The 72,089-nt window shown below is 36.0% G+C and overlaps 3 protein-coding genes, 1 long non-coding RNA gene and 1 pseudogene across 13 annotated transcripts; 1 reads left to right on the top strand and 4 right to left on the bottom strand.

Annotated features, from left to right (window-relative positions):
- LOC113326880 overlaps window positions 1-4,472 on the bottom strand; it is a 4,958-nt pseudogene extending 486 nt beyond the window's left edge.
- A 28,096-nt stretch (window positions 4,473-32,568) lies between these two features.
- LOC113326117 (mannosyl-oligosaccharide glucosidase GCS1-like) lies at window positions 32,569-37,165 on the bottom strand. Its single transcript, XM_026573910.1, has 10 exons — window positions 36,514-37,165; window positions 36,048-36,123; window positions 34,475-34,563; window positions 34,123-34,382; window positions 33,753-33,849; window positions 33,564-33,650; window positions 33,364-33,429; window positions 33,146-33,242; window positions 32,815-32,897; window positions 32,569-32,712 (listed from the first exon to the last, which is right to left on the bottom strand). Exons 4-10 carry the CDS (start codon window positions 34,176-34,178, stop codon window positions 32,677-32,679), a joined length of 522 nt encoding a protein of 173 aa, XP_026429695.1. The 5' UTR covers window positions 34,179-34,382; window positions 34,475-34,563; window positions 36,048-36,123; window positions 36,514-37,165; the 3' UTR covers window positions 32,569-32,676.
- On the bottom strand, window positions 34,642-39,491 carry LOC113326116 (F-box/kelch-repeat protein At3g23880-like). The gene is made up of 2 exons (XM_026573909.1): window positions 39,465-39,491; window positions 34,642-36,100 (listed from the first exon to the last, which is right to left on the bottom strand). Exons 1-2 carry the CDS (start codon window positions 39,489-39,491, stop codon window positions 34,853-34,855), a joined length of 1,275 nt encoding a protein of 424 aa, XP_026429694.1. The 3' UTR covers window positions 34,642-34,852.
- A 3,811-nt stretch (window positions 39,492-43,302) lies between these two features.
- On the top strand, window positions 43,303-62,871 carry LOC113326799. 9 transcript variants are annotated; one of them, XR_003348557.1, is made up of 10 exons: window positions 43,303-43,432; window positions 47,368-47,496; window positions 47,622-47,707; window positions 59,025-59,092; window positions 59,193-59,298; window positions 59,851-59,909; window positions 60,108-60,590; window positions 60,665-60,768; window positions 60,862-61,058; window positions 62,584-62,871. XR_003348557.1 is itself a non-coding variant. In XM_026574459.1 (5 exons), exons 1-5 carry the CDS (start codon window positions 58,222-58,224, stop codon window positions 62,591-62,593), a joined length of 363 nt encoding a protein of 120 aa, XP_026430244.1. In that variant the 5' UTR covers window positions 57,972-58,221; the 3' UTR covers window positions 62,594-62,871. The 9 variants fall into 9 exon arrangements, 1 of the variants encoding a protein (XP_026430244.1); XR_003348556.1 differs by having other exon boundaries at window positions 47,589-47,707; XR_003348553.1 differs by having other exon boundaries at window positions 47,368-47,707.
- LOC113326800 lies at window positions 45,926-49,244 on the bottom strand. Of its 2 annotated transcripts, none has more exons than XR_003348560.1 (6): window positions 49,060-49,244; window positions 48,822-48,895; window positions 48,153-48,216; window positions 47,396-48,070; window positions 46,439-47,069; window positions 45,926-46,181 (listed from the first exon to the last, which is right to left on the bottom strand). It is a non-coding gene; the product is annotated as an uncharacterized LOC113326800 (long non-coding RNA). The 2 variants fall into 2 exon arrangements; XR_003348561.1 differs by having other exon boundaries at window positions 48,822-48,889.
- Window positions 62,872-72,089: the final 9,218 nt, after the last annotated feature.

Here is a 72,089-nt window from a genome sequence, read left to right as displayed (position 1 = left end):
ATTGACATTGGACAAAGAGATCTCGATACTCTAAGACTTCTCACCCACTTCAGCAACGGGGATTCGCGATGATCTAAAGGAGTGAGCGAATTATCAACGATCAGAGACTTCTCACCGACTTCGGCAAAAACTGGCGATTCGATGAACTAAAGAGGTGAGCTACGAATCTACTAAGGCTAGGAGCGGACGATCCTCAATCTTGGATCTTCATGGCAGAGTTCTCTATCAAGGGAGTTGGATTCATGGAATTACAACAGGAACGGGCTCTACCTTTTCCGAGACATTTGTCTCAAATTCAACGTCGACGTCAAACACCATGCTAAGATCTCAAACCGTGGACATAGGCTACAGCCGGACAAGGTTAAATCTGTCGTGTCGTTTACTTAACTTGCACTTGCATTTATATTTACCGCATAGTTATGATTGCAATGTTTGTATAGACGAAAATGACTGATAAAGTTCCTATTATAGTTTGATCTAATACTAGGATTTCATTTATGCGTACTGCGAACCAGGCTATATCCGCTGGTTGGGTTTTCAGCGGTTACAGCTTTCTTGCTTTTAGCCTCGTTCTCTCCGAAGCAACTCAGACTGGGAGTGCACATCCACAAACTTATCACCCTCAGCGGATATCTTCGCAACTAAAGCATTGCCTTTAGTCAAATCCGCACGTAGAGCATTGTAATCTAGCACACGTACATGGACCTACCATATGCTTCTCTAATGTCGCAATGGCAGCTTTCTGATCAGCAATAATGCCATCTTTCCGCGAAATGCGATTGAGCTCTTTCGCCGTAAATAAATCCACTTATTGCGAAACTCAACCTTTTCTTGTCTTAAAAAGAGGAATTGAGAGAAGACAACTTGCTGAATGAGCAATGTTCCGATTCAGCTGAAGGGTCAATTCCTCATTTTCCTTGGGACAATTGCACAAATCCTCTGCAAATTGATATTTTCAGCCCGTAGACGTAACAACTCATCAGACTCACTCACTGCTCATCAGGATGCTTACTTTAGGGCGCAACATAATTACTAACCAACAAGTGCAACAACTAAGGAACAATGTAACAAACCTATAACTTTAGCAGATTCTCTTGTGCAGGAAGTATCCGCAACTGTCCGCGCTTGCTCAGCTAGCTCACGTGCTTTTACAGCTTCATCACGGGCCAGTTCAGCAGAAGCAATAGAGTTCTGACTATGAGTCAACTGACGATGCAGCACCTCCATCTCTTCTGCAGAAGCCCTGCCACCAGTTGCAACTTGCTTCTTAAGATCCTCCATTTGAGCACTCACGAAGTCATGAACAATATGGGCTTGGTCCAGTAGACGCGAAAGCTTTGCAGCTTTAAGGCGGTAAAATTTGTACAATCTGTAGCCATACTCTTGTTTAGCCAACTGCAGGACAATAAAAGGGTCATATCCTGGTTTTTTGTGAAACTAAAGAGGGAAATTGCGATTCAAATTTCGCGCACTCACAGTATAAAGGGTGAACTGAGGAAGGGTGTCCGAATAACCATCAACAAATGATTCCATAGTCTTCACATCCGTGGAAGGGACGTGCCCAAAGCTTTTGCTAGCAGAAAATTGACTCGTGTTAAAAAACAAGTCAAAAGTCTTTTTAAAGTTATTAGTTCCGCTGTCTGGCGCGCAGCAGCTTCGGCAGCATCCTCTTGTCTGTGAGGAACCGCAGACTTTAACACAGGGATGGTAGACTCCTTCATGGCCCTTAGAAGATCCAATGATAGGTTTTTTCTCTAGCAAAGCTTCCACACAGGCTAGGACAGACTTCGATAAAGATTCCAAACTGTAGCCTCCCTCCAAGGCCATCATAATTTTTCCACGAGCAAATGGCATCAACTGGACAGAGTGGAAAATAACTTCTATTTTGTAAAGTTAACTCAGCAACCAGTGTTCAAACATGAAGATGGATTACAACTAAACCTTAAATAAAAAGAACGCATAACATCCATTAGAAAGATTAACATAGTTTTGTTTGAATTCCAACCTTTTTTATCATCAAAGAATAGCCGTCTGGTGTAACAGAACAACCCCCCATGGTATCACCAGCAGCTGTTCCGTGCCTAGTTAGTAAGTTCGCGAATGATTCGCGAATCATTCGCGAATTTTTCCGTATCACGAATTTTACCGTCTTATTCGCGTACGTTTGCAACTCCGAACCCAAGTCGCGTATTATGTGGCATTTCCGAATTATTCGCGAACCGTTCACGAATTTTACGTATCCCGAATGATACGTCCGCTTAATTCGCCATAAATTCTTTAGCTTTTACTTTTCAAAGACTCCATTTTTTGGGATTTACTGCCTCCCGAGCATACACGACCGAATAGTAGACGTGTTGTGATTTTTATGAAACAAAAACGACTGAAGAGATTTGAAGGTGAAGGTGAGAGAGATCTCAAACTCACTAACCAAGCATCTAAACCACCATATGACGTCCTCTTGGATAACTAATGTTGTATATATTATTAATATCATCATATTAAGTTTATTTTTTCTTTAAATAACTCACACATATGCATAAAAATTGGTCTATGACCTTATAAATACAAATTATTTGTTATATATAGATACCGAATTTTCAGAGCCGAACTCACATTTATAAATCGAATCATACACGTACGTATGCCGTTCCGAATTACTGACGAATCACGTCTCGTTGACCGAATTTTGGACCGAATCTGAATTTTACAAAACCGTATAATACTCGTACGTTTGCCGTTCCGTACGTTTACCGAATCCCGAATTACTAACTAGGGTTCCGTGTAGTGGATCACAAATCAATAGGTGGTATAAAAAACAAAACAATTATAACTAGTACGTAATTAGCAAGCCATTCGTTACATATAAATGATTGGCACAGATAAGAAAATGTCATTCCATATATATGTATGTCCTTAAAGCACATGTATTATATAATAAAACAAGCTTTCAGGGTGAAATAGCCTAAATGAGATGTGAAAGGTGAAGGTCAGCTTTTTCTGTGATAGAAATTTAAGATACTAACAATGAGCTTTTGAAAAACATGCAGTTCCTTAATCTATCTACAGAAAACACTGGAAGTTCAGAACATGCTAAAAACTTAAGAGACATAGCCCCACGGAGTACCTGCATCAAATCCACCAGAGATTAGGATCATATCTGGATTAAAAGCCTTAGTAATTGGAATTAAGACATGATCCCAAACAGCAAAGTAATCAGCATCACCACACTCTCCTTGCTCCCATGGTACATTAACATTATACCCTGTACCTAGTCCTTCACCAATCATAGAATGAGAACCATCATTCCCCAGTGGAAAAAAATTTCCAGAGTCGTGCCTGCACAAGCCAGCGGAAGATAATAAGGTTTAAAATAGGTGTATAAGAATGCGAATGAAAACTGCCCGTATATTGTCAGTACCTATGAACACTGAATACCAACACCCGAGGATCTTGCCAGAACATTTCCTGAGTACCATTACCATGATGGACATCCCAATCAACAATTAATATTTTGGAAATACCCAATTCTGGCTGCCAATAAACAAAATAATCAAACGACTAAATAAGCAAAAAAGAATGGTAGATTCATCTGATAAAGGAAGAATATAAGCTGAAAGGTACAAGTGTAACTGATTCATGAAGCCTACTCCATCCTTTATCATTTACGAGAACACTCGCTGCAATAGCCACATTGTTGAAAATACGAAACCCCATGGCTTTATCTACTTCTGCATGATGCCCAGGAGGTCTAACAATAGCAACAGCTGAATCCAACTCTCCTTTAGCAATTTTCTCAGAAACCTTCTCAAAATTACATATCAAGTTAGCTATTTATAAAAGATCTCTTGAGTTATGCATGAATCCTATATGAAAGTCAATCAATCACTCCTGAATGAACTCAAACTTAATAACAAAAATTGACAAAATCGTAATGCAAATAGAATTTTTTTTACCTCAATAACGGCTCCAGCAGCGAGATAAGCCGATTGTGACGACCCTTTGTTGAGATATACATCGTTAAACTTTGCAGCGATCTTTTTCCTTTGAGAAACAGTCTTGGAAGTTAAATTCTTAATCAAATCAACATATTTCTGTTTATGAACTAATGTAATTTTTCCATCCTGTGCTTCCTTAGCATTCATAACAAGACATGCATCTGTAAAAATTGAGAAATAGAAAGACAAATGATAAACTCAGTCAGCATTACTATTTAACAAATGTCAAAGAAAATTAAGTATTTAGTTAGGGTTTCATCCAGTACCTCTTAGTAATTCCATGAGATTCTAGCTTCGCCCAAATAGCTTTAATCCTATCTGGTTTCTCGGGATTCTCATCTTTTTGTCAAAATGTTGACACATTCGATCATCGTAAACCAGCCCAACTCGTGGATGATGAACTAGTTTTCCTTTTTTCTTGATCGACCGCTGATGATGAACTACTTTTGCTACCTCCTCCTCCTTGTCTATCCCCATTATAATACAAAGGGTTTTTTTCTTCTGCTTTTCTTTCTGGGGTTTGAACTTTGAAGAGAGAGAGAGAGGAGACGAAAAGACTGGGTAGTGTACTGTTTTCTCTTTCTTCCCGCTCAGCAATTTTTTTTCTAGGAATTACTGGGTAGTCCAGGAAACCCAGCACCGGTTACTCTCTAATCCACCCCTAGAATAAAATTATCCGCTGGTCCAAAAACATATTTTTGGACCAGAATATTTATTCCCTAGTCCAAAACGTGCGGGTCACACAAGACAAGTTTTTCAAAAGTACCAAAAATACCCTTTCTGCAACTCCACGAACAAATCAAATTCAGTTTCTTTCTCTTTTTTTTTCATCTCAGATTGTTTCTCTTTGGTTTTCTCTGCTCCTGCGTTTTGGATCATCACAGTATCTGGTAGCGTCTTTCAATTAGGCTCATCACAGCTATTATCTCGTAAATCATCTGTGCTTCGAAATCAGATTCGAACAAGGTATTTATCTCGTAAATCATCTTCCTCTGCTGTTGTTCTTGGAATGTTGATGAATAATTAGGTTTATTCTGATCCGATTTCTATCAGAATAGTTGTCTATGATGTACATTGTTATCTTTCTTTTATGATTTCAGTTTTGTGATGATTTATATTGTTCAATTCAGTTTCCGTTCGATTTACATTGTGATTTTTGTGTGTTTCAATTAGGTATCTTAAAATCGAATTAGGTTAATCTCAGATTCGAACAATGTATGTTACTATAATCACCTTTTCTCTGCTGTTGTTCTGTTTTAGTTTCTTTGTAATCTGATATAGGTTTGTTTTACTGTATTTTTTGATATAGGTTTGTTTTGTTAGATAGATCGTGTAGTAATTTTGTATTATCTTTTTGATATAGCTGCAGTTCTTCTATTTATAGAAGATGAAACTCAAAACATATTGATATGTTGTAAAATATATTCTACATGTTACATACAAATACATATCAATATGTATAACGTATAGGAATTCAGAGACTTAGTTATTCTACATGTTACATACCAATACGTACTACATATAGCCTGCGCTCTTAGTATGTATCGTGCAATACAGTAGATGTCAATACATATCAATATGTATAACTTATATCCATTCAGAGACTTAGTTAATTTTTGGATCATTTACAGGGTTAACATGTCTGACGTTGGTCCCAAAAATATCATTTTGCATATGAGGTTACATCGTTTTCAACTTTAGAGGATTTGAAATTTTGCATCTGTAATATGTGGAGCTGGTTGACTCCATCGACTATTCTGGTTAACTATTTCCAGAATCAAGCGATAGTTCCTATTCTTGCCAATGTAACACTCCAGGGCATCTCTGCATTACATTCTTCAAAGCAATCAGCTTTCTTTGATTTGCACGTGGATGTAATTTCAAATGGCGCGTCTAGGCGTATGGAAGTTGACAGTAATGCAGACTTAGTTGTCAGTGCAAAGAATAGTTATTTGAAAGAAGGTAAAGAAGCGTCAAGAATGTTTTTTTCAGATGGTTGGGATAAGATTTTTGATGATACAGATCAATTATTCTATGGTGGTGTTGATACCGTACGTATAGCATGCCAAAAATACTGCATGAGAACTGGATATGAGGTAATTAAGAAGAAGAATGACCTTGAGAGATTCACCGCCGTATGTAGTGTGAAAGGTTGTTCATGGAAGCTTCACGCAACTGCCATTGGTAGTTCTATTGATGTTTTTAAGATAAAGGAATATGTGGGAAGGCACACCTGTGGCGGTGGTTATATGTTGAAGAATCCAAGAGTTACAAAAAAACTCATGAACAGTCTAATTCATGAGATGGTCAGGCACAACCCTCGCGTAACACCAGCAGAGATCATAGATTATCTTAAAGTTAGTGGTGGCATTGAAATCCAGTATCACCACGCATATCATGCAATTGAGTTGTCGCATAAACAAATTTTTGGTAATGATGTGAAGTCGTACACTGATCTTGCTTGGTGGGTGAATGTTGTTAGGTAAACAAACCCTGGGTCATTTATTGATTTCGATTTCAATGATGCTACAAAAAGATTCAATAGACTTTTTGTTTGCTTTGGAGCTTGTATAGAGGGATATAAACTATATCGTCCCATGATTTTCTGTGACTGTACATTTCTCACTGGAACTTTTAAAGGAGGTCTCATGGAAGCAACATGTCTTAATGGTAATCAAGGTAACTGGTTCTTTTTTTTTTTTTGATATGTAGTGTCTGGTAGTTAGATCACTCATATTGACCTTACTTCACTATCTGACAATGAGTATTGACCATACTACATACTACATATTGACCTTACTGAGTATGAGATAAACCATACTGCATGTGAAAATGTAGTGTCAATCAGTTCCTTAACATGTTATTATGTAGTGTCAGGTTTTCACATATCAACAAAGAGGTAAACCAACTGCATGTCAATATGTAGTGTCAATATTAGTTGCTTAACATAACTAGTAATTCCTTTTTGCAGGATTTTATCCGCTTGTGTTTGCTTTAGTACCTGGTGAAGACAATATCAGCTGGGAATGGTTTTTCAAGAAACTGAAGGAGGCTTTGAATGATGATCGCCCAATCAGTTTTATGACTGACCGAGGTGAAGGGTTGGTTAAATATATTCTCAAAGAGTTCCCTGATTCTCATCAAAGATATTGTTACTTCCATTTGGAAAAAAACTTACCTATCGCAAAGTCTGACGAAAAGTATAAGGAAGTGACTGATGCTTTCCGAAAGGCGACATATGCTCTTTCTCCTGCAACATACGAGGAAGGTCTTCAAGAAATGGTTAATTTGGGAAGGCCTTGGGTTGCTGACTACTGCCGCAACATTCCAAAAGAAAAGTGGTCCAATGCTTTCTTCAAGGGTTGTAGTTATGGTTACACTTCATCTAGCGTTGCTGAATCGTTCAATAGCTGTATTAACAAAGAGAAGAAATTACCTGCGTGTGCGTTCGTTGACTCGATCAGGTTTGTATCAGTTTCCTTAGTCACAGTACAAGCTTATATTAGTTTTCTTTTTGTAACAGTATTAGCATATATGTTCTGTTAATCTATGTATATTTTTAGTATAACAGACTTTGCTATCCCCTTGTCGTGTAGGATACGTATGATGGAAATGATGTCAGAACGTCGTGAAGAGAGTCTCTTGATGGACCCAGAACTGCTAACCCCTACGTATCAAGCCTTGATTGAACTACACATCCAAATTGGCCGTCCCTGGAAAGTTAGCCAGTCAGATGCTAATCGTTATGAAGTGCATTCTCCAAGGTTAGCGTTTACCCCTAATCTCTATCATCTGAATGTTATTTACTTTCTCTTTCTTTTTTTTAAGTACCATGTTTCTGTGAGAACATATAAATATGTACTGTGTATATTAGGTGTACTGAAAAATAACACATGAATATGTACTGTGCAGATCTCATATGGTAGATCTAGAGAGAAAAACTTGTACTTGCCAACGATGGCGCGTTTATGGTTTTCCATGCTCGCACGCTACTGCAGCTATTACTAGATCTGGAGGAAGGATTCTTGATTACGTTGAAGATTATTTCAAAGTTACCACTTTTCGTAAGCTATATTCAATAGCTATTAGACCCGTTCCTAACCACGACAGGTATGTGTCTTTACATACATTTTGCATAACAATATGTAATGGTAGATACCACTTACACATGTAATAGCAATTGAAACTGTCAACATAAACCTACTTACATATGGATGTTACATACTGATATGTAATGTTAGATACCACTACATTTTTTATATTTGTTTTTCAGGAACAATATACCGTGTACATATTCATATGTAGTTGTGGTTCATTCCATTTATGATACTGTTTTTTTCTCACAGGCCCGATGAGTATCACGTAGATGATATCGTTCTCCCAGCAGAAGTAATTAGGTCTCCACAGGAAAAAGGGGAAACGTTTTAAGTCTGCATTTGAGACTAGTAGAAAATCTGTCAAGTGTTCAAACTGTAATTTGAAGACTCATCACAACAAGGCAACATGCAATCTTATCCGACAGTATGAACTTTCTGAAGAATGATTTTGTGTCAGGTATGTATTTCAGTCAGATACATATTAATGTCTTAATTAAGTAAGTTTGATACAATACAATGTACTTTTAAGCAAGTAGTGTTCTGATTTCTCTTTTTCTTTTATCACAGGCTTGAACGTGCAGCAGAATGTTATATCGATGATGTTGCCAGATTCCTTTTCCACAATTCTTTCCTCTAGCCCTTGTTCTATTCTACCGTTTTTCTTTTTGATTTTGTCAGTACCAACTGAATTTGGTTAATAAGTATTTCATTTACAGTACATACATTACAAGTGTACTGAAAATACTGTTTTTGTTGTTTCTTAGAACATCTTTTGGTTTTTGAAACATTATAAGTCTATCAAAATGTAGTTATTGTAGTTATTTTCGAATAATGAAATATGTTTTTAAGTCTATCAAAATGTCATTATCTATCAGCAGTAGTGAAGTATTTACATACTGAAATTACATGTCAGTATTGTAGTGTTAGTATCTACCACTACATACTGATATGTAGTGGTTGTAGTGTAACCATACTAGATGTTTGTAACAAGAAAACAATTAAATATGTACTGGTTTGTGGTTTAACCATCTTCCACTAAGATTATTTAGAACATCTTTTGGTTTTCCAGCTGATTCACCATCTTCACGGGGGTCGAGGGGCAGCGCCCCCGTATCAACAACACAAAATCATGTTTAAGTAACACAATTGAAATATCACTACATTAAAGTTAAACCCAAATTCAAATTAAAAATCACTACATATTAGATATATTTTTTGAACATTCTTGAACTCATGAAATGAAATGAAACCAAGAATAAAAGAAAAGAAAATAGTTAAATAGTGATATGTACTGTCAGATTACTTTTAGCAAGTAAGACTATTTTTATGTCATCTGCCAACTGATTTCCGGTGGAGATGCTTTCAGCAATTTGCATGCTAACGGGACCCTTTTGTTACGAATCTTCGCTTGCACTTCTTCATCATCTCCCAAAGGCACTCCCACATATTTTCTTTTTGACATCATCTTCATAAAATGCATCACAAACAGTAGACAGTCTGGCGATCCCCCTTGTTGAGGTGCTTCACATTCATTCACTATTACATTCTTCATTGTTACTTTGTCTTCTCCATCAAGTACACGTTGATAGGTACGTACATGTAATCTGCCATTTTGCAGGCGTGTGGATAACAAATACCTCCCCATTCAGCCTTAGAAGAATTGTAGTGGTTGAACACCATTTTTTCGCAGTCATACTCAAGTAGCGTCCAATGAAGATTGTGGTGGCACATTGGTACAAGAATCTTCTTGATACTTTCATCCATCGCCAATATTGGTTTGTAAACAGAATCATGTGCTGCTCCTTTGAGGTTATCCGGGAACTCGACATTGTACTGAAAACATGGATGTACTTGAAATAGTTTATATCTAATTTTGTTTTATGCAATATTGATATGTAGTGTACCTACCCCTACATACTTTTTTAATTTTTGAATATGTGTTGTAGAAATATGCAGTGTAAGATAACAACTTACCCAAGCGGATGGATCCAGATGCAACACAGGCAAGTATTTCCTGTATACTTCGTGCATCGGTTGCTCATTCTGAAATTTGGTGTTAAGCTTGTATTGTGCGTAGTTGAGAAGATCTTGTTCTAATAAATCGTTCTGCACCAAGTCATCAACTGTAGTTCCACTTACACAAAGACCACCTTCTCCCACTCTCCAAGCAATTGATCTAGAAAATAAACGACGTAAAGGTTAGTATTCTTTGTGTAACAGTACATACTGATATGTCTTTCTCAGTATTTTTTATACAAATATGTATGTATATCAAAAGTACATACACAAACTAATAGTACATATCAATATAAAAGTGTCAATTGAGAACTCACCTAAGATTTTTTGCATTATTGATGTATGTGGAAAGAGTACTCTTTTGTTCATCGTTCATGTCATTATAGAATGGTGATTTAGTCAGTTTCCGGAAATACTTGCGCAATTTAAGCTTTCTCTTTTTGTTTAGTGGTAGTGCTTCTGCAGCTGCAGCTTTCGGTCCTTTATATGATGGTGAGAACTTACTTCCACTCTCATATATATCATCTACCTTCTTTGCAGGATGGGAACGAGTAACAGGTCTGGTGGGTGTTGTTACTTGCTGCTTTTCGGGCTTTGTAGCACGCTTTTTGTTCACTTTTACCATTTTTTGTTTCTGGCTTGTGTTAAACTGTTCCTGCATTTTTAATCAACATAAAAAAATATGTAAATATCTATATTGCATAAAACATAGTTACATCACCTAATCATTTTTGAAAGCATGTAGTGGTATATGATTGTATGGTATAGTGATTTCTAGTGTTACCATACTGATATACATATCAGTATGTAGTGATTTGTAGTGTAATATTAACTACACAAAATGAGATTTTTAGTACATATCATTCACCTGTGATGGAACATCCAGAACATCTTGCGAGGGGACATCCAGAACATCTTGTGATGAAACATCCAAAGGATCTTGTGATGCAACCTCCAAATGACTTTTTGAACTGGTTGTAGGTATGTATTCTTGTTGCTTACCTGTAACTTCACCTGCATCTTTCGGTTCAATGGGTTCTTGTTGCTCAGTTGTTTCTTGTGGAATTTGTAAAGGCCGCAAATCTCTTCCAAACAGATTATCAAATTGTTCTCGTAAGTTAATACCAAAAAGACCATCGTTGTTATCTGGAAGGAGGTCTGCAAACTCTTCGACATAAACACCAATTCCAGAGTTTGCCATTTCTATAAAGTATGGCATAGACAGCTTTTCAATGTGTTCCAAACTCGATATCATAGTAAACAAAGGTACATCCATCAAATGAAACTCTTCCGCCGCCAATCCGGCGTTATACTCTGGAAATTTCTGCGAATTAACTACAACTGAAGACTTCGTTTCTAGCATAGTTGTAAGCAACTCCTTTGCTTCTTCCTGCCTAACTTCAAGTTGATCAACCTGCAAAAATCAATTGAAACTGTCAACAAAAACCTACTTAGCTTGAGTTTTTGCTATGTATACCACCACAAGAATGTACTGTTACATATAAATATGTTCCACTACAAGAATGTACTGTTACATATCAATATGTAATGGTAGATACCACTACATATTGATAAGTAACAGATAGATATTGATATGTAACAGATAGATAGTGGTATACAAGAATGTACTGTTACATATCAATATGTAATGGTAGATACCAAGCTAACATAATCTTCCTGGCTGGCTTCTCTCTGCAAAGGGAAAGCTTTCCGGTAAATATCATGCAACATGAACTCAAGCTTTGAAGCGTCAACCGGTTCGCCCTCTTGCTGCATTGTGTTGAATTCACTCCATTTGGAAGATATTGTATTCCTCAAATCATCGTATTTAATCTTCCAATCTTCTCCCCCCAATACTGAGTCCTCTTCTTCTTTCTCTTCTTCCTTCTCTTCTTCCTCTTCTTCTTTCTCTTCTTCCGATTCGGAATTCTCATCTAAACAAAAAGCATCATCATTTGCTTCTTGTTGAATCCTTCTTGAAATATGATTAAGGATTTGTTTTTCTTCGTGTGTTATCTCATCTTTGAAATCAACATGGAACTGGTACAAATCAAATAATGTAAAGAAGCAACTACATATTAGATATTACCAAAAAAAAAACATGTCGTAGTTCTTTCTCTATTAGATACACATGGAGAACTACATATTGATATGATAATAACTACATATAAATATGTATCACCACAAATTGATATGCTAATAACTAATACATATTGATATGCTAATATGTAGTAGCATATTGATATGCTAATAATTACTACATATTGATATGCTAATTATTACATATCAATATGTCGAACTACGTGTACTTATCAATATATATTTTTATTATAACAAAATATGTACGGCAAGTTTACCTGATACTCAGAAAGATCAATATCCTTTAGGAACTCAGCACATATCTTTGTATGATTCCACCTAGCCACTCTTGGCACATACATTCCTGCAGGTTCTCTCACTATATCCTCGGGCGCCACCAAATGGGTATGCTCCGCATACCATGGCTGCAAAATATTGATATGCAGTATTAGATATACTATCAATATGTAGAAAACACATAAAACAAAAACATTTTGAAGTAGAATAAACAAATAAATAGATTCTTACCAACAAATAAATAGCACAACCATTTGTGCGTTCTACGGATTCCACGTTTTCATTCAGCTCTTTCTCTAAATGAGAATGGATGAGGTCAGGCCATGAAATATTCTTAGCCTTCTCAAGATCAAGAACGAAACCAATATATTTTTCATTCAAAGCGTTTGCATCACTTGTAGCGAAAAATAATGAAGTGCACATATACAAGCAGATAAGCCTAACAAGATCTTCGGCATCTTCCTCGTCTTCCTCGTCTTCTTCAGAATCTTCATTTGATTGATCACCCACGCTTTGCAGAGACTCTTCATCATACTTCTTCTTCTTTCAGATTAATTGGTGTTCGTTTAAGGATATTCAAGATTTCCTTCACAATCAGGCCTAGTTCACTTTATCACTAGCTTCATATCAGTAGAAAAGTCCTTCTTTTGAAAAATTCTGTTTCATTCAGCCATCCACTTTTTTTATTGACTTGTGTAAGCCTATAATCAAGATATTCCCTATTTGGAATTCTCGGCATCCCATAATAAGTGTTATTTCATCTGGTGTGGATACTAGCTCATTCGGTTGGCCATGCCTTTTAAAGACAAATCTAAGCTTGTTTGGATCTTGACCCTAACGTACAGCGTAACATTTTCGTCATTGCATCTTCAATCTTCAACCAATGTTCCAACTCAAATCTTGTGTACCAGAACATTAGGAACAGGTTACCGAATGATGCTTCAGAAATCATCTTCAGCTGCAACTCACTCAACTCAGTTTTCAGTGGACTTCGCAATAGCTTCTTAGTGGTCCTAATAGTCTTTGCAAGCCCCACAAGCCCCTGAAACCTCCACGGTATAAACTTCGTGGTTTTCCAGCTCCTTTCTTACGCTTATTCCACCTACACAATAACAAGAACCAAAAACTAATACAGTACATATCAATATGGTATATCAAATATGTAGTTACATCATCAATATGTAGTTTGTAATATCTACCAAGTCTTCAGAAAACACTTAATACCAAAAACAACACAACAATGCATCTTACATACTCATAAACATATGTTATTATGATACATATTATTCATACGCTTTGTTCATACCTTCTACATTTGCTTTCCCCCCTTTTGTTTTTGGTGAAGTAGCAGCTCTCAAGCAACTGCTTTCTTCCCCTTCTCTTCCCCTACACCATATCAAATATGTAGTTAATAATATCTACCATGAACATGAACATACATATCAAATACCACAACATACTGGTAATTTTATAACTATACTGATAACTACATATGAACCACAATTTACGGGGTCGAGGGGCATCGCCCCCGTTATTAAGATTATATCTTCAGTTTTAACATTACAACCTTCTTTCAGGAGCGCTTTTGATTTCCCCATTTTTCTTTTCTTTTTTTCCTTTTGGGAGAAGGAGTAGCAGCTCTCAGGACAAGTGCTTTGTCCCCCTTTTCTGTTGGTGAAGGAGTAGAGCCGTTGTCGCTGTTTTTCTTTTGCTTGTAGTTGTGCTGCTGTTTTCTTTTGCTTTTTTCCTCAGGAGCAGCAGCTGCTTTCTTTACTTTGGTTTTTGCTGTTTTTGTAAACCAAAAGTTTTGTACACATTACATATTACAGGCAGATAATAATACGTAGCACACATATCAATTTGAGATGCTATCATTACATATCAATAACTACAAATTGAAGACAACATATTGATATGTAGTACAGATATAAAACATATGAATCACACACTGCATGTCAATATGTTGTGTCAAATTACATACACAACAGATGAAAAACATGTAAAACATATGACTCACAGAGATGTTGTGTTTCTATTGAACAAAAAACATATGAAACACACATTGCATGTCAATATGTTGTCTCAAGTTAGATATACAACATATGAAAACATGTATACCAGACACTACATACAAATATTTAGTGATTCCATTGAAAACATGTAAAACAAACACTACATACAGAGTATGATTCTATTGAGCATATGTAGTATATTAGTTGAACATCACTACATATCTACAGTTTTTCATCAGCATTACATATTGATATGTATTGCATGTCAATATGAAATTCAACAACAGTTTTCTAAGTATTGCATGTCAATATGAAGTACAAAATTAGGCTTTACTTTCTTCTGATTTTTGCTTACCTTCTACCTGAGGAACATTTGTTCGTGACGGAGTACCAACTTTACTCATACTCCTTGTTGTCGGAGATTTAGCCGCAGGGGAGGATTGTGTTGGTGAATCATCAACATTTTTTCTTCTTCTTTTTACCTGGGTTTCTTCTACAATTTCTTCTGTAATTGTCCGCTTGATAGTTCTAACCATTTTTTCTCTTTAATTAAATGAATAAAAATTAGATTAGGAACTGATGGTTTATGTAATTGATTAGGTCAGGAACTGATGATTTATGTAATTGATTAGCTCAGGAACTGATGATTTTTCTGTAATTAATGATTTCCGAAATCGTTTTTCAGATGAAGGAGTTGCAGTCGGTTTTTTCTTCAAGGAAGAAGAAGAAGAAGTGGGAGGAGACAGTTTTAACCCACGCATGAATATTGAGGGTAGGCTAGTAATTTTCTAGGATTTTAAACCTTTTTGGACTAGCGGATAATTGTTCTATCCCGCTGGACTAGACACTAATCCCGGGTCGGATCTTTGGACTAAACAGGTGGTTTTTTTTGTTACGCTAAAGCCGGACCCAGACCCATATCCAAATCCAACCAGCTGAACTAGCCCCACTGCTAGATCCAACCTCGCCAAACCCCTCTATATAACTAATTAAATACAAACCTCTACGATGGGATTGAATCTCTGACTTCCTCCTTACTAAAGTTGATGGGATACCACTGAGCTATGCTCTTGGACCCCTCCCGCTCAGCAATGTAGCATTGATTTATTTCCGAGAATTTGTGGAGACAATTTTTCATCACTGCCGTTAATCTTCTTGGGGATACTATATTACTACCTCTTCAGATTTCTTATGAAAAGAAAAAAGACATTGGTGATTTGGTGTTGGACTCCTCCAAAAGGTGTGCTCAGGGCCCAATACCATTGAAAGTGGACTCCTTATTTTTCTTGGGAAACGATTCTACTGCTAGAGAAATTCGCGGATACGGATTAGGGTCATCCGCGCCCAATCCGTCAAAGTTGTGGATTTGAAAAATTTCAACCGTGCCCGGCCTTATCATTCGCAGATTTGATATCCGCGGATTTAGTAAGATAACCGCGGATCAGCGAATGATACGGGTTGGATGCAGATTAATCGCGGATTTAGTAAGATATTAAGTTGTTATATTAGTCCTGCTTTTATGTTTAGTTTGGTTAATCTTTAGGTGCGCCTCTCCTTTTATGCATTAGGGCATGATGAATCTGATGGTGGACTCTGCAACAAATATGTTAAAAGTATGGGAGAGTGAAGTTCAAAATGAAGGGGGAGTTGCACACATGAGAGTCGATTTGGATTTGAGAAATTTTCCTGCTGACATAATTTCAAGTGCTTGTTTTGGTAGTTCTTACGTTAGAGGCAAGGAAATATTTACTAAACTTGGGGCCCTATAACAGATCAGTGCTATCCAACGTTCACACAAGGGGATCCCTGGTTTGAGGTGCGTTTCATATTTCTTACACTTTACTGTAACATGCATGCGTGTTTCGTTTTGCTTTTTGTTGTCCAACAACTAACTGATCAAGCACACGCATTATTATTCTTAATATTTCTATTAATTTCCTTTAGTATATGTAGTGAGGGTGAAACCGCGGATTTCAAAGTCCAACCACAACCAAACCGTTAAAAGTGCGGATTTGAGAATCTCATCCGTGTCCGACCCATAAATCTTGCGGATTGGATTTTACCCATAATTTTGTGGACGGATACGGGTGAAATCCGCGGTTCAGAATTTTTTGAACACCCTACTACTGCACAATGCACATTAATTGGACGGTTTAAGGAAAGTTCAAAACCATGGTCAACGTCGTAGGGTTGCACATCGGCCGGTTGACTCGGTATTCAGCCAAAACCTGCCACCCAACCAATCATAGGTTGGCTTTCGAATATAGAATTGCTACAGAGTTGATTTGATTTTCGTTCAGTTTTTTAAATTAACAGAAACGATTTTTCATTTACAAATCTTCGACCCATAAAAGTGTAAGTGGAAAAAAAAAGGTAATGGTTCTACATGTGGTCGTTCTTTTCTCGATGGGGAAAGGAAAAAAAAAGGTAATGGTTCTACTATTAAGGTGATATAGAGTGTTCGTGAATACAAAAATTCTGTATAGGCAGCCCACAAAAACTACCCCTAAACCATTCTGAAACATCAGGCGGACCCAACTCACCTTTAAATGGGTCCCCCTGCTAATTCTCATAGGGCATGTTTCATGCGCATCTCTCATACGACTGTTTTTAAGTAGGTTTTGGAGCGGGCCGTACAGAATCACTCTTATGAATAATAAGAAGAAAGTGAGAGGGAGGTTGTGGTTAGAGTTTATCTAAATATTTTAGGTATATATGTTACAGTGGACGGCCTAAAATTCATCCATGGTTTCTGTTAGAACACTGCTCGGTCGAACTTGCAAGCGTTGCTATCTCAAGCTTATTTCTTTTTCCGCATTATATTATTTATCTTTATAATTAAAATATCACATGTTGTACATTAATCAATCAAGATATACCCATCCTTGTTTGTTGGATATTGATCTTGGATATTGATCTTTGGAATCGTGCAAGTACTCTCACGGAATAATCAGGTTCACAAACTTGTCTCTATTTACATTTTGATTGTGAGATAAAGAGATATCAGATTTTCATATAATTCCTAATTGAGATTCATTAAGTTGTACTCTCGGAATTTTATTCGAGTTTAATCCATACAGGTTGCCTAAGAAAAAATTGGTGGTGTATTTTGGTACCTACGCGTTTTCACAAACTTATCTCTGTTAGATTGAAGAAATGGGTTTAGTAAGTTTTTGTTACGGGATCAAAATGGGTATGAATTTTTTTTTTAAATGTAAGAGATTTGATCGAATCCGGTCATACATCAAAGGCATAGCACCAAGAAATCAAAATTTCTGGAACCAAAGGATATCTTTTAAATAAAAAAAAAACTGTAACTTGATATATATCACTGTTTTATAAAATGATGCGGATTTTCAAAGAGTTACCGATGATCTTGAACCTTTTAACCTTTCAACGACATTGAAACGATGTCGTTCGTATGAGGAATTACGTTTATTACGTTGCAGTCTATAACAAGACCATCGGAAAGTTTGTGCAATGTTGAGGTTTACAGGTCATAATAATAGAGACCCGTCCAACAACGCAATAGAAAAAGATTCATTGTTCCTTGTAAATGCTTAATCACGGCTCTAAGAGCGACAAGATATTTCCAGAATGGTTCTACCCTATGCTGAATTCTTTGATCCAGTGCCACGGATTCTTGTCGTTGTAGTTTTCTTTCTCGCTACTCTCTTTCAAATCACAAGCATTAGTGATGTTGAAAACACCAAATATAAATTATTCCCTCCGACTCCCAGCAAATTTTGGCCATGATACGACAAATCAATAAACTTGAACTTCTCGTCTTTCAAATTGAAGGCCTTGAATATATAACCTTTGGGCTTCTCGTTGATATTAGTGCGGAACAACCAACGAAGAGCTCCATTTGTGTAAACACCTAATGGATACAACGGAAAAATATTGTTCATTAACTTCAGAAACTCCATTGTTGTTGTTCCAAAGTCGTGGGTCATGGGGTGAATTTCTTTTGACATATTTGCGAATTTCATTGGTTTCGGTTCAAACTCAGATTCTTTGGGTTTTGATGTTGTTTTGAAAGTGGTAGTAAAGTTCGTTCAACTCGGATTGTGTAAAGGTTTGATTTAAGAACTAAGAATAAAAATACTAAAAATATATTCACAAGGTTGTCACGAATATCGAGAGGTACTGAGACTTAGGATTTCACCACTAATCACATTCAATTGGTTCATATGATGACTCATAACAATTCTAGCTCTTTTGTTGACTCTTTTCTTTGCCAAAAGTAGATTTTATAAAGCATTAGATGTAAATCACAAGCATGACGCATCAAAAGTTCCTAAAACCCAGCATGCGACATCAAACAAAACCACAACTAATCAAGAAAAATCATAAATCGATTAAAACAAGTGCAAAAGTCATAAAGAATCAATTATAGTTACCAAGTGGTTGTGAAATAGGGCTTCCTCCATCATTCCAGTGTTGGGGTTTAGCTCCTCATGTCAAAAACACGCTCAAAATATTGAATCATGGCTCAAATAGGTGTTTTTATTGAAGAAGTGAATCTGTAACAGATATAATTGTTACAGAATCCACTGTTACGGAAGCTGCCCTTACAAATAAATTCTAACAGGAATAGTTGTTGCAAAGCTATTACAAAGGTATTGGATTTGAAAGATTAGGTAACGGTTTCTTGCTAAGTTGCGAAGTTTTCTACGACGTTGTTCTTCAGCAGCAGAAACGTCTTCTCTGCAACTCTTGATTTTCACCTTTGCAGCTTCACCAAGCCCTCAGCTCGGTCCCCCAAAGTCTCGACTTTCTCCCTTGAACTCCCAACAACTTATATATAGCCAACAGAGCGATTTAATCTCCCCCAAAACTCATCGAAATCTCTTCTTTCCTTCCTTGGCAGTTACGGCAATAATCTTTTCTCTAAATTGTTCCACGCGTTTCTGAGCTTTCCCGATTGTCTCAAACTCTTCCTTACATAGATATGTATCTTTGGAAAGAGTTTTAGGTCTTTAGTCTCTCTAGAACTTCTAAAAATAATCTCAATAGGGTCCGTGTAAAAACACTTTCCCTGTTTAGCTCCAACTCGGTTTCTAGCCCAATTCGATCCAAACAAACGACTATACCAGGCTTGTTTAGTTGAATCACGTCCAGCCCAATCAATTCTGGCGATTGAATCTCACTAAAACACCTTTGAAATCAATCCCCAACTTTGCCAGTTGCATGCACAAAATTTCCCGCCAATTTCAGTTTTTAAAACGATGAAGATGACCTCCCCCTATCCTGTGCTGGTCTCCCTTTAGCAGCTGCCTGGAAATGGATGCTCCTTAGTAATTAGTCACCCCTTATCCATTTGAGGGGTCCGAATAACAAGTGTCCTCCGGGGTGCCCCACGCAACTTTTCGAGCCGATTTTTCCAAAAATGTTTATTGGCCAAAAATACGTACACACATAAAACAACATAATAAGTACAAAAATGAGCACTATCAATATATAGAATCGAGACAAATCAGACACAAAAATGTGTCTATCAAATACCCCCAAACTTATTATTTGCTCGTCCTCGAGTAAATTAAATAAAATAAAAATCCTAACTCACTGACGCAGGCATCGTCGATTGCATTTAGCGTATGCAATAAGCCTTAAACCCCTAGATGGCCCTAGTGGCCGAGTTATAGTCTCGGGAGGGCTTACAAGAGGTATACCCACAAAACCTTTACTCCAGACCTTAGCTATCTATGCAGAACCTTGGAAGGCACTAAAGAATCTCCTTGGTTGGCATACTTATTGACTACAGGAAGAAGTACCTGATGCGAAATTCCAATTGCTGTACACGAGTTTGCACTCAAGCATACTAAAATTCATATAAAGTGACAAAGCTCTACTCAGATAGTCGCACTATGGACATCAATATCCGGAGTCAAAACTAATCACATGGATAGATCAAGAAGATGAAAATAGAAAAACATAGATGGTTTTGATGTTTACTAAGTGAACGGCGTTTCCCATATCTGTCTGAAGGCCTCCGCCAAAATGAACCTATCCTAATGGATTGAGGTACTAGTTTGACTAATATCAACACACTGGAATATACAACGGAACCAGTGATCGATAATCTTAATTCTAGTTCGACACATCTGGCATATACAAGGGAACCAGTGGTCGACTTTATTCACTGAATTTTTTTTTTTTTGATATGTTTGGTCTAATTGGCCTGGTCTTTTTTTTTTCTTTTACTTTGTAACTCAATCACTCTAATTCACCCTAGCATTGGTAACAACTTGAATCGTGGTCCCCACCTATCACTTAGAGAAACATGGTTTAAAAAGAAAATAAAATAAAAATAGAAGTGAAAAGGACTCAACGAGATATGGTGAAACTATCATGTTATTTCTAACACCTGAGCTCTGTGCTTTTATGAATAGACTCTTCTAGATGTTTCCATCTAATCAGATTGGTTTCTCAACTCCTACGATCAAAATGCTTCCATCCACTTAGATTAGTTAGTGCAATCCTCAATAGGCATAAATTTCTAAGCTCTGGAGTTTATTTATTCATACTGCAACTAAAAAGTTTCTCCCATACCCCCAAACTTAAATCTAACATTGTCCTCAATGTTCTAAAGATGAAATTAAAAGCATGAACAAGGAGAAACTGTTACCATTTGAAGCAAAAGAGATAAGTAAAGATATTAGCGTGTCGCATGAATGTTAGGTTACCTCCCAAGAAGTGCTAAGTTTAAAGTCTTCAGCCAGACTAAGAAAGGATTAGTCACCTCATAGAATCATAAAGTAATAGCCGAAATTTCTGTGGGTCATCAAAACCAAATAGAGGTATCACAAATAAAAGGAATATGCAACCTGTCAAGAAAATAAGCAAATAAAGCACATCCTTGTCTAGTTTCCTGTTTAAGACAACTACATCTAGCCGTGGTTCAGGTTCTATAACCGGGTCCAAATAAAATATTTTCATTGGTTGGAATTCCTCAAAGCTAAGATCCGGTTCAGGTATTAGAGTCTGGAAAAACTCAAGTAAAAACTTAGAAGCACATAATAATACCTGAATAATTGAGGGTCCTTAAAATCAATCAATTTTGACTCACACAATCGACCACGATGAAACTGGTGGTCAATCTTAAGAAAATGTATCAACCCTAATCTCTTAAAGTAATTAGGTTTAGTCTCAAAACTAAATAATTGACACATCTGAAATTTATACGTTCCCACAATTGGTTGAAAAATATTTGGTGGGAAAACAAAGTCGATCTTGGTATCATAGCCTGGTCTAACCTCATCAACCAGAGGATGGGTTTCTAACAACTGAACTTCCTTATGGACATCACTAGGTTCAGGAAAACGTGTATGAAGGTAATCTTGCAAAATGGTTGAGGAACATATGTCAAGTCCGAAGTGAGGGACCTTTCTAAGAGTTAAGGCACATGGAGAATGATAAGCACCCCCAAACTTAGAGTTTTGGGTATCTCTAGATAGACTAACTACGATTTCCTTAATTTCTAGATCGGTGGAATCCTGAAAATAGTCAATTGCTTCTTCTAGGTTATACTCAAGTGACACATCCTCATTCATATTTAATAGCTGTACGAGTTCATTTTCTTCCTCTAAGACCATTGTTTCTAAATCGCTAGACTCTAAAACGGTATTCTCAGAATAAACTCGTTCCTCTAAACCATTATCGACTTCGTAATCAAAAGGAAATACTACATCATCTAAAGAAGTGGTATCTCTAATCAACTCCTCGTCCTTTTGAATAGGTGAATAATCATTAAAATTATCGGGATCTGAACCAGAAATAACACTATCATCATAAAGTTCATTTGGAGTAACAAATTCCTAATCACTATTCCTACATATTTCAAATTCTTCATCAACACTATCTATATCATAATCATCATAATAACATGAAAATGGTTGAACCTCATCTAAATAAGTAGTGTTACCAATTTTATCCTCGTCATCTTGATTATGCAAATAACTATCCTCATTTTCAAGGGTACTATTGGAATCACTGTATTGGAAATTAAGATTATTTCGAGCAATTCTCTCGTTCGTCTCATCTATCAACTTGAAGGATTCCTCTATAGAAAGTTCTCTTTCGTCATAAACTAAGTTATTCATCTCAGCTAACTTACGTGTCGACTCCTCTAATTTCCTGAGGGACTCTTCTAAAGGAAAAATATAAGAATTTTGCTCGTATGACCGGTGCGTGTGTGATAGTAATTGGACTCATCAAGGTATGAGCCATAACCTTGAAAAGGCTGATGTTCCCAACCACTATTCACATTATGGTCAAAGTAGTAACGTCCATTTTGAAACTCAGCCGGATATTCGTTGTATTGGCTCTTGTAATACCAGTTCGACATTCTATTGCAGGGGTGTGAGTTGTCACACAAAATAAAACCCACTGACATGGGATTCGTGGGTGGATAGAGTCTTACCTCCCGTACCAGACGGGCGATGAATCGTTGAAGTCGACTCAGGCCACCGACTCCGATGTCAGTGTACGAACCCGAGGGGCCGAGACAGTATCGTAACTGTCGTCCTTCCCTGCAAACAGTTTATATTTAATCTTAACCCTTCCGTAGGGTTTTAAAAAATAATGTCCAGTCCAAAAATAAAGTCCAAAAAGTGTCCAAAAATAAAAAGAAAAATTACAAAAACTAAAACCCTATTTACAGTTTCTAAAAATAAAACAAAATAACTATATACAAAATATTCTTCTTCACTCCTTTCGGATTCCTCTTTTTTTTCCTACTTTGGCGATGCTTTCTTTTTATAGCACTTTTTCTTTCCTTGTAGCTTCGCTCGAAATCTGAAAAGAATCAAAAAAAAAACCAAAGGCCTAAAAGAGAACAAAAATTCTAAAAGAAATAAAATAAATCTAAAACCTAATACAAATCCGCGTCGGCGGCGCCAAAAATTGATGTTGTTTTGAAAGTGGTAGTAAAGTTCGTTCAACTCGGATTGTGTAAAGGTTTGATTTAAGAACTAAGAATAAAAAAACTAAAAATATATTCACAAGGTTGTCACGAATATCGAGAGGTACTGAGACTTAGGATTTCACCACTAATCACATTCAATTGGTTCATATGATGACTCATAACAATTCTAGCTCTTTTGTTGACTCTTTTCTTTGCCAAAAGTAGATTTTATAAAGCATTAGATGTAAATCACAAGCATGACGCATCAAAAGTTCCCAAAACCCAGCATGCGACATCAAACAAAATCACAACTAATCAAGAAAAATCATAAATCGATTAAAACAAGTGCAAAAGTCATAAAGAATCAATTATAGTTACCAAGTGATTGTGAAATAGGGCATCCTCCATCATCCCAGTGTTGGGGTTTAGCTCCTCATGTCAAAAACACACTCAAAATATTTAATCATGGCTCAAATAAGTGTTTTTATTGAAGAAGTGAATCTGTAACAGATATAATTGTTACAGAATCCACTGTTACGGAAGCTGCCCCTACAAATAAATTCTAACAGGAATAGTTGTTGCAAAGCTGTTACAAATGTATTGGATTTGAAAGATTAGGTAACGGTTTCTTGCTAAGTTGCGAAGTGTTCTACGACGTTGTTCCTCAGCAGCAGAAACGTCTTCTCTGCAACTCTTGATTTTCACCTTTGCAGCTTCACCAAGCCCTCAGCTCAGTCCCCCAAAGTCTCGACTTTCTACCTTGAACTCCCAGCAACTTATATATAGCCAACAGAGCGATTTAATCTCCCCAAAACTCATCGAAATCTCTTCTTTCCTTCCTTGGAAGTTACGGCAATAATCTTTTCTCTAAATTGTTCCACGCGTTTCTGAGCTTTCCCGATTGTCTCAAACTCTTCCTTACATAGATATGTATCTTTGGAAAGAGTTTTAGGTCTTTAGTCTCTCTAGAACTTCTAAAAATAATCTCAATAGGGTCCGTGTAAAAACACTTTCCCTGTTTAGCTCCAACTCGGTTTCTAGCCCAATTCGATCCAAACAAACAACTATACCAGGCTTGTTTAGTTGAATCACGTCCAGCCCAATCAATTCTGGCGATTGAATCTCACTAAAACACCTTCGAAATCAATCCCCAAATCTGCCAGTTGCATGCACAAAATTTCCCGCCAATTTCAGTTTTTAAAACGATGAAGATGACCTCCCCCTATCTTGTGATGGTCTCCTTTTAGCAGCTGCCTGGAAATGGATGCCCCTTAGTAATTAGTCACCCCTTATCCATTTGAGGGGTCCGAATAGCAAGTGTCCTCAGGGGGTACCCCACGCAACTTTTCGAGCCGATTTTTCCAAAAATGTTTATTGGCCAAAAATACCTACACACATAAAACACCATAATAAGTACAAAAATGAGCACTATCAATATATAGAATCGAGACAAATTAGACACAAAAATGTGTCTATCAGGTTTCGGTTCAAACTCAGTTTCCAACTCATCAAACATTGCAGCGGATTTATTTTTAAATTGGAGAGCCTCATTAATGATGGAAATGCATGAAGTTGAACACATCTTGCGGGTATGCATGTCGGGATTAATGGTGCCCCTATTTCTTTAGAGCCCGTCTTTATACTTTCTGTTATAGTTTGTTACACATGTGTGTTGTACATGTGTAATCTTCTCTGTCTGATCACTCCTATCTCTGCACGTGTATGGTGTAGGTTGGTCTTCATTGTGTCGGTTACAGGTTCTGTCTATATAACAGAACTGTCAGGGATAGATTTGAAATGTGTACTGTGTGTTTTCTTGTTTAATGAAATATCATTTCTTCTCACCTGTCATTATGGTACCGAGAGCAGGTTAAGCTTTTAAGCTTTTCTGATCCTTTAATGGTGATTTTTCCTTCATCTTCATCAAAACAACAGTGTCTTTTTCTTTTACTTTGGTGATTCTAAATTAAGTTTTGGTGAAGATCTCTTCTCACAGTATTTCTTATCTCGATTCTTGGATTTCTTTCAGATCTATTTTTCTCTTTAAGGTGTTTCATCTGTTTTTCATCAAGATTCTCTTTAATCTTGATTTTCACTTCATCATTACATCCTTCTGTATTTCAATTTTACCTCAAATCTTGAAATATTTCAATGGATCCAAGACCTAATACTCGTATTTCCACTCTTCCGCTCAACACTATTGCTAATATCATTCCTTTGAAACTGAAGGATGGTAATTTCAATATCTGGAAAGCTTTAATGTTACCACATTTCAAGAAATTCCAGGTTGAAAAGTTCATCGATGGATCTTTACCATGTCCTGATCAAGGAAACACAAGAGCTCAATTAGCTGACTATCAAGATTGGATTGCAGAAGATACTACTCTACAATCAATAATTTCTGATTCAGTTATTGGTTATGTTGCTGGCGCTGAGACTTCTAGAGTATTGTGGTTAAGCATTCAAGAACGATTTGCTCATACTTCTGCAACTCATGCAATTTAACTTTGTACCAAGCTTCAATCTCTCAAGATGAGCAGTTATGTCTCAAAGTATCTAATGGAGGTTAAAAACATTCAGGATCAACTTGCGGCTGCAGGATCTCAAATTTCAGACACTGAAATGGTGGTAACTATCTTATCTGGATTACCTATTGAATACAATTCTTTTGCTACATCGATTTGAATTCGTAATCCTCCAGTCTCTAGCAAGGAATTGTTCAATCTGCTTATAAATGAAGAGATAGTTATTAATCATCTCAAACTTGATTCTGAAGCCAACGCTTTTGCAGCTCAACAACATCGACAGTTTAAACCTAACTCTAGCTATAATCATAGACCTTCATACTCCAATTTTGGTTATCTAGGTGGATCTAGAGGTCGTGGTCCCAATTTATTTTCTAGACATTCTTATGGAAGAGGTACTGCTGCTTCTGAACCTGAGCCCTGTCAAATATGTAAGGACAAGAATCATAATGCCACTGAATGTCCTCAAAGGCTCAATTTCTCATATCAAGGCAAGCCTCCACCAACAAATCTTCAGGCTATGTTAGCAGCCGCAGATATATTTGATGATTCTACCTGGTATGCAGACAGTGGAGCTAACAACCACATTACTTCTGTTGATGCTAATCTCACTCATTCCTCTCCTTATGATGGTGCTGAAACGATTGCAACAGCTAGTGGCCAAGGTATGCACATCTCTCATATTGGCCATTCCTTAAAACATGTGAATGATTAATCCTTTAAACTAAATAACATTCTTGTTGTTCCAAAAGCCTCTCAAAATCTTTTGTCAGTACACAAATTTACCATAGACAATAACTTCTCTTTAACTTTTGATTCTTTTGGTTTTTATGTGAAGTATTTGACCTCTCAGAAGATTTTTTTGCAAGGGCCACATAACAATGGTATTTCTCCTATTCACTTCAATTCAAAAACTGCTCCTGCTGCATACTCCAGTTCTCTCATCACTAGTGACATCTTACGTAAAAGACTTGGACATCCTTCCTTTCAAACATTGCAAAGACTATGCCATCAATTACAACTACCAAATGTTTCTAGAAAGCCTATATTTTGTAATGATTGTAACCTAGGAAGGAGCCATAAACTTCCTCTTAGTATTTCTAGTACTATTGCTACTCATCCTTTAGAACTACTTCATATTGACCTATGGGGTCCTTGCCATGTTAGCTCTATATCTGACTCATTCTACTATGGTAATGTTGTAGATGAGTACTCCAAATATTGTTGGACTTTTCCACTAGTTAATAAATCTGATTTTAGACAAGTCTTCATTACCTTTGTCACTCAAATTGAAAATTTATTTTCCTTGTCTATTAAATATGTTAGAACTGATAATGGTGGTGAGTTCACTAACAATCTTCTTATTCAAAAAGGAATTCTTCATGACTTTTCTTGTCCTCACACACCTGAGCAGAATGGTGTTGCTGAGGTAAAGCATAAACATACTTTGGACATTGTCAGAATCCTTCTTATTCAATCTGGTATTCCTTCATATTTTTGGGTAGAAGCATTTCAAACTGCTAATTACCTGATTATTACCAGCAAGAGCCTTAAAATTTGTCTCTCCTTTTGAATTTCCATTTCATAAACCTCCTAGTTATGATTTTCTCAAAGTTTTTGGTAGTTCTTGTTTTCCATGGTTGAAACCATATTCATCTAACAAGTTGCAGCCTAGAAGCAAGCATTGTGTTTTTCTTGGCTATAGTCTTTATCACAAAGGCTATAGATGTTATGACTTTACCACTAGCAAAGTCTATATTTCTAGGCATGTCTTGTTCAATGAGTCTAGCTTTCCATTCAAAACTTTTTCAACTCTCACTCAGTCTGCCAATGTATCTGACATTCTTCCTCAGTTTGATGCTCCTACAGATACTGAGTCAGTTACTCCTGACCTTTCTAAAGCCTCCACTTTACCTTCTCCATATTCAGTCATTAAAAATGATCATTTCATGATTACTAGGGCCAAGAGAGGTGTGTTTAAACCTAAAACTATGTTTGCTACTAAACATTTGTTACCTGCTGCCTTTTTAAGTGATACAGCTTCTCCAGTTCCTACTTGCTGCTCACAGGAAATAAAGAATCCAAAATGGAAAGTTGCACTTTTTCAAGAACATGATGCTTTACTCAATGCTGGCACTTGGTCTTATGTACATGCATCTCGTGAGCAAAGTGTAGTTGGATGTAAGTGGGTCTTCAGGATAAAGTACAATGATGATGGCTCACTGGAAAACCATAAAGCAAGACTAGTAGCAAAGGGTTTCCATCAACAACCAGGACTTGACTTTACAGAAACTTTTAGCCCTGTTTCCAAACCAACCACTGTGAGGATGTTCTTGCTCTTGCAGTGCAGTACAACTGGTCCATTACTCAACTTGATGTGAGTAATTCTTTTCTTCATGGAGATATGCAAGAACAGGTATTTATGGCACAACCACCTGGTTTTATTCATCCCAAATACCCTAATCATGTTTGTCTGCTTCACAAATCCGTTTATGGACTCAAGCAAGCACCAAGACCATGGTATGCTAAACTTGCTCAAGCTCTTATTTCTCTTGGCTTTGTTACTTCCTATGCTGATACCTCATTATTCCTTTACAAAGTGGGTTCTTCCATCACAATTTTGCTAGTCTATGTTGATGATATATTGCTTACTGGAAATAATCCCACTCATATGGATACCATTGTATCTCAGCTGCAAGTTCAATTTCCCATTAAGGATTTAGGAAACCTTCATTATTTCTTCGGCTTAGAAGTCAAGAGGGATAAATCAGTTTTACACCTCTCTCAATCCAAATATGCTCTTGATTTACTGAAGAAAACAAACATGACTGGAGCCAAAGCATGCTCTTCTCCTGCCTCAGCTACAGTCAAGTTAAGCAAAACAGATGGCACTTTACTTTCTGATCCTTCAGAATACAGATCAATTGTGGGAGATCTTCAGTATTTGACCTGGACAAGACCAGATATATGCTATGCAGTTAAGCAAGTCTGCCAGTTTATGCAGAATCCAACTACTACTCATTTTGAAGATGTAAAAAGAATTCTCAGAGATATCAAGGGTACAATTGAGTATGGCATCAAGCTCACACAAGGATCTTCTTTTTTGCTGGGATTTTCATATGCTGACTGGGATGGAAGTGTTGATGATAGAAGGTCCAATGGTGGTTATTGCATTTTTCTAGGTGCCAATCCTATCTCCTGGTCTTCAAGAAAACAAAGCACAGTTGTTAGATCTAGCACTGAAGCAGAATACAGGACTCTAGATCACAGTGTTGTTGAGCTTGTTTGGATTTGCTTCATTCTTAATGATCTACATTTTCCCCTGCCTGATATTCCCAGATTGGGTTGTGACAACATTAGCTCCATATCCTTAGCTTCAAATCGAATACAACACATTAAGATGAAGTATGTTGCTTTGGATTATCATTTTGTCAGAGAGTTAGTGCAATCCAAGGCTTTGGATGTCTTTTATGTTAATACTCTGGAGCAGGTGGCATATATCTTCACCAAAACTCTTCACGGTCCCAGATTCATTTATCTCATAGACAAACTGGAAGTTCACAAATGCTCTCTTCAGTTTGAGGGGGGTAATGGTGCCCCTATCTCTTTAGAGTCTGTCTTTATACTTTCTGTTATAGTCCGTTACACATGTGTGTTGTACATGTGTAATCTTCTCTGTCTGACTAATCCTATCTCTACACGTGTATGGTGTAGGTTGGTCTTCAGTGTGTCGGTTACAAGTTCTATCTATATAACAGAACTGTCAGAGACAACTTTGAAATATGTACTGTGTGTTTTCTTGTTTAATGAAATATTATTTCTTTTCACCTGTCATTAGAGATGACTTGATTTTTAAATAAAATCCAAAATGATGGAACATCTGTACCAATTTAATAGAAATGCAAATTTCTTGGAAAATGCCATTATAGTTGAGGTAGATTTTGCTGAATACAATTAAGCAAACAACTCAATGGGGTGGTTAGTCCTGCAAGAAGCCACTGGATTGTGCTCGAATATAAATTAATCCAATCCAAGAACTTATTTTACTTTGAAACACAATATACCGGAATACATAACCTCGGTAATGAAAGACATTATCTACGGCCTATGAGGTCAATGAGGTGGACTGGCTACCAGTTAGGCGTCCTGACTCCTGATGAGCTACTGAGCTTGTACTTTAATTTTGATTACTTGATTTTTTAAATTTTAAACCACCGAATTCCTTTCTTATTTATCAAAAATTTTATCCATGATGGGCCGGAACATACTATCCCACACGCCTTTGCAGATTGGCTTCCTGTAAAAGCGACTTCTTCACCGTTGGATGATTAAATCAATGGTTAGATTCACATTCAGGAAATAACTCATCATTTTCAGAAAAGGACCCACCACTTTCAGGATAGGACCCACCATTTCCCCTAAAGGGTTTATGGCTGTTAGATTTGGATTTTAGCATGATCTAACGGTAAAAAAGCCGTTTGAACGGGATAGATTCCCGCAAGATCGTGCAGGATAGCACCGCTCTATCAAGATATCTCAACCTTAATGAGGAGTGCTATTCCGCGCAGCTTTGCGGGGAAGCTCAATAAGCAAACGGGTCATAGACCGTTAGATCATACTATATATTTCTCAAACAGTTACAGCTGGCATATTTAATATATTAGAAAAAACACCTTTTAATTTCTTTTATATTCATTTTATGTCCTTTTATTTCTTCACCTGCATAATCAAGGTTCTAATTCAACCGTTATCGAAAGTTTTCAGAACTCCATATTTGTCAACTGCAACCAGAGAGATAAATGGATGAATCTCCTCAACCCATGTTTTTATCCTAGAAGAATATCTTGAGCATGCATCAACTCATCTAGAAGAATATCTTCCTTGCCTATGTCTTTGCCTCATTAATCCACCACCAGAACTACACAAAATCAATCTCCATCTACAAAATTAAAATAAATCTATCTATTAATCAATCTCCCTTATTTATGTTGAAGCTTAACTAATCTTCTTTATCTAGATAAACCAATCAAATTTCTTAAAATAAAAGTAATTCACATTCCGAATAAAGAATTTGAGTTCTTCAAAAGATCCCCAAGTACTATCTAGGGCAGAACCAAATATTTGCAACTGCAAATCGAAAATCTATATTGAAATTAACTTTGACAATGAACCCATTCATTGAATTTCACCATTAAATAACAAAAGATATCTAAATGAAAGAATTTCTCATCACATCCATTATAAGAAAATTAATCGTGTGACTTGCATACCTAGCTACCCATCCATGTCCTGCAAATATTTCGATAATGAAATGAACAAAACATCTTTTTAAGTATAATTTATCAAGGTTCGCTTGCGTTTGGAAGTGAACATTTCAGACTTGGAGAGATATGCAAGTACAACGAATTTAAGGCACTAAACATCTAAAATTAGAAGGTCTTAGCCCTCTGGTTAAAGAGAACAAATTCCAATGAATGAACTACTTTACTCTCCTCTGTTCTTTCTCTTCACCATTATTTCACTCCTTTCTTTTCTCCCTTGCTCATCTCTTGAAACTTACAACACCCAGAAGATTTCACTCAACAACCAACAAGAAGAAAACTAAACCAAAGAAAGATACTAGAATGAAGAAAACTAAAGAAGAGAGGTGCGTCGATTCGATGCTCAAAAGAGAAATATAATTGATTCACTTTATGCAACAGCAGAGGATGTAAATAAACCAGATGATTTCGTCAAATTACTTGTTCTATATTTCTGCTTTGCGAACCAGTGTGGAAACAAAATACTACCATCAAAGAAGTATCTCAACTACATTTATGCAGTGGATCAAGTTTCTTGGCCTGAATTGATCCATTCATACTTGATGGAAGCTTTAATGGAAGCCGAAAAACCCTACAGCACACTTAAGGGTTTTACTGTGTACATATTGTTGAATTTCTGAATGTTTAATTATGAGGACATCATGTTATTTTGTCAGTTTTGGTTTGCTGAAATTACACACTTCATCAGCAAAACTGAGGGGTGAAGTAGGCAAAATGACAAAATGCAAACCTCGTTTTGTGAGGTGGAATACTAAGGTGCTGGCCGAAAAGATCATGAAGGAGGGCATGGCCTCTCTGAAACAAGATGTTAGTACTATATCTCAAAGGGCAAAAGCATGTGTTAACTCCGGTTGCATCAGGGATTTCCGAATTTAGATTGAAATCATGTTTGAAAATTTGAACTTGGAGTTTGAAGTTTTGATTGAAGCATGTGTTAACTTTTGCTTCCCGGTTAAACTTCTAGCCCTCTGCACAATTGTCAAAATGAATCTGTGTTCGTTTGTAATGTAAGGATTTCAATTCTCTTCATATTGACCCAATCATATTCTCTTCATTTGGGGGAATCGAAATGGAGTGGAGAGGACCTGGGGTATAATTATATGGAAACATATAGGGGTATTATCGTAATTTGATTTCAACAGCATCATCACTAGCAGTATCTTTTAGTTAGATTTTACGGCAGTAAAATTGTTCTGTACAGTCTCGGTAATGCTACGGCCTACGAGGTCAATGAGGTAGACTAGCTGGACAGTGAACAAGTCCTTCACATACTTATGCTGCAAGATAACATGAAAATCTTTAACTATCTTTGCTGCCATTGAATTCTTACAAAAATAAAACAGTTTAGTTTAACAATTTACTCTCATATCCAGAGTAGGGGAAATTTTTGATTGGCCGTAGAAGTCGCCAATACCACCAGTTAAATTTACCACCTACCCACAGTCACTGCTCCGCAACTGACCTGAATGTCCAATAAAAGTTACGGAAGTTTGAATCTCTTGTATACTGACGCATTACGTTAAAGAAACATTCAGTAGAAAAATAGAATGTTGTTAATGGATACCTTGTCTGTAAGATTGAAGAACCTGTTAAACTTTTCATCAAACTGTTTCTGTTTCTCAATCAGTGTATTACTCAGTTGCTTCCCTGAAATTTAACAACAGCAACTATTAAAATGAAATTGGGAACTGCAAATGAACTACTTCGTTCGATACATTCGAAGATATAGGGAAGGTTATGGGATAACATCCCCAAGTATCCATACAAGATCAGATGATGGAAAGTACAATGAACCCTGAAAAGCTTATAAAAGAAAATTTGCTTAACAAACGACGCAACAACAATTTTGATAAGGGAATTAGAACAGTGGATAACAACTATTAGCTATGTTGGACCTGTGATATTCTTCACACGTTCTGCAGCTCTCGAACTTTGTAAGCCAGTCTCAGAAACAAAACCAATATCTGCTCTGACAGGAAATTTTGCAGAAATCTCTAAACCAAAATTGAAGAGGCGTAGGAATTAATATGAGATGAAAACAATATTGCACAGCCTGTGCGCCTAAAAAGAACATTGGGAAGAAAAAAAGTAATATTAGAAAGGAAGCGCATACCTGAAACGCCAAAGTATTAGGAGAGTTTGCAGATGCGTCTGGCTGCAGTAGACCCACCTGTGTTGCCTGGCCAGTATGATTACCAGAATGACAAAACAAATGTAATCAGCAACATTGGGAGAGAATGTTGATTAAGAGAAACCCCAATTGGAACAATATAAATGCTGCACTACTTTTAATAAATTGAACATTATACGTACATGGGATCCATAAGCATTCTGGACAACTTCAGCTAAATTGTGAGAATGAAGAGTTCTAAAACCAGAATAGTGGATTTCCAAGTCATCCTGCAAAATCAGAAGAAAGTTCATACTCAAGGTCCCTAACTTGTTTTTGCCAAATTCATCACTAGCACCAACACGTCAAATTAATGATATATAAATACATACTGTTGGATCAATATGCAGTTCCCAACCACCAGTATCCTCGCCTGATCCATATGCCAAAAGAGATGAATCACGCATATCCAATTTTTCTCTGCCAACGCTAAGAACAATATTGTCTTCTTATTCTGCCAGGTAGAAGAAAAGATGACCAGTACCCCATAATTCTTCATCTAGATTATCTCTGTAGGTGTACCACATAAGACAAATTGCCAAGAAGACTAAAAGCAAAGGAATTGAGATATGCACATCGCTTAGGAACAACTGTTATAAGTTCCATTTTATAAGCCGCTTAATTTCTACAATCCAATATTTCAACACAAATCAAATTTCCATTCATTGCTGGAAAAAGCGATACAAGATAGGAAAACCTTACTTGTCAACACGTGCATTAAAACGAACTGCCCAGTCCCCCACCATAGCCATTCCCATCTTCTTTCATTTTCAAAAATTTAGTGGTCAAGGTCATTCCATGGTCATCAATAACTTGATTATCATAGTCCTGTCCATTACAACTAGTCCATCCATATGTACTGAGCTCATCCTAATCCTCACAAACATGTCGGATGACATACTTACCAATTACCATCCTTTACACCCATCCGCATAAATCCAGCCATTAACGACTGTGGAGTCCTAAAAACAATTTGTCAATCATTCAAAATTAAACTCTTTCAATCAGAATGAAAAATTATACAATTACGAAATCATCAAATTAGATTGAATACCTCGATCGAATTCCAAAAGAAACATGAAGCCGAGAAGTTCCCCAATACAAGCTTTCCCTGCTCACCATGAATCTACAAACTAAATATGTCTTCGGCAATACGCCAGAAGAAAACATAATTACATTCATAAGAAAAAACAGACTGGAAAAATCAAATTCATTGGACCATAATAGTCATACATGATCGGATGTCTATGCAAATTAGCAAGACTTGCAATTGCAGACTGTGCAACAGATTAAAATAAGATTACAAAGTGATTTCATTTTTAACAGAGAAAACACCCAATAAAATACAGGAAACTGGAAAGGAAGGACAAGACATGAATTACTCCAAATTAACATATTTATTAAACATCTATGAAAACAGCGCATAACATCCTCACGTTGACTTGTTTATCTTCTCTTTGCTCTCAGTATCTTCTTCTTCGTCACCAAGACTCTCACCGTCTTCAGTACCATCATCACCATCCTCCTCCTCCTCCTCTTCATCATCTTCTTTAGAGTCGTCCTCGTCCTCTTTGTGTGAAGTTTCCCATTGTGCTGGCCCAAGATAAGAACCTGTTTCCAGCGAAATTAGGCTCTCCACATAGACAGCTACACTGCGAGAGGAAGCCATTGAATCCTCATGGATATCCAGAATGGTGTCCTGGTTTGGGTCATATATAACCATATGCAAACAATTATCATCCAGGTCTAACCCCAACAAAATTTTCCCATTCTTTAACGACTGCACGGGTATAAAATTGTTAACTACCCCAAAATGTTTTTCTAGCTCAATGGTGACGAATTTGGCCCATGATTTCTTCACACCATTGTCCTTCAACTCCCACACACTTACAACCTCAGAATCATAAGACGATAAGGTAAGTGACTCTCCCAAGACGCACAAAAATGGTTCGGCATCTACTTCAAGGATAGGCAGTGGCCTCTTATCGAACTCCTCTTTCTCAATATCAAAACAAAGAATAAAATGGTCATTTTTGAATTCACTTCCTTCTGCATATACTATCCAATGAAGAGACCCATTTACAGGCAAGCGAGCCATATCAAACATTCCTGCATCATCAAAGTCATCCATCTCGACGCCATCAATTCCTCTCCATGAATTTAATTTAAGGGTATAGACATGAACCTTACACCAACTTTTCTCAAGAGACTCCGCCAGACGTACCACTTTAAAATCTTGAATTTGGTAATCATAGCCAAATCCATATTCCACATAAATCCTGTCTTGATCTTTTGATGCACCAGGTGGGTTTGGTACTCTCTTACATTCATTGGTACATGGGTTCCACAGCATAAGAACACATGACTGGGACTTACTAATATGCCTTAACAAAGCTAAGCCATTACAACATCCAAGAAACTCAATTCCCATCTCGAGAGATTCAGTTGGGCAAATGACATGACTAGATTCCTCACATGTAAATGATAATGGATCATAACTTAAGGTATCTATATTGCTATAACTGCGAAGTATGAGACTAAATTTGCCAATTTCAACAGCATGCTGGTATTGTGTTTTAAGAAATTTAGAGCTTTTCAATAAAATGTGCCACTCATTGTTTACACACCTGAATCGTGCAATTGACTTTACAGGCAACCGAATCAGGATGTCCGATAAGATCTCTATTGGCAATTTCACCATTCCTGCATATAAAACAAAATCAAATCAAATAAGTTTTAGCACAACACTTACTAAAGAGATCTGATAAAAAAAACAAGAACTTTTAAGCTCTAATTCATTGATTTCAACCAGAAGACAGTACCTGCAATGGTCAAGTTGTTGGGACAATTCACAGAGAAAAAAAAAAGTCAATAAAAAGAGAAATCCTAAGATATTTAATCAATTTAAGCAATGGTTTTCTCTTGGCACGATCTCTACACCCACCAAGAATGAATTATTGTTTATTACAAGACAGCAAAGAAAACTACTCATGGATGTGCATAATCATGACCCTAACATGAAAAACAATAAACCCAAATGGGAAACTAAAAACATACAGAAAGCAACAATCAATAACACAAATTATACTCTACCTTGGGTAACATTGTTTTCTCCATTTTTATGAAAACTTCAAAATGTGATCCATTTCCATGTTTATGTTCTCCTCTGAGCTCTCTCAATCAACCCATCTAGCCCAACACTCCCATTAAGCCGCACTAACAAAATATGACTCTTGCTTCTACCAATCTTCTAAATCTCTCCTCAATTTAACATTATCATTCAGAAACTCTCTTCATTGAACATCCAACTCATTACAATTGACCTTCAAATCCTCAGCTCTCTTCTTCCCACACTTCAATCTCCTTGCTTAGTCTCACACTCTTCTCCTTCTCCTCACTCTCCATCTTCCTATACTCCTCTTCTCCCTAAGATCCATTTCCATCTCTAGACTCATAATCTGCTATCTCAATCTATACCCTCTAACAATGGGTTCTACAATTTTCCAATTCTCCCCCCAATTCAACCTTCTCATTCAGCAATTCTCTTCCTTGAACCTCCAATTCCTTTGAAATCTTCAACTTCATCATCAGCTCTCTTTTTCACAAGCTTCAACTCTTCGATCTCCTTACTAAGCAGAAGACACAACGGAGTACAAAAAGAAACAAGAAAGATCAACAAATTCCACCTACTAGTCTCTGAAGTTACCTCTCCAATTTCATCTTCTCCAAACCCATCGCAGATGAAAACAAAATTTAAACCTCAAATTTATCTCTGGTGGTTTTGTCTGCGGCTATAGATACTTGACCCTGGTCAACATCTATACTCTATTTTGGATTATTGACTCCGGTCAACACTCTATTTATTACTAGTATTTTTTTTAGTGGGAAGCCCTTATCGCGTCTAAATGCTTTTATTTTGGAGAAGTTTTATAAAATTAACACTGGTTAAAATTGTTTTCATCTCATCGTTTCTCCTGCTCCTTCTGATGAGTATGGATGGATGGGGAGGGTTTTGACACTGGTCGTTCCTCTAGTATCTCTTTCTTTACTATTAGTCAAAACTAGTCAAATTACTTTGGTCATGGTTTTGCTGGCAGTTTCTTTTGAAAGAGCGCTTTTGCATTTGGTCGAGAAAGGCTAGTTTCTAACACTGGTTCTAAACTTTAACTACTCCCTTTCAATTTCTGCTCTTCTTTTAAGTTCGTTTTAAATCGAAAATGCTATATGTCCACGGGCCCCACTCCTTTCCACCGCATGCGTGTCGTGCAGGCATTGGTGGATTTTAATAATAATGGGACCCCCGTGTTTTCATAGGGACCAAAATAGGTAAAATTTAGGATGTAGATGAAGCCACCTAATGGGGATAGAGAGTGGTGAAAACGGCTGGTGGAAGTGTAACACGTTACAAGTCGGATGGATTTTGTCTTTTTTGTATACTTAATACTTGTACTTTCTTAACCCATACTTTCTTTTGGCCAAACGGCCCAAATCATTGCCTAGAACTAGTAGGTCACTGGTATAGTGATATACAAAGTCAATGGATACAGTGGACTTTGAGGACAAAGTCCCATCAGCGATGATACACAGACCGAAGCAATCTCCCGTGATCTGCACCGTGGAGAGATTTAAGGGCCATTAGGGCAGTCCCGATGGAAAATTGCAGGGGGTGGCATATTAAGGATGGGGTCCACCACTTTTTTTTTCTCTCACACGGTGTCAGTTGCGGGATTATCTCTCGGCACATCAATCATTTCTGAAATCCCATTTTAAGGAGGGTGGAATGACAAGACCACGTCTTATCGGTAATGTCAACGTTGTTCCCGATACGTCACTTTAGCATACGTGGTCTTTTCGGTCCATTATACGTGTCAATCCTAGCAGAATTATAAAAGCCGCCTTGGCTAGTGCTGAAGAACGTCAGAATATGGATTTTGTGGAGAACTCGATATTTGTTTTAGGGTTTGTTTTCTTATTTTCCAAGTATTATAGCCTATTAATAGGCATTTTTCCATTCTAAAATGATAACAAGAAATTATTAAGCAAATTGCTACCCTTTGGTTTATTGATTTCTTAGAATCATGACCCTTTGAGCTTGTTTCTGCTGGCCGTTGAATAAGAAACAAATTGCTTCTTATCAATTGGTATCATAGCAAGTTCGCTCCTATCCAACTTCCGCGACTATCATCACCAATCATCATCATTATCACCGACCATCGTCGCTACAACCATTATCACCACCACCATCTTTCACCGTGTCCATCAAAAAAAAAATGTCAGGTTGTCGCTATTAAATTTCAATCAAGCCTTTCTGGTGCCAACAAGTTCTGCTGCAACCACTATCGGGTTCATATTATTTGGGTAAGATCTTATGCCGCTGGTAGTTATGTCACAGTTGGTGTTTGTCAGTTAGTTAATTACAAAGTCAATGTATATAGTGGATTCTGAGGGCAAAGTCCCATTTAAACAGGGTGGAATGATAAGACCACATCTTATCGGTCATGTCAACGTTGTTGACCCGATACGCCACTTGAGCATATGTGGTCTTTTTGGTCCATTATACGAGTCAAGCCTAGAAAAATTATGGAAGCCGCCATGACTAGTGCTGTGGAATGTCAGAATATGGATTTTGTGGAGAACTCGATATTTATTATTAATTAAAATAAGTATTTTATTATCATTAGGATTACTCATGAGATTGATTTGTTTTAGGGTTTGTTTTCTTATTTTCCAAGTATTGTAGCCTATATATAGGCATTTTTCCATTCTATAATAATACCAAGAAAATTATTAAGAAAATCGCTACCCTTTGGTTTATTGATTTCTTAGAATCATGACCCTTTGAGATTGTTTCTACTGGCCGTTCAATAGGAAACCATCCCTCTATTAGTAGGGGGACTTCTTCACTCTGTTATTTTTACTCTTCAGTCTTTTATCCTCTGGTCTATCTAGTGAGCATTTTGGTTTTTGATTACCCTATTTATACCTTTTCTATTTTTTATTTTTTTAACAAAGAAGCAACCATACTAAACAGAAATATTTCTTACATCATGACTTATGTAAGGAATTAACATTGTTGGTGGGAGTAACCGCCATTCCCCACATAAATTGTACTTGCGAGCTGCCTTAGCTATTGCATCCGCAGCCTTATTACAAGCTATGTACACAAAGGTACAAGACCACACAGGATTAACGTTACATATATCTACACATTTTCTCAGTAAAGGCAAACTCTGCCGGTAATAAAGAGTAGTTTGCTGCTTTAAGAAAGAACATATTGCAAGATTGTCAGTCTCAAAAACAACATGAGACCAACCATTTGTTGCTACCAGTTGCATAGCCTCCAACATAGCCCAGGCTTTTGCTTGTTGAACATTGATAGCTCTCCTTAATGCTCCCCTTCCCATGACATATGCTCCTGCAGAGTTCCGAATTATAATTCCAATACCAGCCAATGGGGAACTAGAATTGTAAAAAGCATCAACATTAATTTTCAAAAACTGCAGAGGTGGAGGTTTCCAATTATGATGTAAGACATTATAAATTTGAGGATGATTATAATTAGAAGGAGGGCTGCCTAAATGATGTTGTGCAATGTATGAGTTAACTTGATAGATGACAGAGTTATGATTTGGGGCGATGTTGCTAAAAACAGCTCTACACCCGAGTTTCCAAATGGGATGAATAATGCACATGGATAAGTGAATAATCTGAGGAGTCTTCTGGATGTTGAAGAAGGAATCTTTAACTGCCAAGTCTGAATCCAAGATAAGACAGTAGAGTGCTGCAAAATAGAGAGAAACTGGTGAGGGAAGTAATACTTCCATATTGCCTTAGAGAAAGGGCAATGAAGTAACATATGATCCAGGTCTTCTATCTAATTTAAATTGCAAAGCACACAGTTAGAATCAACATTATGCATATGATTGAAGATTCTTGCTTTAACTGGAACAGCATTGTGGATTACTTTCCATAGAAAAATGTGAAACTTGTAAGGAACTTTTAACTTCCAGAAAGTTAACCAAAACTGTTGAGATAATCCCATAGAGTTGTCTTTGACTAAATCCTTGTCACAAAGCATTTTGTAGGTTGAGGCTGTTGTAAAAATACCAGAACTTGTAAAGGGACATATTAATTTATCTTCTTGATCTAACTGAATAGGAATAGTTAATATGGAGTTCACATGATCAAGTGTAAAAAGTTGATGAAGAAGTGGCACATTCCATTGCTCAGTATTGGTATCAATAAGCTCAGAAACCCACTGATAGTTGCAAGTATTTAGATCACTCCAATCTTGTAATGCATAACTCAAAGAAGGAATCCAGTTAGAGGTCCAGATGTTGATACTTGAACCATTACCTACTTGCCATTTAGCATTTTTCAATACAATCTCTAAACCAATACAGATACTCTGCCATATCCAACTCGAATTAGAATTTTCAGGTGGTGGAAAAAATTGCAAGTCATTATGGAGAAAATGTTCGCCTTTCAACAATTTCGCCCACAAAGCATCTTGGTTGTGTAATAATTGCCAGGCCAGTTTTGCAAGAAATGCTAAGTTGTAATTACTTAAATTTTTAAGGCCTAACCCACCAAATATTTTAGGTAAACATACCTTACTCCAAGAGATGAACTTTTGAGAATGAGGATTGTTGTAATTGTTCCGCCAATAATTCCGATGAATTCTGTCCATTTGTTGGATGGTAGTTTCAAGTAATTTAAATACCTGCATCTGGTACATGCCCATGGTGCTGAGAACAGATTCACTTGCGTAGTTCTTCCAGCTTGATTAAAAATTTGACTCTGCCAACCCTGCAACTTATTATACATGTTATCAGTTATACCTTGACAGTTCTGATGTCTAGATCTGTGAAGCAGAAGAGGTATACCCAAATATTTGTCTCCTAGTCCCATAACTTTCATACCAAGAATACTAGTTATACAAGACTTATAAGCATTAGAAGTATGTTTACCAAAAAACAAAGTTGATTTCTGCATATTTATAACCTGACCTGAAGATTGCCCAGAAATGTGAAGCAAATGTTGAAGATGTCTCATCTAAGAAGAATCGGCTTGAAAAAATAACAAACAATCATCTGCAATAAACAGATGATTGAATGAAGGACAGTGACGATTAATTTTAATTCCTGAAAGATGACCAGAATCAATGTTAAGCTGCAGAAGACGAGAGAAAGCTTCCATGATGAAAACAAACAAATATGGAGACAGTGGGTCGCCTTGACGAATACCCCGAGTCGGAGAAAAAGTCGAAGAAGGACTACCATTAATCAGAATAGAGATATTTGAAGTAGAAATGCATTGCTCAATTAAAGTAGTCCAGTCAGCATGAAAACCCAATTGGCGAAAAATAGAAAGCAAGAATGACCATTCTACCCTGTCGAAAGCTTTCGACATATCTAACTTTAATCCAACTAAAGCCTTGTTAATCTTCTTAGTTTTCATACTATGCAATATCTCATGAGCAATATTAATATTGTCATGGATATGTCTTCCAGAGACAAAAGCAGTTTGAGTAGGGGATATAAGGTCAGGGAGAAGAGGTTTAAGACGGTTAGCCAAAAAATTTGAAATAATTTTATAGCTAACATTACACAGACTGATTGGTCTGTAATCAGCTGGGGTTTTAGGGTTTTGAATTTTAGGAACTAGTACTTGATAGGCATGATTAATGGCTTTAAGCATTGTCATCTCCTGTCATTTCATGTATGGTATGTATAGTTTTTATGACATCTGGTTCAATGCTTGGTTTGATGCTTGAGTTGCCAATGACATTCATTTCTGTAAAATTCATTTTAGCCAAGTCTCTTTATAGCATCCGAGCATAATCAAGTTTTCTCACTATTTTACCTCTTTTGCAGGTGAATGAAACACTTGCATTACTAGTCATGGCACAAGAGCATAATTTTCAAGCTTTTGACGGTGGTATTCGAGTAGAATCTCATATCACAACTTTATGTTTGCGTTTATTGTGTCTATTATAATGTAAAACTTGCAGACCATGTGGTGAATGCATACCAATGTATATGCAGACTTGTGTTGAACGAATTATGATTACAATCAATATATTACCAATGAAAGTATTTATGTATAAGCCTGTTGTGTTCATGTTTGTTAGGACTTCATTGGTTGGATGGATGATAATCAAATTTGGGAGGATATTTTCCAAATGATAAATTTCATTGCATGCCAAACACCTGAATTTTGAATTCCATCCCAATTTTTCGCCCATTTAAATTGGATGCCAGACAACAAATTTTGAACTGGAGGTAGTTGGATTTCTAGGTAGTTGGAACTACCTAGAAATTCAACTCCACTGGTGCCAAACGAATCCTAAATGAATTTACATGTACAAAATTTGTCACGTTGGATTACTATCAAACATTACTAACTAGGCTCTAGACTAGCCTTTCATTAAATGAATTTACCCATGCAAAACTCTAGACTATCTTTCATTAAATGAATTTACCCATGCAGAATCTGTCATGTTGAATTACTACCAAACAACGTCTCTGAAATTATTTTTTATGCATCTACTCGTTATTTTCCTCAGGCACCTTTCTCTGAAATTGAATATGTTAATGCAAACTGTGAAAATTCTTTAGTTGGCAGAGTTTTTTCTACCTGTTTTTATGGTAAGGATTGTGTATGCTTTAAAATATAGATGGGACCTAGGATTAAATTCAAAATATCCTTTTCTGTTAATTTGTTTTTAATAGAGTTCCTTTAGAGACAACATATTGTTTTGATTATGTCCAATAAACCTTGGCAGGTGTATGGTGATGCATTTCCTATGCGTGCCATTTTTTCGGATGGATTGATTGAAACAGATTCTTTTAAATTCTTCTCGGTTTGGGTCCAACTTCTAAATCTCAAAAAAATTCATTATTATGATTGCATCATTGCTACTGCTAGGATCTTTAAAAATTTAGGGAGGCTCTCTGAAACACACCCTCCATCTGCAATCCTTGAACATGGAGACCCCCTTTTTGTTAAGGTAGAAATCAGACAACTCTCTTATTCTGTAAGATCTAAGGTGCACTCTAACCCTGAAACAATAATATACTTTATGTATATGAATATTTCTTACCAGGTTTGCATCAGTTGTAATAAACTAGGTCATGTACAAAGCAATCGTTTCATCTTGGGAAATCGCATGTTGGAGGAAATTTATGATAACAACCCTTTTATAGACCTAGATGATGATAAATCTCAGAGTTAGGAGGATGAATTTAAAGTCATAGATGACCAAATTGATGATGTGGATTTTTTTTTCCGGATGCATCCATGTTTTCTTCTGCATTTTTAGACTCACATTTTGTTATAGTGGAGTCTAATGTAATGGTAGATGAAGATGGGTTTCTAGACTTTTTGTATAGGACTGATATAGACTCAATTGCAACGGAAAACGCAGGAAATGAGTTTGTTGAAATCAGTAGATCTCTGGATGGGTTGGATTCAGATTCCTATCTTAGGCAATTAATGTCTTAGGCAAAAGGCTATTTTCGGAATTTTCTCCTGAAACTTCATTTTTGTCTCCTCTTCCAGACTATAGAGACATATCGGATTGGGATTATCAAATTTCGATAGGTGGTCTCCTGGGAGATGTCGTAGGACAATCATTCTCTTTACTTTGTGAATGTTCATCAGATATGGTATACCCTCACCTTTCTGATGAATAATTTTTCACCCATGAAAGAGATGTTATAGAAATTGTTAAACCTTCCTTCATGATTAGATTTTCTTCAGAAGAAGAAGAGTTTTTAAAGACCAAATCTTATTTGGGTTCATGTGGTGAATCGTCTGATTTTTTCTCTCTTTCAATTTTAAAATTAGGGGAAGTTGAAATTATTAATCAAAATATAAATCAAGATGGATATTTCTTGGATGATTCCAGTTTAAATTCTTCTTGTTCAATTCCATTCGATGAGAAAATTGTTGCTATAATGAAGGTCTCTGATGAAAGAAACAGAGGGGCTCAAGTAACACTCCATATTTCTTATCTTTATGTTATTATCAATCAGATACTCATACTGGTTTCCTGCTTTTTTATAATTTAATTTGTCTGTGTTATTTTTGCATTAGTTTTTGTTAGAGCATTGCTCGGTCGAACTCGCATGCATTGCTATCTCAAGCATGTTTGTCAAGTTTAGTTGTCAAAGCTATATGTCTTGATTTCTAGACTATTTATAGCTAAGTCTCGGACTATGACAGTTAAGTGTAGTTGAGCTCCAGACTCCATGGCGATCATCTTACGAAGACGAAGAACTACTCAAGGAACCAGTGGAACTTCATCTGACTAAAAGGCATGTGGAGACTTGAACTTATCTATCACTCAAAATTCTACCACTCTATCTCCTATTCTTGAGACAAAGTCGTATAAGTATGATAGTTTTCATACATACACATTTGCTATTTCGATCCGAGTTTACTCGCCTATATTTTTCTTGAAATATGTGTTGGTAAGCTTTCACTTTAACCACTTTTCATCTTAACCCGTGATGAAAGTCATGATGACGTTTCAATCTTGAAAATATCTTTGATGATCATAGTTGTGAATAACGACTGTTATAACATTATAGAAGAATGTTTCAATGATTGAAATGTAGAGTTGAGATTACGTAACCAACTATGGATATAAGCATATATAGTGTATTCACACATTAGTGTATAAATCCATGTGCCCGAAACCAAGTGTGTCCATATGTGTGGATACGATATTGGTGAAGGAGACAGGTTGGGTACGCGTACCAGTGAAAGTTTTCGAACATAAAATTTCTGCTGAGTTTGTAAGTTTGAAAACTGTTAAACCAGTCACCTTAGGTACGCGTACCCACGGAAGTTTTCGACCGAAAATTTCTGCTGAGTTTGTAAACTCAAATCTGGTAGCTATGGTACACGTACCCGTACGCGTACCCAAGATGGTTATATTTCTCAAATCGGAAGTTCATGAAATTAAACAATAAATCAATAAGGAATGCAATCTTTGCAAATCGTGGCTATATTGTTCATGAAGTGATTCAAGTGAATCAAACCGATTTTGTTTCAATTGTATCTATTCATAAAGACCTACACTACACCATTTTTAGTGATTATCAACGGACAGTTTAGTTGCAAAGCAGGGTTGCAACAGTTCCCACTGTTAGTTGCAAATTTTCGCAACGGAGCCTAAGCCATTACGAATTTTCGGTTGCAACAGTTTGAAATTGTTGCAACGTAAAATTGTCGCAACAGTTTGAAAGAGTTGCGAAATTAGCTGGTCGCAATAGTTTGAAACAGTTACGAAACTGGAATTTTGCAACAGGTCAGGCCAGATGGAAATTTTTGCAACATAAATAAAATAGTGGTTTTGACCGGTCAAAACCAGAGTTCCCTTTGACAAAACCAATGTCAGTCTAAAGCAGTATTCCCTTGTAACCGTAGTTCTATATTAGTATAAGTATCATTAAGTTAAAACCTACAAGCATCATCAATCAGCATAAGTAAGCCATGATCTATGTTACGCTAAGAACGTACAAACATAAAGTTACTAGAGACATTAAGTGTGAAGTATCAAAAGAAATGCAAGTATAGAAACATCTCATACGTTTCAAATACATTCTATAACAATTTAAAATTCAATCCCAACTTTTAGCCAAGGTCGCCAATTATGAGTCAGGACCTGAATTTGTAGATGCCAAGCTCTCACTATAGCAGTCCCTTTATTCCTTTGGTATGTATTCAATTGGATAAGCCTCGGAGTGTACCTGCAACAACAATAATAACAACATTGATCAGATTGCGCTGTGATATCCACTTGCAGATTAATTCTATAAGCTTCCACTCGCAACAAACACCACACCAACTCATAACCAATGCAAGGTGGATTGATGCAAATTGAATATACTATCCATTGAGATTAAATAAAAGCTTACTGCAAGCTTGAGGGATGGAATAAAAATAAAAAACAAACTCAGATACACAGATAAACCAAGTAACTTTGACACGCAATTTAGTATCTGACCTAGTGTTTGCAAGCAAAGTGCTCGGAGCGCCGCTTCTAGGAAGACCTCCTCAAAGATTATAATCATGAAGGGAACAAAATATAGTTGCTTAGTAGTACCATATTCTAGGCATAGCTCCTCACACATAGGTTTTAACAAAGTTTACCTTCAATGTAGCCTTTTTCTTTACCATACTTAAGTTACCCAGCCTTCATACTCATACTATAAGCCTAATGACAAAATTTTTACAGGAAATACATAGTCAGACACCAAAAAAGTTGCTTAGGAAAAACCATTACTACAATTAAAACATTTTAATGGGTGAGGAACTGGTGATAGATTGATGGAGGTGCTGGTGGTCTGGTAATGGGATGAATTCAGTTGTGAGGTAAACTGGTGGTGAGTTCTAGAGATGAGCTGTTGAATGTTTTCACAAACAGCTGAGAGGCAATTCTCCTAAGTCAGAGAGGTGTAGATGATGTGAATGAAGTACTGATGGTGGTGATTCTCGAGCTGGTGGTGAATGGAAGGTTGGAGAAGATCTAAAAAGCTCCTCTATGAACTTTTATAGTGCAGGTAGAGTGCAAGATTGTCAGGACCAGCGATGTTCTCTGCTGATTGTTTCCAACCCCTTTTATAGCCAATCATGCCCTGCAAACACGAATTACATAGAGAGCCGACAGTTAGAATCATATACGTAATTAAAATCACTCAAAATCTAAACCATAGAGCCCTTAAAATTGATAATAATTACAAAATCAATGGGGAACAATTATCATAAGACATACCCAATAATCAGTTAGATGTTAGGCCCTTGTAAATACACATTAAAATTTTACCATCCTAGTATATAATTCTGTAAGCTAATGTTAGTGTTTCAACTTTGTTGTCATTAAAAACTTTGAACTAATTCTGTAAGCTAATGTTAGTGTTTTGAGACTTCTTGCAGACATTGAATGTGGCACTAAAAGACTTACCAAGAAATCGCTGTGGGGAACTGTCCAAGGAGTATCTGCGTGTAGCTCCGGATTCACTGGCCCCATCAGCTAGTTTGCCTCTTTATGGAGCCATCAATCAGGTAAGTAACAAACCTCGTCTCAGTATTGGAAAACCGCATGTAAGGGTTAACAAGTCTTCATACCAATTACTAGCTGCGTTTATTCCTGACAGTCTTATGCAAAATTGATGTATGCTATCACATAGTGAATGAGGTGCTCAAGATGGTCGGTGCAGATGATGAGAAAATTGTGCCAGAAGAAGAGTTCAAGAAGCTCGTACTGGAAACTGTTGTAAGTATTATGTTGCAATTAGAGGGAGACACAATCTCAGTTTCTTCGAACTCAGTAGTTCACCTAGCTACAACATCAACATTATTCCCTCAACAATCACTAGCGTAATAAAGCTGAGTTAGTAGTATTAGTAGTACAGTAATTAAAATAAGTTAATCATGCATCATATAGAAGGGCGTAAGAGCCCATGGTCAAGAAAAGAGTCATCATATATTATCCTAACCATGTGGAACATTATTAGGAGATTCATTCTGAAAAGAACTTGGTGTGATGATTTTCATGTGCAGTAATCACTATAAACTTTGGCTTCAATTTCAACTCAGGAGGCTTGTAGTGGGCATCCTTACCGAGAAACTCCCAAGCCTACAGCAACAAAGAGAACTTAATGCTAATATTTTGGTCTACCAAACAACTACTCAGGCAGTGTCAACAATCAAAAGCTCACCTTTATGGTTTTGTCTAGCTCAATATTCATAAAATGGTTAAACTGGGACTCACTAACCCCGTCCCTGAAACCAAAGATGACAAAAATAAACATGCATGAATGGAAAACTAGAACGAAGATAGAGCAACGTGCAGAACCTTACAGAAATAACAAGATCAGTGGTATACCAAATGCATTAAGTAAATTGTCTACAACCCTTGATTTTAAACTATCAACCGCAATGATTACATATCAAACCTAAAAGTAAGAAATAACAAACCATGGTTCCTTGAGTTTCAGAAACCAGTCTCTTTCAAGCATTTCTTACATAGTATATAGATTGGGGCTTCCTTGAATCACAAAGAAAAAAGGTTAGACCATAACCATACACCTACAACCAACCTAACAACAAGCACCACCACAGCAACAACAACATACAAATAAAATGGCAAGAAAATCCCTTTCAAGCACAACTTTCTTCCATTCGACAAAACCCGTAATTGAAATGTGTAAAAAAAAATTGAGAACCCATACAAAAATTGAATGACTGCTAACAACCTACACAATTCAAACTAATCAAAAATACCCAAATCCACATATTAAAATCACATAAATAAGCAAAAATAATTACAAATAAGGAAAACCTAATTTTTGAAATTGAAATAAGAGGAAGTAAGAATGTTTATATACCTTAAAATTTGTCTCTCATGAATTTGCAGAAGCAATTCTAAAGTGGAATCAAGAGAAGTTGGGTGTTCCTGCAGCTGAACAACCATCAATCGAAGATGAAATGAAGAACCATAACTTCATCAATCGAAAAAAGAAAGAAAACAACAATAACCCATTAAACTCTACAAATCTTGATATAACCTAACTTTAGAACATGAAGAATATCTGAGATTTGTTAGTCTCAGAATAAAAAAATTACCTAATAAATTGGTCGGCTTGATTTGGGATTTGAGATCTCTGAAATCAACAAATCATTCAACCTTGATTTAGGATAAAAGAAGATGAAGGATTTCGATAATCGTCATCATCATATCTGTGTGTGAAGAAGGAGTTTAACCCTAATACTAAGAGAAGAGAAATAGATAGGGAGAGAGATAAAGAAGAGAATGAGGAATGAGATTTTTGACCGACATTTAAATCTAAACCCGAGTCAGTTTTGAAGATGACTGAGCACTGAATGGGATGAAACCGAGTCAGCTTCAAAGTGTGGGTAGCCACACTCACGACTGACACGCGTACAACTCCATTTTGTTACGAATCGTAAAAGAATAAGCAGTTGAAAATTTTGTAACTAAGACAGACTGTTGCAAAAATTTCACAACTGAAATTCGCAACGGTGGCTAAGCTGTTTCGAAATCTAGTTACTAATCCTTGAATTTGGTGTAATGCTAAGAAATTTAACAACTCTTCAACTAGTTCTTTTGAAGTCATTTGAACTAGTTGTGAAGAAGATGAATACGGTTAATATGAAAGTGCTCATATGGCTAACCATTGGTTAACTATTTATGAACCAACTAAGTGTACACGTTTAGGTACGGTTACTCAAACCTAAATGAAATACATTTCTTTTGTGTGTGACAAGATAAGATTTGATCTAACGGTTGAAATATATTAGCTTGGTTAAATCAGGTTTTTCATCTAACGATGAATATTGAATGCTTTGTTACCAAGGTAACTTAGATTGCAAACCCTGATTTGAAAACTATATAAAGGAGACATCTAGCAACTGGAAAAACTAATCCCCACACCTCCTGTGTGATACTAGTTTGTTTTGCTAGAGTCAGTTCTCCTTTAACCTTAGGTTTCTTCTCGAAACCTTGTAGGTTAACGACTGAAAGACTTCATTGGGAGTGTGAAGCCAGACGAAACTACTTCTCTTGTAGTTGAGCGATCTGATCTTGCCATTTTCTATCGTACTAGTTCAATTGAATAATTGACTTGAGATTATATCTCCGATATGGCAAGATAAAAAGAAATCAAAAACATCTTCGTCTCATCGTTTGTGATTCCGCAATATCTAGTTTTGCTACCATACTATTTAGATTATTGTGAGGTGATTCATAAATCTAGGTGGTTCTTCGGGAATATAAGTCCGGGTTATCGATTGGTTCCTGTTCACCTTGATTTTATCAAAAGACGGAACAAAACTCTTAGGTTTATCTGTGGGAGACAGATTTATCTATTATCGTAGACTTTTTTGTGTGATACAGAATTGTTTATTAAATTCTTCGACTTTGGGTCGTAGCAACTCTTGGTTGTGAGTGGGATCATCTAAGGGAATCAAGTGCGTAGCATCCTGTTGGGATCAGAGATGTAAGGAGCGCAATTGTACCTTGAATCAGTGTGAGATTGATTAGGGTTCAAATACAGTCCAGACCGAAGTTAGTTTGTAATAGGCTAGTGTCTGTAGCGGCTTAATACAGTGTGGTGTTCAATCTGTACTAAGTCCCGGGTTTTTTTTGCATTTGCGGTTTCCTCGTTAACAAAATTTCTGGTGTCTGTGTTATTTCTATTCCGCATTATATTTTGTTATATAATTGAAATATCACAGGTTGTGCGTTAAGATCAATCAATTAGAATATCCAACCTTTGGTTGTTGATTTAAATTGATTGACACTTGGATATTGGTCTTTGGTACCATCCAAGTTTATCTCTCTAGTATTTGATAAAGACTCGTAAATTTTCATTTGTTTGAGTCTGACTGTCTAGTTGATTCTCTAGAAAGTGTATTGGAGTTAGTCCATACAGATTGTTAATCCAAATATTGGGTGAGGTTGTTAGACTCCCGCCTTTTCAGTTTCAATTAATCTTGTATCTTTAAGTTTCAATTCACCTGCTATAATGAAATTAGTGGCTTAGAATACGTAGGCTTGTGGGAATAAAAAAACTAGAAAACATCTAGATCAACTTATAAAAACTGAAAAAACTGATATTTGGTTTTTGTCTGAAACAAAATCTCAGATTCCCTTTCTCAAAAAACTTTTGTCTAAGTTCCCAAACTCTTTTTTCGTGGATCCTGTTGGCAAAGCATGGGGTTTGGCTTTGGCTTGGATTGACGGGTTTCACTTTGATACCATTCACTGGAACAATAACATGTTAAGTATTCTTATAAAAACAAACTTTCATGAAATTATTTGGCTTTGAACTGCTTTTCATGTCTCTCCCTATAAACCCTATAAATTAGAATCATGAAAATTTCTTCTAGATTAGCACATTCTAGTATGGCTTGGGTTGTAGTAGATGACTACAACCAAGACTTTGGTCCTTCTAAAAAGCAAGGTGTTTTTCCTTTTAACAGTATGGAAGATGAACCTTTCATTAGACTGCTTCAAAGGGCTGGTCTGAGTGATTTAGGTTTTTCTGGAAATAACTTCACATGGGATAAACATAGGGAGGGTTGTAAGAACATTCAGAAAAGGTTGGATAAATATTTTATCAACCACGATTGGATAAACCATTATCTCGAATCTTCTATCATTCATGTCCCTCACATTGGCTTTAACCATAGTCTAATTAGGTTGGAAGTAACTGCAAACTCATATTTTAATTAAAAAATTCTTTTTAAGTTTCTTGATACTTAGTTACATGATAAGTCTTGTATTCAATTAATTTTTAATATTTGGGATACATAATTGATAAATGCAACTTATGTAGTTTTGTGCAACTTAAAAAGATAACTATTATGAGGAAAGCCACTTTTACTAGAGGGAAAGACGTATTTGGGGTGGATTTAAAAAAAACTTTCTCTAAATCAATTTTTTCGTAATCCCATATTCCATAAACATTTTCCATTTCAATTTCGCTACATTTACTAACTTATAAAATGCAACTTATACAACCGAGGAATTACTCTATCAACATCTGCAGAAATTTAACTCATGATAGAATTTGAAATGATAGACTAGACCAATAGTACTACTTGTCGTAGATTTGATGCGTAGCATGTAGCAACTTGTATAAAGGTTTTATATCATGCAACTTCCTATGCATCCAGTAAACCCCAAATTCAACAAAGACAACATAAACTGCCAAATAAAAAAGGCAGGTAGGATATGGGACTCGCTTATTCTAGAAATACCGTTCTTAATCATGTATTCAGAAAGCGTTGGATCCTTTCACTGCAAAATATATTTGCAAAAGCATCGTTTTCTTGTAAGGATATCATCTGTAATCAGTAACAATCTTTCAAGTTTTAATGCCCAAAAAATCAATTAATTCATGTTAATCAACTTCATATGTATGAGCACTGTTGAAATAAAACAGAAAAGAACATTACATGAACAGTTAACGCTATAATAAGATAGAATTTTGCTTTCTTAATCCACCCCAAAGTCGGCTTTCCCTCTAATAAAAGCAGCTTTCCCCCTAGCAATCATCCTTAAAGAACCTAGGAGAAAATATTACAATCTTGAGGAAAAATATTTTTGGAGTTCCAAACAAAAGAATTCAAAATTTTTAACAGATATAGACCACCTGAAGATAGACCTCGATCATTTCCAAAAAAATAAAAATAAATAAATAACTAATTTCTTTTGAATGACAAAATGTTTGAGTTAGAAACACTTTATAATACTTAGGAAGCGATCGCTAAACATATATAGATACTATTTTCTTAGCTCATCCTAATTTGTATGGAGGTTTTTTTAAGGCTCCTTATTGCTAAGAAACAAACTAAACATATTACTGGAATTAAAATTTCTAGACACGGTCAATCAATTTCTCACCTCCTATTTGGAGACGACTATCTGTTATTTTCCAAAGTAGATATTTTATGTTGTAAATATTTCTTAAATGTTATCAGTCAATTTAGCAATGCATCTAGGCAACTTATAAAATTTTCAAAGTCTGTCATATCTTTTTAGTAAAAAGATACACTCTAAGCAACAATGAATTATGATTAGGATCTTAAAAATGAAGAAAATAAGTATCACAGACTCTTATCTCGAAGCACCTTTTTTCATAGATAGATCAAAAATAAAAAATAAAAAATGGAGATTACAGCTAAAAGTTGGAATGGTAAACCAATGGTTCAAGTGAGTCAGATGATACTTAATAAATTTGTCCTATCTAGTCTATCCATCTACCAAATGGGTTGCTTCTTCTTGCCAAGGAAAATAACTAATAAAATCGATGCGATTCAAAGAGATATTTGGTGGGGAAAAGTGAATAACTCTAAAGGTTTTTACCCAATTAGTTGGGAATTTCTTTGTGAACCCATAGAACTAGGAGGCTTAGGTTTTAAAGAAGCTAAAAAGATGAACAAGGAAACGATTTCCAAGCTTGCTTGGAGATTAGCAACTAAACAAAATACCTAATGCAACCTATGTTAAAAGATAAATACTTTCGAGATACAACTGTTTTCCATTCTAAGAACATTATAATGCTTCTTGGGTATGGAGATGTATTTTGCATGGTGTTTCTCCGATTCATCAGTTCAGTTGCTGGGAGGTAAGTGATGGTAAGTTAATGAGTGTGTGGACACACAAATGGATACCATGTATGGAAAATAATCTCTTATCTTTCGGTGGTACTCAACTAAACTCTTTAACATTTGTATCTGAGTTATTATACTCAAATACGAAGAAGTGGAATGGAAAGGAAGTTAGGAATAACTTCCCGGCTGACATTGCTGGAAAAATCATAGGTATCCAAATATTTACAGATAAGAAATACATGATGAAATAAAGATAAACTAAGATAGCTACTTACTAAAAATGGGATACTGTGAAATCCATGTATCAACAACTTAAAAACCCATCTATCGGTCATATTAGTCTAGCAAATGTATCTTTCTGGAAATCTTTTTGGAAACTAAATATCTCACAAAGAATTAAGATTTTTTTTGTGTGGAAATGTATTCATAATGCATTGTCTTTTAGGAAGAAACTGGGTCACTACATGAAAGATATAGATATAAAATGCATTTTTTATAAGCATGAATGTGAATCTTTAAAACATTTTTTTTTAGTATCCTTATGTTTAGTTTGTGTGGATGTCACCCCCATTGGTGAGTACGATTCACATAACTACTGATTTCTCATTTTCTTCCATGTACCCGGATTGGATCGCAAGGATCTGTAAAAATAGCGATATGGAACAGTGACTACAAAATGTTGGCTAATTTGAAAGGAAAGATGTCTTAGAATACCACAAGTATACAGTTAGCTTTAGCAGTTCAGAGACATGTAAAGTTCTGGTATCCTCTGAATGCAGATAAGAAAGAAACCCCATATCGTAGGATACAAATTGACTCAGTTCTTTCAAGACAACCAAATTACACAGATCGAAGATGGAGTAAACCTCAATATACATAGTCCAATGAATTAGCTTTGATGCTTCTTGGATTGATTTTACATCTCCTGCTGGTTATGGTTTAATTCTTTGTTGTGATACAAGGACAACTATGGTACATTCCAAGTAGAGCCATCAAATGGTTTCATAGCATTAGATTTATCTACTTCTAGTATTTGGAAAATATATAAAAGGGGTTGATAACCCAATTTAAAACATGACTGAAAGTTCATGCTTTTTTAGTAAGTGTGTCTGCTACATCATTAGTCGTTCTTGGCACAAAAAGGAAACCTTGAAAATTTGAGAAAGATTTAACAAGTTTTTGTTTCCTCCAGCTGGTTGGGCTCGGTTAGCGGCCTAAGTACGGCTTTTGTGTATCAAAGAAGAAGAAAAAAAATTAAAGTTTGATTATATACAACCTAAAACCTTATTACGGTTTTACACGGGCAATTAAATAAAAAAATCACTTGCATCATATATTTTCTTCTTTAACTAGATGATATTTTTACGAAAAAAAGTAAAATTAAAATTAATTTTCTAACTCTTAATTAATTATTGGGAAATTTTTTCGCAACATTAAACCGGTTGTAATCCACAGACCCCCTAAATTATCAACTTTCAAAATGATGGTACCAATCAAAACATGGGTCAGACTTTTTTTGATTAATTGTTCTTACTTTTAATGATACAAAGAGGGAGGTTCCACTCGTATTATCTAACTTGTTCGACGTCAATTATTTTATAAAAGCCCAACAACAATGGATTTAAAGATAATATTTTACTATATGTTTTTATTATAAATCTCCATATTCATACAAAATATTAGTACCAAACCTCGCCACCTACCTCTTTGAAAATCAGTCATGAAAAACTATTAATATTCGATGGCTAATAATTTTTCAAAGTGTTAGATGACTCTTACCAACAACAAAAATATGTTGGATGGCATGTTACCCGTCCCATAATGCCCTAATTATTCTTATGAATATAGAGCTTCGTAAGAGGAATATATTAATAAAATTTTAGATTCGTATCAGTTATTGTTTGGGTTTATAAAAAAGAAATGGCGTCGAGAACAATAGATACTGTGAAAATAATTATGTGAGTGGATCCTCCCTCTAATATGAATCTCAACAATATCATTCCAGAAAAGACCGCTACAAATCAATGGTAATTTCGGAAGTTAGACCAAGTTCAATAATTCCTTTTTTATTCGGCACACCTGATCCCATTCCCCCGAGCAAACCCAACCAACTAGGCAAGTCCCTCTAGTGATCTAACCGTTATTCCAATAGAATGATTCTCGTCTTCCTATAATAAGAGAAAATAGGGAATCCAACCTTCCCCAGTGCTAATCCATCTTCCCACCTCTGGTGCGTAGACTCCACACTACGGACCAATAAAAAACTGCAAAAAACAGTATAACAACAACGGAACGGTGAAGACATGGACATTTCGTCGTCTTTCCGAGACTAACATGTACTTCATCAAAGGAACCATTTTTTAGGGACCATGGTTTTTTCAGGGGGGACCATGGTATAATTCGGCCAACCTCCCTATACTTATAAGGGGTGTCCTAAAGTTAGGTAAATACACATGTACCCTTTACTTTAATCTAAATTAAAACTAACCTAATAACTATATAAATTTAATCATATACATCTAATCTAAATGAATCTATTAACCATTAACCAAAATCAAAATCAAAATCAAAATCAAAATAAAAAACAAAAACAGGAGGCGAATCGAAATTTTTTAGTTTTGAAAAAAAATTATTTTCTTCTTCTTCTCTCTTTCTTTGACATTCCTCGATCGATTGAAAAACCCATCAATCTTTTTAATTTGTTTTTTGATTGGGAAAATTGAGTAGAAATCATCAAAACATGGTTTAAATGGAAGTTAAAGTGGGATGTTCGGTTAGGAATAGTTTTAAAAAAACTAGTTTCGTAACCGAACATTCTGAAACCAAGCACACGAAGAACACTTCGGTTATCACGAATTTAATTTTTCGTTGGTTCGCAAAAAATAGTTTTAACCGAACTCCTCATTGAAAACCAATATATTGTGTTCGGTTGGTTAGGAGTGAAGAGAGAATATTTTGAGATATTTTCTTTCTCCACGCGTTTCCAGCTCTGATTCTTCCCTTGTTTAGACTTTATACGCATCAAAAAATAGTTATAACTCTCCCAGATCATCTCATCCATACGCAAACACAAGAAATCCCGTGAATAATTCTTCTCTGCACGTTCTCCCCTGTTTCCAGTTCGTGGCTTCCCTAGCCAATTCTAGCCAAATTTAATCGACCACAACACTCGCAATAGATTTCTAAATGTCCCAGGAACAATACCACAAATGTTCAGCGATTTAATCTCCCTATAACACCTTCATTTTGTTGATTGAAAATCTGCCAGAGAGTAAAAATATTTTCCCGCCAAAAAGTTTATTTGTATTTGAGAAGAAGGAAGGGTGTCCCCCTATCCTGAACTGGGGTGCGAATAGCAGGTGTCCAACTGAGGTGCCCCTTAACCAATAGTGAGAGTCCGAATAACAATTGTCCTTCAAGATTGCCCCGGGAAACTTTTCGAGCTGATTTTTCCAAAAATGTTTTATTCCCAAAAATGCCTACAAATACATAAAACACAAAAATTAGTACAAAATCGAGAGACAACAATATATACATTGAGGACAAATTAGACACAAAAATTTGTCTATCATTAGGTTAATTGGAATTTTTTTTCCTTTAACCGAACACTTGTATTAGAAAAAAAATGCTGAGTTCGTCTGGTTCGCAAAAAAAAAAAATTGCTAACCGAACCGAACCCTTCTCTGAAAATCAATATGTTGTGTTGGTTGGTTCGCAAAAAAAAAAAAAACTAACTGAACCGTTCTCTGAAAATTAATATGTTGAGTTCGGTTAGTTCGCAAAAAAAAAATTCTAACCGAACTTCACTCTAATATCGAGTTCGGTTCAGTCGAAAATTAATGTTGGAAACCGAACATTACTATGTATACTCTGGAATAAAAGTTCGGTAACCTGCCCCGGAACCTGTTAACCAAACTCATCGAAAACTCCATTAAAAGCGAGTTCGGCTACCTGTGTATTTTGGATTTATTAACCGAACTACATTTGCAGAAAGTTCGGTTACATGTTCTTCATATAATATAACCGAACTATGTTGACCTAGTTGAAATTTTTTCTTACGATTTTCATTTTGAAGATATTTTAGGCCATTTTTAGCAACATTAACTAAGTTAAAAGCATACCTCAATACCAAAATGATGTTTTTTCTCCATATTCACCGATCTCAAAAAAAAATAAAAAATGTCCGTCTTCTTCTTCTACTACTTTAATCACTCAATAATTCTACTTCTTTTAAAAAAAAAGTCATCTATTAATTTAACCTTAATCAATGATTAATTATACTAATCATTACACAAAAATAATCAAGAAGGTAGTTTTGATATTAAAATAAATATATTGATAAGGGGTGTCCTCAAACTACTTCAGATAACTTGCCCAAAATAAAATGATGATCCAAAAAAAAAAGAAAAAAAAAAGTGGTGCCCAAAAAAGGGTTCCTTCAAAAGTAGTAAAATCCAAAGCAAAGCCCATGGACGGCCCAATGTTTGGTTCATTGGCATACAGGAAAAAAGGACCGCAGAGTTTAGGGCATAATTTTCAGTTTTTTCCCCAAATTTACGATTGGCGATTGAAGATGCAAAAGCAAAATTGAATGTTTTAAGTGTTTCAGAAGAGTCAACGTCAACCGATGAAGAAGAAGAAGAATCAATGGGAGTTATTGTTCCAACCAAAATCGAAGAAGCAGGAAGGAAATATTGCTGTGCTAAATGCTATCGTTCATACGGACGAGTAACCCATGTTGCTTTAGAAAAGAGAGTCACCCTGGAAGTAAGATAATTAGATATTCTTTCCCTTTGATTCCCTTGAAATTGAAAAAAAAATTCCTAGATAATTATATTTATCCAATAATCAATCACTTTGCATCATCTACCATAGTTTTCTTTTAACTATTGTTCAGATGGATATTGATGAAATCTATTAAGATTTGTACTAATAACAGATCATTGAGCTGTTGTCATATGTATGTATATATTGATTTATCCAATACTAGCTGGGTAAGTGGTCAATTGCTTCTGGTCACATATCATTTCACTGATTTTTTTCCTCTATGTAAGGTGGTTGTATCTGTTGGAGGTTATAGTTTTACTTGATTAACCCATTCATACATAGCGTAGTATGACGATGACATAAGTTAGTTTACATTGCGTGGATCTGAGAAACTGATAATTATTTCAAGTTAAAATGTTTTTGATCTGTTTAGAAGTAAGATATTCTTTCTATGAATCATTTTAGAAGTAAGATATTCTTTCTATGAATCATTTATGATTCAACCATATTCTCTTAGTGTTTAACCAGGAGTTGATTTTTTGATTGGTTTAATCTGTTCAATGTTATCTTTTGAGTAGTTGTTCAAAAAAAAGGCGAGTCATGCATCATAGAAGTATGATATTCTTTCTTGAATCGTGTTGATAATTGTATCCATATCCTAATGTTTATGTTTAATGAACCAGCCAAATGCTCTTGTGTCTGGTCGGAATGGACGGAAGGACCAATTATATCACACTAATCGTTATCCTGGGTAACTTCCTTACATTTGAGTTCATGATATGTACAATGTTTGTCCTTACTTTATAAAAAACTCATCATGTTCATTTACTTGGACATGTTCAAATTTACAGGATGAATTTGCATCTCGTAGAAGTAGGAATGTTGGATCATCCGGGACGTATTAGGAAGTTCGACACTGTCTGCAACTTTTGTGGTGAATTAGTGGGATGGTACTTTGTAAGCATCTATTATCCTCTACTGCAATTAGATTAAATGTACATATACCTCTTTGCTTGCTTGGATAAGTTGTCTTTCGATTTCTAGAGAATTGCTGGTCCCTTCAAGGTTACGGTGGATTCTTTTTGCACTGTTTGCAGAGCGCTGTCTTAGTATGCAGCATTCTGCAGTCCGTTGCAGATAGCCTATACCCTCCCATGTATACAAACTGGCCCAGTTTTGCACTTGTTTGATACCACCAATGTGCCCTGGGTCCTATAGCTTCTGTGAGTTCCATATTTACCTCTAGTTTCTGCGAGTTCCATATTTACATCTGATCAGGAATTTGACTATTTTGACACCTAGAAAGTGCAGTGTACAGAGTGGTACTATTTATTCTTCATTTTAATTATCGTCTTGTTTTGTGACTTTGTTATAATGTCTAAGGTGATATAATGTCCTGATGGAGTTCTGCTTGCATCTCACATATTCTCACAAGTTCTGCTTGCATCTCTGCATTTACATCTGAAATAAGTGATTCTCACAAATTTATCTTTCATCTTAACTTTTCAGACTGCCAAAAGGGACAATTATCGTTCACTAGTGTACTGGTGCGACACATTGATGGACAGGTGATTTTTTCAGTATCTCATTGTCACTGAATAGTACTTAGATACCTCTAGTGCATGTGAAATACCTCTATGGCCTTGTACTTAGATACCTCTAGTGCATGGGATGTACCTCTATGGCCAAAGTTGAGGTGTTCTGCAACATATTCTTAAAATGTATCATTGACATGCATTTGCTGTATTTCTGTTCGCAATGAAAAGGTAGTTTTGTTAGATGATGAAGAGAATGAAGTAGCAAGAGATTATGACTCTGAGATGCCGAGAATGGCCTACTTGATGGAAAGGAACTGTGATGCTGTGGAGGCCTAGAGACACATAAATGTCACTGGGCAACATATGGGATTTAAGCTGCTATGGATGGTTAGTTTATGTATAAAGATTATCAGAATATCTCTTCTTTGTGCTTCTTGATTGTTGTGTACTTCAAGTTATTAAGTTGGGGAAAGTAGTCCGTCGCTTCTTTATGATGTTCTGTAACTTCTGTTTAAATCAGCCAGCCCAAATTTGGTTCCTCCTTTTTCTCTATGTTGCTATACAAACCAAATTCCTTTTGAAAGAATCTAACTTTCATTAATAGATGATGAATTAGGAGACTCTATATACATGTGCGCCACATGTTTGTATAGAGATAAACGATCCACCGGGAGAGCAATTTCTTCCTGGGAGCATGCTGAACCTACTCCAGTAAGAGGTGTTGTTGTTTTTGTTCCTTTTTTCGTCTTTGGTTTTAGTTTATTAACAATTTCTCCTTCCAACAGGTTACTTTACCTGGCTTTTATTCTTGGGTGGGTCATGGTGTTGATCAAATTTCTGAGGAAGATGCGTATTTGATTACCCGGATGTTTACTCCTATTACAGGATTGTAAGCATCATTTCATTTATTTGAGATTTTAATTTATCATTTTTTTTTTTTTGATTTCTTGATTTCAAAGGATAAAACCATTCTGATTTATAGGCTTAACACTCACATGGTAGCGTATGGAGGAGCAATATCAAGATTTGGTAGGAGAGTCGTTAATGGTGAAATTGCATATGGGAAGATTTTGGCTCCCTTATTTTGCAACTACTGCCAGTGAATTAATGAAGTGCACGGAGAGCAATATAAACATGGATTGCCTCTTGCAGATATGAGCTCAATTTTTAGATACTCAGGTAATCTAATAAATTCGGTCTCACTAAAAACTAAAACAAATCCCACCCCTTAATAAGTTTAGTAATTCAATCAATACGGCATCGCAGCAATCATATGAAGTTGCACGCTTGTTAGAGCAATGTTGTCAAATGGAGTTGCATATCACTCGAGTAGCTCAGTTTGAATTAGGGAAGATGAGAATATGATTGGGGTTTGCTCTTGTTTACTTTTTTCTTTTCCAGTGGTCGTTTGTTAGGAAATAGTCCACAAGTCAGACGAGATATGCAGCACAATGTCTGTACAATTAGGAGGCTGATCTCCGGGATATACCTTCATTATTAGAATTTACACACTTTTCTATGCTTTGATTTTATGAATGAAATCTATGAAAACAAGACTTTCGTTTGTGAGTGATGAGTGAAATCTTTGAAAACGAAAAACCGCGTTATGCAATTTTCCAAAAGTTTAAGGTACTTGCGTTTAGTAATGGAAACAAATTGTCACGGGTGAATTCAGTTTTAGGTAATGTGAAAACTGATATCATCATGTGCTATTGGGTGAATCTCTGACCCATGTTAGTTAACAGCTTGTTTGTTTACCACATATTGTTTGCTTGTCCTTGACAATGACACACCATTCTATGCCTCAGTCATGTAGAGGGGATGTAGATATGTTTCTTCATGTTCTCATTTTGGATACTGCGGAAGTTTTATGAGCCCCTTCACTTTTGTTTCTAATACTATCGGCTAAAATAGGGAAGAACAATGATCCATGTCTTACTTAATTTGTACGGAATAAATTAAGCTTACTTATTTTGTGTATTTTTTTGGTGGTGATTTACGTAGTTTGTGTTCAAATGTGCTTTATGTAAACTTTTATTTCCTTGGAGATTATGCCTTTGATGTTAGCTCTAGATTCCTCTTTAGATCAGACCAAACTCAGGAGTATCTGGACAGATGACGCTCTTTCCCTCTTAAAAGGTGAAATCCCTAAATGCGTCCAATGAGTGCGTTAATGGTTACTGAGCGTTTCTCATACCGTGCGATGCATAGTATGCTAAAAGGAGTTAGGAAGGTGATTATGGTTTTGCCTTCAATTATGGTTGCTTCTTTACTTTTTCTTGCCCTTTCTTGGTCGTCCGCAAGAAAATGGACTAGAAGTCAGGATACAGCACACTGATCTAGAGGGCTGCAAACGTGTTTTCTGTTCACATTTTATTTGCTCGTCTTTGACAATGACACACCATTAAAGCCTCACTAATCTAGAGGGTTCCGGACGTGTTTTTCCATGTTTTCATCTTGGATGTAGATTTTGCAGAAGTTGTATGAGCCTTTCTCTTTCATTTCTCACTCTCAGGCAAGATATGGAAGGACAATGATCCCCTTTTAAATGGCTTCGTCCTGAATAAATTGATCCATAACTAATCACTTAATGAACTTATTGAGTTTGCATTTAATTGTGCTTAAAATGTTAATTTTGATTTCCTTGGAATATTGCTTTTGAGTTTTGATATGTCATCTTATAATGAATTTCTTCTCACTGCAGGTGCAGATGATTGATTTTTGGCTGGGGATAGCGAAAGTGTAGTACTAGTATCAAAGGGTTATCAGCATCTTACTTGACATACGCATTAGTGTTATCAAGTTTTTGATTATCTTGAACATCTTACTTAACTCTCTATACTTCTAACTAATAGATAGCTTTGCAGTTATATTTACTTTTAATTGGGTTTATAAGCCCATATATTGCAGAAAAATGAAATGACACCGAAGTGAACAAGGTTATTTGTAAAAATGGAGCATAATCTCAATTTTTGGGTGTCTTGTTATTTTACTTTATGGTTTGTTAATCGTTAGTCATTTTCCTTGCTGGCGCTGATGGCATCTTTTTTCCCATCAGTAAAATGGCCATTGGCACTGGAAGCTATCAAATTTTAACTTGCATATTTCTGAAAAAGGAATGATAGGCCATACCTTCTTTGCTATATTTTCCAGTGCTTGCAGGCCATTTTCGCTGCAGCTGTCTTTTAACTGAAATTTGACGTCTCCCAACGTCTGACTTCAATTTTGCTATGAAGTAATCCCAAGATAGACCTTGGGAAAGAGCAATGCAACAACAAGTGGCATACAGACTCATCACTCATCAATTAGCTAGTCTAGGGAGGCAACATTCCACTACCTCAATGTCGGATCCTCTCTTATTGAGGTTATCAACAGTTGGAAGTGCATTTTAGATTACAAACCAAACAAATAATTAAACTTTTTGTGGTACCTTCTTCTTCTGCACATAACTGAAGTTAGAGCTAATAGGTTGATGAGTGTGTTTCATGAGCCAAGCTTACCATCCGAAGAAGAATAAGAAGAGTTTGGGCCACTTACCATACCAGTGTGACTTCTGTTCTCCACCATCTTAAGGAGGAGGATCACCAAGCATCTCCATCAACAAGTGAATTCTCTTAATACCTCCTCCGTTGGTTGGTTCATAAGTTTAATTTGCCATTTTTCTTGATGAGCATGGTGCATTTTCATGCGATGCTGCCTTGAAAGCTTTCTGGCGAGTCGAGGAGAAGGGAGCAGCTCCCCACCATTTACCCTCGGAATCCAAATCTACACCGGAACTAAATCGCTCACGTTATCCAACCAGCCCCTGGTGTCCCGGTTGTAGCAAGGTCCCTCCAAATTTTTTAATCTATTTGACTAGTAGTGGTAGTCTTGGGTCTAGTACAAATGTGGGCCAATGAAGCAAGGCATTAACGGATGAACATCATTGGCCGTATTTGGTAAGGAAATTTTCTTGTTTGGTCCTAAGCCCATAAAGTTATTTATAGTAGGGTCCAACCGGATTAATTAGTTATCTGCAGGTTCATATTTAACCAAAACATGGAAATGACCAGAAACTCCTTGTTGCCAAACGTGTGTGCCTGCACACCTTTAATATCTAATATAATTCGATATTCTTCTCTCTTCCATAAAGAAATCTAATTTATCTACATATATAATAAAAAAAACATATTAGAAGACCTAGACGTTCTGATTTGTGAAGTTTGAGAAGAAGTCTACATATGTGTTTGCTGAAAAAGTAGCATAAAATGGTATGAATTAGTAGTACATATATGATGTACTGAAAAAACCCTGTTTTATTTTAACCAATATGATACATCGATAGTTTTTTTTATCTTTTACTGTTCAAATCAGCAGCGCAACAATGTTTTAGGAGATAGATTCCCTATTACATAATTCAAAAACTGATGAAAATTCTTGAATAAGAAAATCAACATCATGAGCTAATCCTTATTTGAAGAGGACCAAGCAGCAACATCTTCTCCAGAAACTAATGCAACATCTTCTCCAGGAACTAAGCATATGCTAGTGGATAAAAACCCTGCAAAATATAAGAGTACATATATGATATACTCTCAGAAACTAAAAAGCTACACAAATTGAAACCGAAAAAAAGGCTCAGAATTTTCAGTACATAACTTCCATACTCATTAAAAAACCATTCTTATGCTTACATATATGAATCTGTGTGTTAGACACTATGAATTTGCAGTACATAAATGATATACTGAAAATAAAACTAGTTAATTTGCAGTTAATAAATGGTATACTCAAAAAAGTTCCTAGTGTTTGGACTAGATATAGACATCTTGAACCTGTAAATGCGACCAAAACGTAACAATATTGACACAACCATGATGAACAACGGATAAAAATGAGTAGTACATGCAATATGCACTGATTCAGCTAATTACAATTCTAGATAATCTAATGTATTAACAAGTAATTACGAACCGTACATATATACACGAAACATTGAACACATCAAAGTAATACTGCTCTCGTACATACAAAACATTGAACACATCAAAATAGTACTGCTCATTTTACATGAAACTAACCTGAAAAAATTATCAATCGAATTACAATCCACTACGACGAACAACAACGAACCTGTAAAAACAAAATAAAAAATCATGTTACCTTTAGGTAATCCATATATGAATTGCTGATTCATTATCTAAATCAACTCCAAGATAAGAAAAGACCGATGAATCTACGAACATAACAGAATTAAATCAGTTCTTTTTAGTATTCCATATATGTACCTCTGATTTATAACTAAAAATCAAAGAACATAGTTCAGTATTACACATACGTACTCATGGATGGAACCCAAAACTCTGAATAAAACAGAATCAAAAAAAGTTTCTATCAGTACGCCATATACGTACTGCATAATCATGAACTAAAAATCAACTTCATGTAAAGAAGAATTGATGAAACGATGAATATAACCGAATCAAAGCACATATTTCAGTATTACACTTACATACTCATGGATCGAACCCAAAAACAGTGGCAAAAATCTGATTAAAACATAATCAAAAGAATTTTATATCAGTACGCCGTATACGTACTGTCAATTCATACACAAAACCAAAATGTAACAAAGCTAAAAACATAAAAGCGTCATGAAAATCGATTTGATCTTCATAATACAATCGAAAAACAAATCAAAAGAAGAAAACAAACAAAATAATCAACGAAGATGATTAGAAAACATACCTGGAACAAAATATCATATATTTATTGCTGGATCAAACAATCTCAAACAACAACAAATTTATTATTTACGTCTAGATCTGAACTATTTTCATCAAAAACCATCAGTACATCATATATGTACTGATGGTTAATACACAAAAACAAACTAAAAACCCAACAAAATGAAAGTAAAATATCAGATCTACTAACGAAATGTATATAAAACATGATTATCTATCTAGATCCGAACTAAATATGAGATCTCCAACAACAGACTAAGATGAATTGAAAAATCAACATAGGAATCAAATATAAACCAAATACCTTGACTAATTCTTAGCTGATTTTCTTGATCTGTAGGAAGCAACAACTTCATATACAGTATCTCAATTGATTTCGCCATTAGACTGAAAATCAAATCCAAATAGTTTCAAAAAAATATGAGACAACATTAAAACTAACTAAATCTCGGCTAATGAAACAAGATTGAAATAAATAATCTCGCGTTCGACGATTTGGATCTGAGAGATTGAAATGAAAAGAGAAAAAAATGAAATGAAATTTAGTTGCCCTGTTTTTATATACATGAGGGTGTTTTGGGAATTTAAAAATATGTCTCATGCATCTCAAACATGTATAGGACCTGAGAATAAAATTTTAGGTCCAATTTTCTTTTTTCTTTAAAACTTTGGACCTCATGTTACTGGGCTTTTGTGGGTGGACCTGCCACTAACTAGTATCACTAAACTAGTACCTATGTGTAATTCCTACATTTGGTAATTCTTAAGAACCGTTTTTTTGGAGACCGTGGTTTTTTGAGGGGACCATGATTTGATTAGGCCACCTTCCCTATAATTATAAGGGGTGTCCTAAAAGGTGGAGATGACTAGTTTACTCTTTTACCTAATTAAAATTATAACTAATCTACAACTTCTTCCACTATTCTACAATTTTTCTTCTTCTCTTCTTCATCAATTTATGATCATCTTAACCTGATCATATACAAATCTAATCAAAATCATAAAATTTTCATCGTCGTCGATTCATTGAATTTTCATCGTCGATTAATCAATTTTTTGTAAACAAACCTATCCATATGTATTTTCCCACAAACCCGTCACTTCTAATTCGTTTTTGATTGAAATTTTGAGCTGTAGTCATCAAAATATGTTGAATTTGGAGATTACAGTAGTAAGTTCGGTTAGGAAATTTTGAAAAAACCCTAGTTTTATAACCGAACTTTTAAAAATGAAGAACACTTCGGCTAGGAATTTTTTTTTGCCTAACCGAACACCTGATTTCGGTTGAGTCGCAAAAATAATTTCAAAACCGAACTCTTCTCTATATAGCCAAATGTTGAGTTCGGTTTAACCGCAAAAAAATATATTTCCTAACCGAATTTTACTCTAAAAACCTATACAATGAGTTCGGTTTTCTGAGGACCAGCCTTTTTTTGGGTTAACCAGTATTGATGTTGTGTACGCGTCAGACGCGCGTCGGACATAGGACGCATGTTGGACACCGACACAACACACATGTAGAATCTGTACTCCATTTTACTAGTTGGATAATCTAGTATATTATAGAAATAAGTATAATAGTTAATTTTCTACACGTAGACTAACCCAACGACATAAAATTGAGTTTTTCATGTATTTACGTGATTAATGTATTTGATATACTATAACACTGTGATCTTAATATATAAAAAATATATATAAATATGTACACGGTCTAATGATTTTGAATTTTGTCGGTCGTGTCGTGACTCGGTGCTTCCCAGCATGGGGTTGTAGTAGTAGTCAACATAGTCGATTCTTATGGGGAAAATTAGGCGCAGGCCCAAAAAAAATAATATTCTCATTGTCAGGCCCACAATTAATTTAAGGTACCGTGACACCCATAATTATTTCCGTGACACCCATAATTATATGAAATTATCAAAAATGTCTGCATGACGGATTATGCATCCGCATGACGGGTTATGCATCAGGGGTATAATTGGCAACACAACTTGGATATAACATATCTAAAAATCCGCGCCTTGGAATTTTACAAATTTTATACCGTTGGAAATCTTTTTAAGAGAGCTACGCAACGATTACAAACAAGAATATCAAATTTTTGTTTTTCACGAAAAAATCGGAGGTGATCATCATTTTAGGCAAAATTTTCCAAAACTTGATACATAACTATTATGAAGCCACCAAAAAAGATGCATAACACATTCTGCAGACGCATAACGAATTATGCAACCATTTTCTCCACTGCATAACAAATTATGCATTTGGATAACAAAGTTATGCATCTATAACAAGTTATGTAACCATTATTTTGGTTTATTGTAGTGCGTACATAAAAAAACTGATGCATAATGCACTAAAATGTTGTATATGCCTGAACCTAACAGAAAAAGCAGACGCATAACAAATTATGCAACCATTTTCTCGATTGCATAAGTTATGCATCTATAACAGGTTATGTAGCCATTATTTTGGTTGATTTTGGTGCGCACAAATAGAATTGATGCATAATGCATTTTGCAGCCATATTTTCGTATGCATAACAGGTTATGCATCCATTTTCATGACTGCATAACATGTTATGCATACATTATGGTAGGTGCATGACAAGTTATGCAGTCTTTTTTTTTGTTGGTTTCAATACCAACAAAAAGGTTATTGCATAACGTGTTATGCAACTATTTTATGGACTACATAACAAGTTATGCAACAATTGTTGTAGATGCATAGCAGGTTATGCATCTGTTCACTGCACCAAAACCTATTATGGTGCATAACTTTTGGAGATCCATAACATGTTATGCATCTTTTCAAACCCATTTGTTCACTACACCAAAACCTGTTATGTTCATTCTGTAATGCATTCCCTAAGCATACATCTAATTCACATTCCTTGTATGTCCAGCTGCAATGTTCAGCTCCAGTTCACTTGGCTTGCAGTAACACCAACTTCAACTGCTTCTCAATAAAACCATCTATAGCTTCTTGACCTATCATACATCTAGGCAATTCAGCAGCACCACCAGAACTTCACTCTCATCAACAATCCACCAACACTGGACACAAACATTTGAATCCACCTGAGACTAAGCCGCTTCTTTGCTGCAATACAAGCCACCATCTCCATATTCTACCAATTCATCTCACCAACACAGTCACAATACTCTCTTCACCACTTACACCAGTTTGAACTGAAACACCCTAGGCATTCATCTAATTAATGCAGCTTTGCTCCATCTCATCATCAGTATCTGTAATTGTCCCAATTTCTTCTTGCAAGTCATATCAGCACCACCAACAAAGCAGCTGCTCATTCATTCACAGAGAACCCTAATTCCAGACCCTTCATCTTCTCCATAGCATCGAAACTCCTTCCATTGCTTCTTAATTCTCATCACAGCCATCTTTCAGTTCTTCTCGATTCAGTTTCTGAAAACCCTTAAAGCAACAGATCCTTGATTTCCCGATTCAAAACTCGTTCTCCAAATTATATAAAAACCCTGAATCGACCAACCAATTTCTGCATCTTCCTGTGTTGAACTCACATCACAATTTCGAGTCCATCTGCTGCTATCTTGGAATCAAAGACAAACCCAAGTTCTTAAATCTTCTCAACATCACAGACCCACCTTCGAATTCCTCTTCCTTTCCAATCAACACACAGACTACAACCCATTTTTCACATCAACTTCAAAATTATCAATTTATTCTCATCTTCTTTGATTTCAAAATCTCACAGATCCCCTTTCCTCTTCTTGAACAACAACCTTCCATCTGATTGACAAAACCCCAATCTCAGTTTATTCTTTGATTCAACCAAAATCATCTGTCTTCATCACAATAGCAAACTCACCCTCGAATCTTCTTTGTCTCAATAATCGATTTCTCTATCTGAGTTATCACCCAATTTCAGAGAAAAAGAATTGAAGATGAAGAAGAAGAAGAAGAAGAAGAAGAAGAAGAAAAAAGAACGAAACAGAATTTTATAAACTATGGGTTTGAGAATAATTTTTCCCTAAAAAATGGGTGCGCGTCTTCAAATTTCTGGGCGTGGGTTTCACAGTGGAGAAAATCTAAAAAATGGGTGTGACTGTAGTTATCACATTCTTATGGCAAAGGGAAAACAAGCCCATGAACCCACGTATTATTTCAAGCCCATTACCTGCACCAGGATACAGTGCAACTTGAACCAGACTCGCAAGTCTCATCAAGATTCTAGCTAGTTGAAATGCATTCTTAACCCATAAAAAGGAGGTTCTCCGGCATTAACACCGTCAGATATCAACAAATCAAAAATCTTAGAAGTTCCAAGTTGCACTTAATTTCTTCTTGATTTTGTGTGTACGGGGAAAATAATAAATATGGAGTCAACTGCTTAATTATCCTGGTTTAGTTGGGGGACATGAAATCTAATCGGGGGCCATGACATTTTATTTGCATCCCAAATTTTTCATGGGCGTATCAATCCGAATATGAAAATAATATTTTACCCTTTACCAAACATAAATCTTAAAAATCAGTTAAAAACTAATTAACCACCCTAATTAGGCCCCCAATTTATATCCTAAAACTAAAAGAGAAACCAGTTTCTCTTATTCTTCATCTTCCTCTTCCTCCCCTCCTCTTCCTCTTCTCCACCACAGCCATTAACGACTCTTCGAAAGATTTTTTTTTCACCCGATTCATCACGTAATCGTCGATGATAAAATTATAATTGACGATTAACTTCTTCTACAATCATGGCTCGTACAAAGCAGACCGCTAGAAAAGCACTTCAAATACCTAATATCAGAGATACGGTGAAAGCTAAGGTTTATGAGAGAAGAACTCCCAACCCAAAATATCGAAACCCAAGGAAAATATGGCTCCAATTAGAAGGTATGTGAACTAAAACCCAGCTTTTATTAGATTTTTTGATGTGTTTTGATTGTGAAATTGAGTTTGGTAACTGAAAAATAGCATTTTCAGTGTTAGAGTCGTTACTATCTAAATGGAAAACCCTAACGACTTTTATTTTGCATGCGGATTCAATGAAAAATCGTTGGTGTATTAGGTTGAAGATGAGGACCCTAACTCTGCAACTTGAACATTTTTTGCCCTAGAAAAGAGTCGTTGATATATTAGGTTGAAGATGACGACTCTGTTGAAACGACCCTTTTTTATTGGCTAACGACTCTAGATGGATCTCGAACATCCTTCTGTTTCGAAATATGATAGTGTCGTCATCTTAGTTCCCATAGAGTCGTCATTTAGCTATATGTGCTAGAGTCGTCACAACTAACGACCCATTTTTACACACTAATGACTCTATGGGAAAAAAAATCAACCTCTCTGTCCAAATAATTGGAAAGGTCGTCATCTGGAATGGGAAGAGTCATCAGGATGTGTTATAAAGTCGTTGGCTGCTAGCTTAGAGTCGTCATTTTGTCTTTACGGGTGGTTTATTTGTTAGACTATCCTTTTGAAGACTCTTTCACTGATGCCCTAAATATCACCTTTTGTCATTTTATTTTTTGTGTTTGGGCTATAGTACCAAGAAGACAAAAGAAAATATTGCAATGATGAGAACTCCACCTTCCAAACATCCCCGCCACGATAAATACTTAATTGCCGGTCCATTACGTAGAAGAAAGCTTAGTGAGATAGCTTTTTCTATCAGTGAACCAAGATACAAAGGTAATGATTTGTCGGATACGTTGGAATCATCCTCTTTTGTTATTTCCGCCGACAGTAGCGATGATGAAAAAGAAGATGAGATACAACAAGAAACTCCCGTACAAGGTGAAGAAGAAATTGAGGAAGAAGAAAGTGATTATGATGATGAAGATAATGGTAGTGGTAATGAGGAGGATGATGGTAATGGTGGTGGTGATGAGGATGAAGAGGATGAAGGTACTAATGGTGGTGATGATGAGGATGAAGAGGATGAAGGTGATGGAGATGGTGATAAGGATGAAGGTAAAGATGCTGGTGATAAAGATGATAAAGAGGATGAAGGTAAAGATGCTGGTGATAAGGAGGAGGAAGTGATTGAGCATCCGAATCCGACAAAGAGGGTAAAGAAGGATGGAACTGATATTGCACCCAGCGCGAGACACGTTCCCGCTAAACATTTGCTCCTGTCGCCTATTCGCAGTGGTAAACATAGAGGAGAACCTAGAGATGGCTGTGAAGTTCTAATTGGATATCCTGGATCGTGGGCTCATACCATCTACGAGACAATCGTAAGAATCCCAACTTTGCTTGTTATTTGATTAGTTGATGTTAACTTTTAATTTTAATTTAATTTTACTTGTTTCTCTTTTGTAGGATCATAAGAATGTCGCACGTTTTTTCAGGCACCAATCTTATTTTAAGAAAATGGAGTTGTGGACGCTAGAAGGAGAATGTGCAAGAGTTAGAGAGTATGTTGAAAACTCCGGTTTGTATAGTGTCGTTGTGAACTCTATGATCGCGTATGACAAGGTCGCAGTATCTAGTT

This window comes from Papaver somniferum, unplaced genomic scaffold (assembly GCF_003573695.1).
Source record: "Papaver somniferum cultivar HN1 unplaced genomic scaffold, ASM357369v1 unplaced-scaffold_10, whole genome shotgun sequence".
Lineage (NCBI taxonomy): Eukaryota > Viridiplantae > Streptophyta > Magnoliopsida > Ranunculales > Papaveraceae > Papaver > Papaver somniferum.
The sequence above is the reverse complement of the archived record's forward strand: the minus strand, read 5'-3'. Positions and strand labels throughout refer to the sequence as shown.

Coding starts and splice junctions, on each gene's coding strand:
- LOC113326116 (XM_026573909.1), bottom strand. CDS start 39,491: ATGTTAATTCCTTACATAAGTCATGAT. Junction 36,101..39,464: donor TTCCTTACATAAGTCATGAT/GTAAGAAATATT, acceptor TTGCCAATAGAG/ATCTTATCGGACATCCTGAT.
- LOC113326117 (XM_026573910.1), bottom strand. CDS start 34,178: ATGGGAATGGCTATGGTGGGGGACTGGGCAGTTCGTTTTAATGCACGT. Junction 32,898..33,145: donor ACGTGTGAAGAATATCACAG/GTCCAACATAGC, acceptor GTTAAATTTCAG/GGAAGCAACTGAGTAATACA. Junction 32,713..32,814: donor TCTTCAATCTTACAGACAAG/GTATCCATTAAC, acceptor TTGGACATTCAG/GTCAGTTGCGGAGCAGTGAC.
- LOC113326799 (XM_026574459.1), top strand. CDS start 58,222: ATGGGAGTTATTGTTCCAACCAAAATCGAAGAAGCAGGAAGGAAATAT. Junction 59,093..59,192: donor CACACTAATCGTTATCCTGG/GTAACTTCCTTA, acceptor TCAAATTTACAG/GATGAATTTGCATCTCGTAG. Junction 59,299..59,850: donor AATTAGTGGGATGGTACTTT/GTAAGCATCTAT, acceptor TTAACTTTTCAG/ACTGCCAAAAGGGACAATTA.